The 71263-nt window shown below is 43.1% G+C and overlaps 4 protein-coding genes across 4 annotated transcripts; all 4 read left to right on the forward strand.

Annotated features, from left to right (window-relative positions):
* Positions 1 to 1638: 1638 nt before the first annotated feature.
* LOC129344876 (arylacetamide deacetylase-like 3) lies at positions 1639 to 14222 on the forward strand. Its single transcript, XM_055001788.1, has 4 exons — positions 1639 to 1815; positions 8970 to 9186; positions 10195 to 10258; positions 13197 to 14222. Exons 1-4 carry the CDS (start codon positions 1639 to 1641, stop codon positions 13969 to 13971), a joined length of 1233 nt encoding a protein of 410 aa, XP_054857763.1. The 3' UTR covers positions 13972 to 14222.
* A 9521-nt stretch (positions 14223 to 23743) lies between these two features.
* On the forward strand, positions 23744 to 32186 carry LOC129344877 (arylacetamide deacetylase-like 4). The gene is made up of 5 exons (XM_055001789.1): positions 23744 to 23849; positions 24845 to 24969; positions 26474 to 26690; positions 30132 to 30195; positions 31412 to 32186. The coding sequence occupies exons 1-5, from the start codon at positions 23744 to 23746 to the stop codon at positions 32184 to 32186; spliced, it is 1287 nt and encodes a 428-aa protein (XP_054857764.1).
* An 8198-nt stretch (positions 32187 to 40384) lies between these two features.
* Positions 40385 to 48605, forward strand: LOC129344878 (arylacetamide deacetylase-like 4). Its single transcript, XM_055001790.1, has 4 exons — positions 40385 to 40408; positions 41712 to 41928; positions 45894 to 45957; positions 47533 to 48605. Exons 1-4 carry the CDS (start codon positions 40385 to 40387, stop codon positions 48305 to 48307), a joined length of 1080 nt encoding a protein of 359 aa, XP_054857765.1. The 3' UTR covers positions 48308 to 48605.
* A 9669-nt stretch (positions 48606 to 58274) lies between these two features.
* LOC129344879 (arylacetamide deacetylase-like 4) lies at positions 58275 to 65391 on the forward strand. The gene is made up of 4 exons (XM_055001792.1): positions 58275 to 58451; positions 61149 to 61365; positions 63258 to 63321; positions 64617 to 65391. The coding sequence occupies exons 1-4, from the start codon at positions 58275 to 58277 to the stop codon at positions 65389 to 65391; spliced, it is 1233 nt and encodes a 410-aa protein (XP_054857767.1).
* Positions 65392 to 71263: the final 5872 nt, after the last annotated feature.

A 71263-nucleotide genomic window follows, 5' to 3' on the forward strand; every position in this document is an offset into this window, starting at 1 on the left:
TTACCGGGTATTGTACACAAGTAATACTGTCATGGGGCAGTCAGGGCTCAGTGAAGAGGACTCCTCGGGAGAAGAGGAACTCCATGTAGCCATCCAGGACTCAAAAGAAAAGGAGCTGTTGGCTGATCCGCGTTCACAGCTGTCAGTTGAAGCGGAGCCACCAACACCTCATTGCCTCAAGACAACAGATGCAGCTCAGACAGTTGTTTCCAGCTGCAAGAGACAAAGGGTGGAGCTACAGGAGAGATGACGCAATGCACATCTCCTGACCCGATGCTAGCTGCTTGCTGATGACAGCAGTGAGTAGCTGCAGGATCATGCCCAAGCTGCTGGCTGCTAACACAGCCTTTCAAGCACAGGGCTATAAAACCAGTCACGAGGGATTATTGGGCATGGAACAACACGTTGGAATCCAGCTACTGCTGTGACCACCACACCGATCCTTGCCTTGTTCCTGTGACCTTTGGACCATGCCCTGTCTCTGCCTGTGAACTTGCCGATAACCAACCTTTGGACCTCCTGACCTTGCTCTTTGGACTGCCCTCTGACTGAACCATAGACAACTCCTGACTCTGCACTGACCTTGGAATGAACTTTGACCATGCTACAGGATTAGCCCATGACAAATACAGCTATGGAGTCTCTACTTCCTTTTTATTCTATTATTATGACAGCTTGCCTACTTAGTATTCTTAATAACAATTCAATCAACAGAAAATCAAACTATCCGTTATAATAACATAGATCATTAAAAGAGAGCAAGTACATGAGTCCAAAAAAGTATCTTACCCAAAGATATGAAGGTCACATGCAAGGAGTCCCTCCAAAGAAGAAGCTTGCTATTAATTTAGCTTGTCATATTTATAGAATTTCAGAACCTTTTCTTAACAATAGCAGCTTCAGAGACTCAAATTCCTCACTAACTTATTATCCTTATGTTATACCAAACAAGATTACCCACGTTTGAAACATCTTCTTGAAACATATAACAATAGATAGTTCATTCTTGATACCTTTTGAATTAACAAAGCATATGTAGAATTAGTGATTACAAGTTTCTCATACATCTGAATACTTTTCGGTCCTCTAACAATGTAACTATACTCCAATAATGTTGCCAACCTCTATGAAGTTATACTTTCCTGCCATTCTCTGATGCTCGCTGCATGTGAGCCTTGACACATTGTATGCATTAGTATCAGATGGCTCTTCTAAGCTACACTAGAGATGGGCACGAACTCAAATATGAACCAAAAAACCCCATGAACCAGCCCGGTTCGTGGTTCGTGAACCAGTGGTTCATGGAAGCTTCTTGTTTCTGAATTTCTGGGACTAACTTAGATTCTGGAGGTAATCCTTAATTGATAACTAGGTCATCTGGTGCACGAGAGGAATCTCTATCAGAACCTGCAATAGAAGTTGCACAACTGTCTGGATCAATTTAGCTTTGCTGTTTTCCTAATGCACAAGTACCTGTATAATTGCGTGTGACAGCCGGGCTGTTACTCCACAACTCACCTTGCAAGCTGAACTGTAAAGGGTTGAGGAAGCTAAGCAGATAGCTCCGTGGAGACAGTTGGAACTTGCAAGGCCTTTCTTTATATCTAGTCTGTGCTTGAGTCTCTTCAGGAGGGTAAAATGGAACCTCTTTATGCCCTCTTGCTTGTGGCTGGAGGAGTCCCGATAACTATTCTGCTATTGTCGTTTTTGGCGGCAATTTATTATGATGTCTCCTGGACCAGGATTCCCCCTGAGTTTGATCATCCACTAAAGCTTCGAATAATCTTCTGGCTCTTTATTATGACATTCATTGCGGTGAGTCTACCATCGTCTGAAAGCCAAGGGTGTGGTTCTGTAGGAAAACTGAGGGGCGTGTGGTGGGAGGATGGAGTTTGGAAAAAAAACCCCACACATACATAAATATTCAAGCATTTTGAGCCTTTGTTTTTTTCCCCGCACACTTGACTTATTGCTGATTTTCTTAGCAGTCAGCCCCCAAGCAATGGAATTGGTTTGGGTATGGTTCTTCTGTACGTCTGTCCTTGCTTTGAATTTTTACAGTGGTGTTCTGAACATGCTGTAAATAATCAGGATTTTCAAGTGAAGATGTTGTTGTTGTCCTTGTTGGCATCAACAGTGACATCACAGCACCTTCCTTTTTATTTTTTGTGTGTGCTATATCGATATAAGGGCTGATTTTTTAAAAATAAAAAATGAACACACAGGAAATCCTAAAGGGGAGCAGACACATACCTAATTCCCCCCTGCCCAGGGTCTAAACCAGTGAGCTTCACCAGGGCTGACCTAGGTCATTTTGGTTTTGCTGGCATCTCCTGTATTTTCACATTTTTTAAAAAGAAATCATGATTTTCCTAGTGTTATATTGGCCAACTGTTGTAGCAATATTTGTAATAGATTCTCTGAATTCCCAGCATTCCTTTTTTAAAAGGTATGTCTGTAGTTCCTTCCCTTGTAGAGAACAGGAAAAAGGCATATTTCTGCAATGAGAAGGGCTACAGAGTTACTTTTTAAAAGAAATTAAAGCTGAGAATTCAGAAAATCTGCTGCATGTTTTGTGACCATAGTAGATAAATATAATGCTATGAAAATAGCGATAAAATATAATGAATAAAATATAATGAACAAAACCAGTGGGAGGAAGGGGGGAGTGGGTCAACGATGATGAAGTCCAGTTATTGAAAAGTGGGTTGGAGGTGGGCGAGAATGGGTGGGTGAGAACCGAAAGAAACATTACTCTCATGGTACAAAACCGACTCAAAATCAGGTTCTAGAAAAAGATCAGGGTAAAAGTGGTCTGAAAAGAACTGAGAAAAAACTGAGGAAATACCAAAAAAAAAAAGAAACGAAGCAAAAAATGTAGGCAAAAAATATGCATACAGAAATCAGAGGATACATCAAAAGAGTATGGGCCCAGAACTGACAGAAAAAAGCCACATGGAAAACCCCTTCATTGAACAAATGGTGGCAGGTTCTATTCCTTTCATTGGTGTTGCAATTAGAACATTGGGTTGGATTTAGCACGTTTCCTTGCGCTGAAGGACTTTCCCTCCCAGAGTACAATTCTGTAGTTCTTCTTGCCCACAGCAGCCTGAACACACACTCCCCTCCCCAGTTCTGTGCCTGGTTTCATCAGATGAAATGGATGTATACATAAGAGTTTATTTATTTAGTACAGCTTTATCCAACCCATACATGAGTCTGTCCTCCATCTTTTTACCCTTTCAAAAACCCTGAGGGGTAAGATAGGGTGAGATGACTCACAGAGAAGCAACCTAAGTGTGATTTTTGGCTGGATCTCCAAAGGGTTTTTTAAAAATGAATTGCAGGTGTGTAAGGCTATTTGTTTGATTGGAGCAGTGATGTTTTTGGAAGGGATGTTCAAACTTTGCTCCTTTTCCTGATCAAAACAGCTCCTCTCTTGGTTGGTTATTGCCCTGCAGGAGGGAAAAAATGTATAGAGAACAGACAACAATTTTGGTCAGGAATATGGAACAAGGGAAAATGGTCCTTTCTTCCAGCACGACTGCTTGGATTAAACTAGATAACAAGAAAAGTCAGAAAATGGGTTATTTCAATGTATTGGCAAGCTACTAAATAAAAATGTACTCCTCCACACATGGTGTCAGGAAGTCACAACAGGAAGACACCTCAAAGGATGTTGGCATGACACAACACAAAGACATCTCAGATTGGTACACATTGGTACACATGTACACATTGATACACATGTACCAATCATTAAGAAAGTATGAAAATGAGATATTGGGAAGGGGGGTGGGGCGATCTTAAGCAGATCTACTCAGAAGTAAGTCATATTTTGGTCAATGGGCATATTTTAGTCAATGGGCTTACTGTCAGGAAAGCACTTTAGAACTGCAGTCTATCTTTCTCAAAATGAGGGTGGGGAATAGAATGGTTAAAGTATTTCTGTTGTAGCCAGAAGGAGGGAAGGTGGCATGGTATAGCCTGATCTCTTCAGATCTTGGAAGCTAAGCATTGATGGGCGACCACCAAAGAAGACTGCCAAGAAAAGCAATGGTGACAGCACCACACATGGAGAGGTTTCCTACTGACCGAGATCCATTAATACCAGATAATCACATCAGCTGCAGTTTGGGAAACTTGGGTGGAGGAAGAGTGCCCTTTCGATTAGGTGTTTAATCCGATGGCTAAGAGTGCTTCTCTGAACATGAATCATCTTATCTTTGACTTACATCTTGAGCCTCATTAAGCAAATCGAATTTTTCGTTGCAAAATTTTCATCACCTCAACTTCTCCAGTCAAAGGCAAGGTGTTTTGGTGATCATGTATTTTTTTTAATTAAGGGTTTTATATAACAAAAGAACAAAACCTAAACATCTACACAGCTAACTCCCCTGGATCTAAAAATCTACAATTACACAAAAACTAATAATACAAACAGAAAATAACCAACCAACATACAGGAATAACAAAACATAAAAATAATACGCAGAAACAACATAAGCAAGAACAAACTATATAAACTTAAAAGGCTTCACTTTTTCTCCACAACAAATGTTGCTATCATTTTCAAATGTATGCTTACTCTAAGTAATGATTAAAAGCTCTCTTTTTTCTAACATCCAAATTCCTTAGTCAATCAATCCACAAATCATTAAATCATTATTATGTAAAAAATCATGTAAAAAATCATGTAAAAAATCATAGCAACAACATATGGAGGAGAGGGGAAAGATGAAAACCACTTTGGATCCCCATTGGGGGGAAAAGTTGGGGTATAAAGGAAGTAAAATAAAAAATAAAATAAAACCACCCAGTTTCCACAGCAGAGCAGAGATTTAAAGTGGGCTCTCCCAGATCTTCGTCTGACACTGCATTACTCTGGTTCTCTTCACTGGCAAAGCAATGTAAACAAGGAGTCAGTATGTCTCTCTTGCTATATCAAAGGCATTTACACAATGCCTGTGAAATAGGCACATAGATGAAATAAGAAGAATGGGATAAATAAAGAAATAAAAAGTGGCCAAGAACGGGAGAGGGAGAAACTATTTAAGGTTGCCAGCTCTGGGGGGGAAAATCTGCTTCACCCTTTTCTTGGTAATCGACTGAGATGAAAAGTCAACTCTACCAAGAATGGCCATTTCATTTCTTTTTCCTCCTTCATTGTTTGGAAACTTCTGATATTGTAAATCTTAGTCCTGCCTCTGTAAGACTGCAACAGAGAGCAGGACTCGTGATATGACCTTCCAAACACAATAATGCTCTTTGGAAAAATACCAGATTAAGTTGATTGCTCAAGTCAGGGATTGACCAAGGTAGATAGGTGAGTCCAAGCAGCCCACAGAATGTCCCAGCGGGAAATATTTGACAGTTTACTTCCACCCTTTCTCGAGGGTTCTTCACTCCTTCTATCACATCAATCCAATGAAGGAGGGTAGGTGGAGAGACTGGGGTGGGGATGGACTCAGGGGCTCATGTCTGCATCTTGAGTAGAATGAACATAAGAACATAAGAGAAGCCAAGTTGGATCAGGTCAATGGCCTATCCAGTCCAACAGTGGTCAAAAAACCAGGTGTCCTCAGGAGGTCTGCCAGTGGGGAAGGGACACTAGAAGCCCTCCCACTGATTGCCCCCCCCAAACACCAAGAATACAGAGCATCACTGCCCTAGACAGAGAGTTCCATCTATACCTTGTGGCTAATAGCCACTGATGGACCTCTGCTCCATACGTTTATCCAATCCCCTCTTGAAGCTGTCTATGCTTGAAGCTGCCACCACCTCCTGTGGCAGTGAATTCCATGTTTTAATCACTCTTTGGGTGAAGAATTTTATCCGTTCTAACCCGACTGCTCAGCAATTTCATTGAGTGCTCACGAGTTCTTGTATTGTGAGAAAGGGAGAAAAAGACTTCTTTCTCTACCTTCTCTATTCCATGCATAATCTTGTAAACCTCTATCATGTCACCCCTTAATTGTTGTTTCTCCAAGCTAAAGAGCCCCAAGCGCTTTAACCTTTTTTCATAGGGGAAGTGATCCATCCCTTTAATAATTCTAGTTGCCCTTTTCTGCACTTTTTCCAGTGCTATAGTATCTTTTTTGAGGTGTGGTGACCAGATTGTACACAGTATTCCAAACGAGGCCGTACCATTGATTTATACAGGGGCATTATAATACTATCTGATTTGTTTTCAGTTCCCTTCCTAATAATCCCCAGCACAGCACTGGCCTTTTTTATTGCCGTCACACACTGTATCGACATTTTCAGTGAGTTATCTACCACGATTCCAAGATCTCTCTCTTGGTCAGTCTCCACCAGTTTGGACCCCATCATTGTGTATTTATATTTGGGATTTTGGGCCCCAACGTGCATTACTTTGTGCTTGGCCACGTTGAACCTCATTTGCCACATTGATGCCCACTCACCCAGCCTCGACAGATCCCTTTGGAGTGCCTCACAATCCTCCCTGGTTCTCACCACCCTGAACAATTTAGTGTCATCCACAAACTTAGCCACTTCACAGCTTACTCCCAACTCCAAATCATTAATGAACAAGTTAAAAAGCACCGGACCCAATACTGAGCCCTGCAGTACCCCACTGGTTACCACCCTCCACTGTGAATATTGCCCATTTATACTCACTCTCTGTTTCCTATTCATTAGCCAGTTTTTGATCCACAAGAGGACTTGTCCTTTTACACCATGACTATTGAGGATCTAAACAGATATGCTGGATGGAGCTGGTATCAGGTTGCACCTCTGGCCTTCTGGGAAAAATAAAAGGCAATAGAAGCCTCCATAAAATCTAGTGTGTTGTCAAGTGATGGAACCCTCAAGCATAACATCTGGCAACACAGAGGGGATCAAACTTATTTAGATCACCTGATATAATTCTTGTTCAGATAGCCTGTTTGGACTTTTAAGGAAGCATGAGGAAAATGGGAAAGGAAAGCCTGGGCATGTGCCTGGCTCCATTTCAGCTAAAATACTGAGCTGCACTGCAAATTACCACCAGAGAAAGCCCACCTCAATAGGAAGGGGAGCCCCAATGACATCACTTCTGGTTGAAAACCGGAAGTGGTGAGGTCTTAGGGCCAAGCTAGAAGTGACGAATGACACTTGAACGGCAAGTGGATTGAGTGGAGTGCAAGTGAACAGGGAGAAATACACTTGCCGTTCAAGTGTCATTCGTCACTTCTAGCTTGGCCCTTAGTGTAGTTAAAATCAGCCCCAAACAAAGCATTTTCACACACAACCGCACATAGCACAACCCTAAGAATTAAGGTTCCCAGGTGCCAGCTAGTGGTAGACAAACTCTCAGCAGTTTGCCCCATTGCCAGCTGATCACTGGAGGGAGATTGCAAGCTGCCTGGTGATCGCCCGACACCAACAGGCAACCTGGGCAATGGTGTAGTGGGGTGCGATCCCGGTGGGGTGCAATGATACCACTTCCTAAAGTGATGTCATCGTGCTTTGTGCAGGAGTACTTCCTCCCTTCACAGGGGCCAATTTGGGCAGCAAATGGGCCGATTCCAGAAGTGATGTGCGCTGCTGCCTCGAGAAAGAGAATGTGATGCTGGTTGAGGTGGAAGTGGAATGTGGGAGAGCCCAAACTCAGCTCTTCTCAGAAAGGTCCTGCGCTTTTGTGCCCTCCTGCAACAGAGGGCTGCTGAGCGGATGCATAAGGGGGAGAAGGGAAAAGGCAGGGAGGCAGAACCTGAGCCCCCGTCCTGCTCTCTTGGGTGAGAGCCCGTGCTTGCCCTACCTTCCTTCCAGATGCTCAGATAACCAGCCAGGCAAATGACATTATCAGCAGCCAAAACTACCCACTGACCCGCCAAAATTCTTGCGCGCCCAGGTGCAGCAGTAGCTGGCATGGCTGCTCATCTTGTTTCCTTCCTCTGCTTCTCCTCCCCACTGCACAAAAATACAAGACATTTAAATGTCCAGTATTTTTTTGCAAAATAGTAAATGTTATTGTAGCATAAGCTTTCGAGAACCGCAGCTCTCTTCGTCCGATGCAAGATGCTACAATAAAATTGGTTGGTTTTAAAGGTGCTACTGGACTCTTTACTATTTTGCAACAACAGACTAACAAGACTAACTCCTCTGGATCAGCATTTTTTTTTGGAAGTTTTCCTAGACAGTCCAGGGCTGCTTCCACACACGTTGGATAATCCACTTTCAATACTCTTTAGTGAACATTTGAAACGGATTTTTCATGTGTGGAACAAAAAATCCACTTCAAAAAGATTATGAAAGTGCATTGAAAGTGCATTATTCAACGTCTGTGGAAATGGCCCAGGTAAAACTTGACACTCAGCAACCCTATGTCAGGAAGGGCTATAGTAAAATGTTATGAATTGTAAGATATTAATGTTTTTTAAAAAAACAAATATTGAAGATTGATTTTAGACAATGCATTAGGTGAAGAGTATAGAAGCAAAATTGGATAACCTTAATGACTGAAAGTGAATCTGAAGGTTTTTTTAATCTGAAGGGTTTTTTTTAAGGCAACAGTACAGTAGATTTTACTGTATTCATCTTCTTTTGTTTCTTGAAAAAAGGGGAAGATTTGTGAATTCAGTATTTTTTGGGGAAGTTTTCCTAGACAGTCCAGGTAAAAACTTGACACTTGGCAACCCTATGTCAGGGATATAGTAAAGTATTATGTATTGCAGGATTTTAATTTTGTGATAAACAAATATTGAAGACTGATTTTATACGATGCATTGGGTGAAGAGTTCCTATGTCAGGAAGGGATAAAGTACAGTGTTATGAACCGTAGGATATTAATGTTTTAATAAGCAAATACTGAAAATTGATTTCAGACAATGCGTTAGGTAAAGAGTCCATAGAAGCAAAATTAGATAACCTTAGTGATTGACAGTGAATTTGAAAGTTTTTTTTTTAAGGCAACATTACAGTAGACTTTACAGTATTCATTTTCTTTTGTTTCTTGAACCAAGGGGAAGACTTGTGAATTCTTGGGCATCTGCAAGCAGGTTGAGTTCATCCGCTTCATAATCCGTTTCAGAAAGGTCAAATTGGATCCACGTCTGTTTTCGAAAGACCTGCTTTTCAATGGGGTGCCTGTCCGAGTTTACCAGCCTAAAGCGCCCTCTCCTGGTCGGAGGAAAGGATTGCTGCTCTTTCATGGGGGAGCAGGCCAGATTGGAAGCATTGGTAAGAAATCAAAAGAGGTTCATACAGTTGTATGTGGTGGACATAATTTGAAATTGATGGGATTTGAGTCAAGCACATGTTTGACAGATTATTTCAGGTTTATGAGAGAATAAGGAATTGCAAATGGGGTTGCGGATCTCCAAGTTGGAGATCTCCTGGAATTACAAGTGATGTCCAGAGGACAGGGATCAGTTCCCCTGGACAAAATGGCTGCTTTGGAGGATGGACTCTATGGCATTATATCCAACAGAGGTCCCTCCCCCCAAATCCCTCCCTCCCTAGGCTCCATCCACTGTACCTCCAGGAACTTTCCAATTAAAAAAAGAAAGAAAAACACACCCCTAGTAAAACCAGGTCTTTATTTTAACAAACACAGTCCTTTGTGGAATGCTTTACTAATCAGAGACTCAAATTAAGCTATTTTTTTGGGCTACATTTTAAAAGTATCTATAGTCCTGCTTATTAAAGGCGGGCACGAACTGAAATACAAACCAAAGTTTGTCACGAATCCGGCAGTTTGTAGTTCGCAAACCAGTGGTTTGTCAGAGCCCATTTCTGATGAACCACCATGAACTTTATGACGGTTTGTTTGGTTCGTTTTTTGGTTTGTCACCTCAGACAGCCTGGCACCGATCGATCAGTTTCCTAGGCAACAGGGGTGACGAGCTTTCTGCAGACCTTCTGCTGTTCCAGAAGTAATGTTTTCACTACCAGAAGTGATGTTTTCATGAACCAAACAAACTGGTTCGTGATCGTTTGTGAAAGTTCATGGTTCATGAAAAGCGACAAACCACGAACCATGTGGTTCGGAATATTCCCAGTTTGTTCCCACCTCTATTCTTTATGCTTAATTTCTTGCACTTGACAGCTGAAGGCCTTGACCCTACAATTCTAAGAAAATAACAAGCCTTTTTAAAAAGATTGTAATTTTTTTCTTTGAAAATCCTTGTGCAGTTAGGGGTGCTCTCCAATTTCTTGTTCCAAAATTCTTCAATTTTTTACCCCCAGATTTATATCAAGACATTAGCAATAAAATTGCCACGGCTGCTGATACAGTGGTTGTATCTGTTGGGTAAGTGAACTCAGCTAAATATTGTTGAACACACACTCACATACACAGTGTTTTTTAGCGTCAGTTCCTTGCTAGATTTGTGGATGGATTTGTTTTGCCCAAAGAAAGGGAGATGTGAAAGCTCTCCACATTATACCTGCTGCTCTGTGGATATAACGTGCTCTTCTGGGAACACACGTATCAAACGGGCTGTCATATGTATAGTCAGATATAACCATTGTGCATCAGAAAAGTCAGAACTGGAAGAGGCGGAATGCAACTGCCCAATCTGAGACTTTATCATGATGCAATCTGCCTAGTTTGGTTGAAAGAATGGATGACATTAAAGAACAAGAAATTATTAGCCCTAGAGGGATATAAAAAAATATTTGGATGGCACGCATATTTATGGCATGACAAAGTAAAGGTCAACTCGATGTTCCTGCATCACTTTGTTCGGAGAAGTCTATACATAATCTGGAAGAAGTACAGAATTTATCTACAAGAAGGAACCCCTTTGTGGGTGGTTCCATATGAGGTGATAGACCCGAGAGCTGTTGATAATGAACAACAATGTTTAACGTATAAAGAAATAACTAAAACTGAAGCATCCAAACTTAGAATAAAGACACAAGAGGAACTATCACCTAACTACGATTGGTTCCAGTATAGACAGATCAGAGACTTATATAATTCGGACTCTGTAAAGGGAGGTATACGAATAGAGAATTCGGAACTAGAGCAGACCCTTCTTAAAGAAGATAAGAAAAGAATATCCAAGGTATACCAAGTACTGTTGAAGTGGTATACCGAGGATGAGATAGTTAAAACACAAATGGTGAAATGGGCTATAAACTTTAATAAAGAAATAACAATGGAGGCATGGGAATACTTGTGGAAAACTACAATGAAGACAACGACATGTATTAATATCAAAGAGAACATTCATAAAATGATCTATCGTTGGTACATGACACCAAAGAAGATTGCGCTAGGGAATTTGAATACTTCTAATAAATGCTGGAAATGTAAGAAGCATGAGGGCTCCCTCTATCATATGTGGTGGTCGTGTGAGGTAGCCAGGCAGTACTGGGGGGAAATAATAAGAGAAATGAGTGAAATTTTACAATTTCAAATTAATAAGAACCCAGAACTCCTGCTACTGAACTTGGGAATGGAGGGAATTCCAGCCCAACACAGGACGTTGATATTTTATATGACAGCAGCAGCTAGACTTTTGTATGCGCAAAAATGGAAAGTACAAGAAGTGCCAACTATTGAAGATTGGACTTACAAATTGCTGTATATGGCTGAAATGGACAAGATGACAAGAAAATTGAGAGATCTGGACTCAGGGCAGTTCAACACAGATTGGGAGAAGCTGAAACAATACCTGGAGAAGAAATGGGAGGTGGGAGGAAAACTGTGGCAGTTTGAGAACTACTGAAGTATTGAAGTAGAGGGGGGAGACTTTACCGGGGGGAGAAGAGATAAATGTGAATTAATAAGCAGTCAGATTAATAGATTGACATATATATAGATATATATAGGTTAACAAACAGAACATAGAGAAAATAATTAATTATAAGGACTAAATATAAGGAGCGATTAACTAACAATATTTTCTTTTTTTTCTGACAAGTTTTGTACCAAACTGAATGTCTGAAGATATAGATGGGTCAAATTGATTGACTACGTGAGGAGAGATATATAGAACTATTATAAAAAGATAGAATGAGTAATATATATAGAGAATAAGTCAAATTGTTTGATATAAACGAATGTATGATCTATATGGTTTATGATATATAGAAATACCTGAAATTGAAAAATTGGGATAAATTGTTTATCTAAGATAGAAACAAAGGCTTACAGTTTGGGCATATAATGTTAAAAATAGTTAAGGATGTACTGCTTAGAATAATGGAGAATATATATTTGTTTTAGATAGAGGAAGCTAATAAAAGTAAGGGAAAGGGGACAAAGGGTTGGAAAGCTGTTGGAAGTCAACAAAAAGGGGGGGGAAAGGGAGGGGGTTAGAGATGAAAAAATTGGGGAAAATTGAATGTAAATGTGGAAATAATGGATTCTAACCCAATAAAAATTTTTCAAAAAAAAAAAAAAAAAAAAAAAAGAAAAGTCAGAACTGGCAAGCCAAGATTTGAGATTTTGGTTTGATGGGAAAGCCCATCCTGAGTCCAACTAAGGAACAGAGACCAGCAGACAATGGTTGGTTCCGCACACGTTGGATAATGCACTTTCAATGCACTTTATCAATAGTTTGAGGTGGATTTTTTGTTCCGCACACAAAAAAATCCATTCCAAATGTTCTATAAAGAGGATTGGAAGTGCATTATCCAATGTGTGCGGAATCACTCAATGTTGTCCCTGGGAGAAGTAAGCACCAGGGGTTATGTTCAAGTTCCACTGTGCTATTCCACACAGCTGGATGAGGCCCACATTTGCACAAAAAGTTACATTTCATAACTTAAAAATTCCAGCCAGTTTGCAATTCCAAGTGAAGAGAATGGAAGTGCGTTAACTGGAAGTCAAACTGCACTGCTCAGATGTCTCCCACCGTGTCCCCTATTAGATTTTGGTTCCACTTATTCCCCCAGGTGCCACAGGTGCCATAAATAGTCCCCACTATCCATTTTATACATACAACAGCCCTGTGAGGTGGTTTAAGCTGAGTGAGTGTAGTTGACCCAAAGGGTTGACCTATGGGACTTCATGTAGACTAGGGATTTCAATGAACTTGCATTTCCTCAATCATATTCTAACAGTGCAGCCTATACACTTCCACTCTCCCCTCTCCCTTGTCTGTCTGCCCATCCACCTATTCATCTGTTTGTGCATTCATCAGATTTCCAGTTAACACTTATCCATCAGTTCAACCACACAATTCGAATAGGAATCTATTAATCTAATGCTCTGCTTATTTTTCATGGATTTCTAGCTATGGCTTATCTCCTGAGCATCCTTATCCTGCTCAGTACAAAGACTGCCTTACAGCCACTATACACTTCCTACAAAATGCGGAGGTCTATGGGGTGGATCCTTCCCAAGTTGTCATCTGCGGGGACAGTGCAGGAGGTAATTTTGCAACCGTCGTAGCCCAAAAACTGACGGAGAGACCCGATCTTCCCAAGCTACGGGCTCAAATTCTGATCTATGCTGGTGTCCAAGCGATGGACTTCAACCTACCTTCTTATGTGCAGAACTCTGCCATGCCACTCTTGTCCCGGGAAAATACAGTTTATTTTGGCCTGCAGTATTTCATAAAGGATCTGTCTCTGCAAGGTGAGGTCCTGAAGGGTTCTCATGTGCCCGATGATTTCAGGCTGAAATATGGAAAGCGAGTTAGTGTTGATAACCTTCCCGAGAGATTTAAGCGCCAGGGCCACGGACAAGTGCCACTTGCTCCTTACAAGCCTGAAGTGTACAAACAGGTTCCAGAGCTGTTACAAGTCACCTTTTCCTCAATTTTTGCTGAAGACCATATCATTAAACAGCTCCCTGAAACGTTCATTGGAACCTGCGAGTACGACGTATTTCGAGATGACAACCTGTTGTACAAGAAGCGGCTGGAGGACTGCGGGGTGAAAGTCAGTTGGTTCCATGCTGAACAAGGGTTTCATGGGGTGCTGAATTTTACTGACTTTAGATTTTTATCCTTTCCTGCTGGGGTTGAAATGCTGGACCAAATTGTAGCCTTTGTCAAAGGTTTATGAGAGATTTCCTTGTCACGGTTTGTGACAGCCACAACAGGCAACAGTCCATGCTGGGCCTCACACACAGAGGCGATCATATCAACGTTCACAAACACTTCACAAATGTGTAATGATTGTATCTTTTTTCTTTTAAGGCAATATCTCTGGTAGCATCAGGATTTAATCTAGGATTTTTTTTAAAAAAAACTTGCAGGTTAAGAAGAGCACTTCAAAAATCCTGAAAATTTTCAGCCATGGCTTAACATCTGTGCCATAGATGAAGGAAACATTGCAGGGGCTTGCTTACTTGAAAACATGGTTTTATGCATTTGTGTTTTGCCCTGGTCTTCAAGGTAGATGGCTTGGGCTTGGTAGATGTGTCTGGTCAGAAATTCCACAGTTGCCTCTCCCACAAAGCTCGGACAAGACCTTTCTAATTAAGCCATTACTGAGAGATAATATTAGCCTCTTATAAAAGAATTCAAAGAGAAGTATTGTCTTAAAGTCTAACAGATTCATTGTTGCATCAGATCCCTGGCTGGTCTTCTTTGGCAGATGCTTGACATGAAACCTGAGTTAGCAGATACACACATAGGGATATAGAGGCAGGAAACTGTGGGGTTAAAATGCAAGAGGTAACATTTGTGGTGTTTCTATGTTAAACTCAAATGTGTAAGATAAACACACGGACCATTCACAACAGTGGTTTCTGTTAAAACAATGGTTGATACACTTAAGGCTCATATTCAGTTCTAATTTCAGCAAATAATTTTTGTGCTACTATAAATCTGTTATGATTTTTTGTTTGTTTATAAGGAAAGAGGGGAATTACAACCATTACCATGTATTCTGTCATGGAGCTATGACACCTAGCCCTGAATTAATATGCCTTATACATAGAATCATAGAATCCTAGGGTTGGAAGAGGTCTTACAGGCCATCTAGTCTGACCCCCTGCCCAATGCAGGAATAGCCTAAAGCATCCCAGGCAAGTATTTGTCCAGCCGCTCCTTGAAGACTACCAATGAGGGGGAACCCACCACCTCCCTAGGCAGCCAATTCCACCGCTGAACTACTCTTAACTTGAAGTTTTTCCTAATGTCCTTTTGTGGCTTGTTTCCTAATGTCCTGGCAGTATATCCAACATAATTTTTTTAAAAGAAGAAAATTATATCCTAGACAGCTGAAGATTATTTTCCATGGGGGTGGGGGGAATTATATCTTGCTTGGGATAACAAAATATCTTGAAACTTCACCTCCCTCCCCCTATCCTCAGTAGGGGAAGGACTTGTTGGGAAATTGCTGGAAAAGAAAGATTCAGCGTAATCTAGACCCACAGAGATTACTAGGTAGTCTATCAAATTGTGTGAGATCAATGAGCTGTATCTGAGAGCCAAACTACAAGTGACGTCTTACACAGGTTGGACACTAGTTGGCTTCCCTCAAGTTTTGATGGGAAATGTAGGCATCCTGGTCTTGCAGCTGTAATGGAGAGCCAAGCTGTAAAACCAGGGCGCCTACATTTCCCATCAAAACTTGAGGGAAGCCGACTAGTGTCCAACCTGTGTAAGACGTCACTTGTAGTTTGGCTCTGAGTTCATAGGAGTTGATTCAAGGAATGGAGAACACCACTTTTGTTATCCCACCGACCACCATTTACGTGATTATAAGAAATCTGCCGGACCACTTTCTTTGTTTGAAGACATAAGAATGGAGCCTGCATTTATTATTTTTTTGTGACCAGCTTTTCCTCGTGGGAAAAAGAGTGTTGGGAAGATCTTTAGATTAGGGGTTATGTTGAGGGGCTAGGAGAGTGGTTCAAATTTTTAGGAGCTTCACTCTTGGTAAGGGAAAACTTATATTTTCATTAAAAGCCTTGAGCGTGTTGTTGAGTATGTCAAGCTGGTTAGAAATACCATTTAGCCCTTGGAAGATGGCTATTACCATTTCCCTTGTAAGCAGGCAGTGGTCCCCTATGAACTTCATCAAGAAGTCTTTTTTGTGATTGTAATTGTATGTCAAGTTCCTCAGCCCCAGGAGGCAGCCGTTCCTTATCATTGCCTGGGAAGGTGACTCTTTTGTTACTTCTATTATATTTGAAAGTTTATCCCTATTCACCCCACCTCATGGAAAGTTTCTGGGTCTAACTGTAATAGGGACTTCTCAGCATTCTTCTCCTCTGTGCTCAGGACTCCAAATGAGTTAGGAGATGAGTAAGCAGAAATTTCACTTACTATTTCTTTTGATAGAAGGTCGTCAATACGGAGCTGCTTAGCTGATTCTGAAGGAGAGTAGAAATCTAGAGGTCTGCTTCTTTCTTTCATCTCTATTGATGGATCAAAGCTTGTTGGAGGAGGCGTAGTTAGGTTGCTCACGATGCTTCCAAGGTTACAGCTCCTGTGTTGTCAGAAGTCAGGCATACAGCCAATAATTAAATATGGAGATTGACTTGTTCTTCCAATTATCCCAAATAGAGCCAATTTGAACTCTCTAAAGGAGTTAAGATCTGGAATTAAACTCTGTATAAACAATAAACCGTAGAGCTACTTAGAGGAGATGCTATCTTGCCACCATCTTCCTGTAACACATCACAATAAACAATCATAAAAGGCCATCATAAAAGGCAGTAATAGATCTTTCACCAATTTATGGAATATACCTAAAACCTAACTTAGAGTCCATTTTACAGCCAATAGCTACCTTTGGGGGTGGAATAGAAAACGAAGAAATTTTGCAACTTATGGTAGATCTGTACTGTAACTCAAGCTAAAGAGTACAGTCATTGGAAATGACATCTCTATTGGATGGAGAGCAGGTTATAGCCGGATATGTGTTTCCCACTGAAAGGAATGGACATGAATAAAGAACAGAGTAAGGGAAACAGAGATGTCTAATAATTTTAGGATCAAGAGGGCATTTTTATAAATTGAACAGAATTGTAGCTATTGTTTGGGAATTCTTAGGGAGTTTTCACTGCATTTTTCATTATATTTATAACAATGATAATAATAACAACATTCGATTCGTATACCGCCCTTCAGGACAAATTAACGCCCACTCAGAGTGGTCTACAAAGTAGGTCATTATTATCCCCGCAACAAGCAGGAGAGCCACAAGGATTTGTGTGGGGGGTGTATCTCATTTCCCCTTCCTCCACTACTTCTTCTTTCCCATGACTGAAACCCCTCCCCATAGGACCTCCTCCTTTCCTGTTTACTTCTCTCATTCCCATCCACCAACAAACCTACTTTTATCTGCCCTCCTGTCTTCGGATTTAGGGGTATGCATTTTGAAATTCCTGAGCCAAAAATATACATGGAAATCTCTGTTTCACTTGATTCTCTGTAGTGGTAGCAGAAATCCTGGATTCTTAGAGCAGAGCCACAAGTGACAAAAGGCACAGGTTGGACACTTGCCAGCTTCCCTCAAGTTTTGATGGGAAATGTAGGCAGCTTGGCGGAATGTTGGACAAGTGACAATTGAAAAGTCCATTGGACAGCAGTCAGAGAGCCAAGCTGCAAGACCAGGATGCCTACATTTCCCATCAAAACTTGAGGGAAGCAGACAAGTGTCCAATCTGTGCCTTTTGTCATTTGTGGTTCTGCTCTCAGGCATTACAAAAAAATCTCCTAAAAAATCCATGTTTTTTTTGTGTTCTAGTGTTTACCCATAGTGGCAGCAGGTGTTTCATTTTTTTTAGATTATCTTGATTTCCCACGCAATGTCATTGTTCCCTTCCAATCGGTTCCTGGGAAGGAATCAAGAGGTAAAAGCTTTGGAGGCAAGTCCCTGAGAAGGAATTTCCATGGAGGAGTCTGTGCCGAGTGGTGAGTTCTTGGGCGACTCCACACGAATTTCCAGATTTATACAAATAACTTCCCACTGGGGGTATTTTAGGATCTGGAAAAGTTGGGGGTGTCAAGAGCCCTCTCCTCCACCCATGCTGCCCCTTATCAGCAAAGTCAGCCTCTATGGCATTTCAAGTGAAATTCTTGGAGCTAAGGTATGACTCTGATCAAAGAAGTGAACCCAGAGACAACTCATAAACAAATATATTATGTAGCTTAGCCCTTAGACTCCACACCCTAGCCCTTAACCACCTCCACCTCCTTCTCCATGAATTCTTTAAACAGTAGTAGTCATAGTAGTCATAGTAGTTGTCGTAGTAGTAGAAGTTGTCATCATCATTGTAGTAGCCAGTTTGCTGTAATGGTTTGGGGCCTGTTTGGTGTATTTCCCTGTATTTCCCTTCCCCTTCCTGCTGCTCTGTAAATGCTAAACTTTAAGCTGCCAAGACACCTACACTTCCCAACAAACCTTGAGGTAAGAGAACAAGTTTAGCATTTACAGAGCAGCAGGAAGGGGAAGGGAAATACAGGCGCCTGTATTTCCCTTCCTGCTGCTCTGTAAATGCTAAACTTTAAGCTTCCAGGACGCCTACGGATCCCGGCAAACCTTGAGGTAAGAGAACACGTGCTGAACCTGGGTATTTCTTCTCGTGTGTTTTGGCTCTAAGAGTGGCAGGACTCTAATTTGGATAGCCAGGTTTGATTCTCCACTCCTCTGCTTGAAGCCAGCTGGGTGACCTTGGGTCAGTCAGAGCTCTCTCAGCCCCACCTATCTCTGTCCAAAAGAGCAGTATATAAACACAAGATGATGATGATGATCATCATCATCATCATTAGTAGTAATAGTAATAATAATAGTAGCAATTACTAATTAAGGCATCCCTACAGTAGATACCCAGTGTGAAGATATGCATGTAAGATACGCATGCATCTAATAGTGATTGTTTCATCATATGCAATCACACGTACACACAATTTTTTTTGAGAAATTTGAACTATTTTCAAAGATTTCAGGGAAGGGGAGGGGGAAGGGAGGTTTTCTGCAAAGGAAGCCTTCCTTTCTTTGCGAAAGGAAACAATGGACCACAACAAGGAAGGATGGCAAATGCAGTGTTTCAGTGGAAAGGTTAAAAAGAAATGATTATAAGTCCTTCACTGTAAGATTACATTTTAAAAAGATGCAAACTAGATTTTTTTAAACACCAGTGGGTGATCATTGCCTGTCAGGCTTCTTCATAGCTGCCCCCGCTGCTATAGAAATTAGTGGAAAGAAATGCACCTGCATTGAAAGGCACCTACTTTTGGGGACTGTAAGATCAAACCTCTTTGTCCATTCTTGAAATTAAGGGGGTCTTTAAATGAAAGAGAGATTATGTTCTCTGAAAATTTGGAGCTGCTATCTTCACAAACAGCTGCCCCAGACTCTCAAATAGGTTCCCCATTGAAAACATTTTGAGAAGCCAAAAAAACTCATGGATTTATATTATGAACCACCAGGGTTGCCAGGTGTCTGGTTTTCACCCAGACAGTCCAGTATTTTGCGAGATTGTCTGGGGAACAAATTCCCAAATACCGTACACCTGGCTAGCCACTCTGTCATTGATTATCCAGCCAAGCTGCCCAGTGTCCTGTGGTTGTGCAGAGTTACCTCCAGGCTAGAGAGGTGGCTTGCCAGCCCTGGAGCCCAGTCGTCCTCCTGTGGCTGTGTCGCACTGTCCAGAAATGGCCAACCAGCCAGACCAGGCACTCAAAGTAACCACTTGTGGGGGGTTGGCGAGGTAAATCATCAAACAAGTTCCAACACAGTGTTTGATTTCTTCTCCGTTTTTCTTCTCTCTGCCTCATTTCCCTTTCCCCTCATTATTCTTGAACACATCAACACAGAAAGCTGACTTTTATTGAATCAGACCATCAGTCCATCAAGGTTGGTATGGTCTACTCAGACTGGCAAAAGCTCTCCAGGATCTCAGGTAGAGGTCTTTCACATCACCTACTGCCTGGTCCTTTTTAATTGGAGATGTCTGGAATTGAACCTATGACTCTTCTGTATGCAAAGCTGATACTCTACCACTGAGCCACAGTCCCCTCCCCTGGTATCCACAATCTTTTCTTTCTTCTTATATCTGACTATGAGCAGAACCACAAGTGACAAAAGGCACAGATTGGACACTTGTCTGCTTCCCTCAAGTTTTGATGGGAAATGTAGGCATCCTGGTCTTGCAGCTTGGCTCTCCGACTGCTGTCCAATGGACTTTTCAACTGTCACTTGTCCAACATTCCGCCAAGCTGCCTACATTTCCCATCAAAACTTGAGGGAAGCTGACAAGTGTCCAATCTGTGCCTTTTGTCACTTGTGGTTCTGCTTTTAGTCTAGCGGCTTATTTTTGAAGACTTATGCTTGTATTATTGTCATTTTTCTGCATTTCCTCTATGGAGTGGGTGAAGGCACTCATAAAGACTGTGTGAGATCCGGAAGCCATTTCCATCATTTTTTGATCTTTTTCTGAGAAGACCAGTGCACACCCTATATGTACTTTTTAGTATGTAAACATTTTAGTACTTCAAAGCGGTGAGAAGTCTTTCCTGGAGCGCCGTAGGCTTACCACAGAACTAACTGAATGGGTTATTGGGTTGAAAACATGTCAGTCAAAGTGGTTTTGTGTCATGCACGTGTGCTTTACCATAGACATACAGAGTTAATTAGGGTGCCCCGTCATGGAACTTCGATGCTGCGCCAGAAACATCCAGCCACAGTAATCATGTGGCAGCCTATGTCTTGGTGCACCTTTCCAAAATGCACCGTAGACAGTTGTTGATGATAACTATGAAAAAAACCAACAAACATTATTATTATCATACATCTGAAACTGCTAAGTGTTGACCAAACAATTTAAAAGGTTCAGCCCTGGTATATATTCTCTGCCATGTGATTTGTCGCATGGGCAGCATACCATCATTGTATGATTTGCCTATATCATGGTACTAAAATTTGGGGAACCACTACTGGAGTACCCTAAATGGAAAATGGATATAGTGATGGTTAGCCATGGGAGAAATAGTTGGGAGGATGATAACAAGGGCTTTTTGTGCTCAGGATTCCTCTTGGCCCCAGTTTTTATAATCAAAAGAAGGGAATTGTTGGAGAACAGTGCAAAAATTTTTGGAATGATTGAAATCCATTTTTGCACAGGATGAAGATTTTTATGTAAGACAATCTGCATCATTAGATAATAATAAAAGTCAGTGTGGTGAAGTTGTTAGTTTCAGAATAGATGTGGGAGGTTCAAATTCTCACTCTGTCATGGAAGATCTCAAGACAATCTGCATCATTAAATAATGATAATTCTGTTATCTATAGCTATAGCTATACCTATATCTAATATACATACTATCTTACTATATAAAAGACAAGCTGTATTGGCGATGACTCACTTTTTATCCCGATGCAGGCGTGTTGCCGATGATTCTGACCACTCCCCTCTCAAGGTCCCATAGTGGCCACGGATGTAGCAGGGAGGCCCAGAGCACCAGAGCAGCCCTCACAAGGCCCTGCAGTGACCACGGAGGTGGTGGAGAGGCCTGGCATGGCAGCATGGCCTTCACAAGGCCCTGCAGAGGCTGCAGAGGTGGCAAGGAGACTTGGCATGTTGGCACAGCCCTGACAAGGCCCCACAGTGGATACGAGCTCCTCCCCACACCTCCCCTCAGACCTCCTGCTCTGGCCTCCAGACCCCTGTGAGGCATCTATTTGCTGCCAGGAGGGGGCTCGTCAAATCCATTTTCTAGAGCCCGTTGTATTTGTTCACACAACAGGCTTGGTTGCTAGTATATGTGTGTGTGTGTGGATAGATAGATAGATAGATAGATAGATAGATAGATAGATAGATAGATAGATAGATAGATAGATAGAGACAGAGACAGAGATAGAGATTTATAAATACATACATATATATATTTGTATGTGTGTACATGTATATACCTGTATCTAATATGCATACTATAGATATATATTTACACACACACAGAGTTTAATGTTACCATCCTCCCCATAACATTTGTGTGATAATGATACACTATTTAACAATTCAGTATTTTCAGCATTATAAAATTTAATTCAACATCCAACTGTGCTCTAGCCCTGCTATGGTTGCTGAGAGGGTTTCTGTCAAAATAACATGTTTTCTTTTCTTTACTAAAAAAATCCATTTTTCTCCTTTAATTTTTTTTTCTTTTACTCCTCATATGCCATCTACCATAATACATGTGGTAAGGTTAGCTTAGGGATCCCATTCCCCCGGTGGGGGGGGAGAGATACCCCACTCCCACCTTTCACCTCCTTGTCACCGCTTACCTGGCCAGGGGGGGGGGGTAAAGGCAGAGAACGGGCCTCCCAGGTATGGTCCCAGGACTGCTGTAACAATGTCACTGACATCAGCATGCCGCTTTGAGAGAGCACATATGCCCCTGTAATGATTTCAAGAAATGGGTGCATGTGTCTTTAAATGTTTGGTGAGATAGGTGAAGAGTGGGGGTGAAAGAGAGAGATGAGTGAGTGATATGATTGGTTGATGACAGAGAGTGGGCGGAGTGAAGGCAGTTTTCAGACTGAGGGAGAGAAAAAGATTCAGTTAGGGCAAGAGAGGCGAGCTGTGTGCAGCCTGAGTGTGTTCATGTATTTGTGAGGGAAAGGCAACCTGAGTGGAAGCCTGAACTGAGTGTGTCTGGGAGACTATATATTTATTCTATTTGAAGCAGGCAAACTGTGTGTGCTCCTGAGAGAGAAAGAATTGAGAGTGAAAAGAAAACAGGCTAGCTGTGTGCTGTCTGAGGAGTTCTCTGTGAGAGAAATATAGAGCCTAGAGAAAGAGGCTAACTGTGTGTGAAGCTTTACAAGAGATCTGTGTGAATGAGTTTGGATGAAGCAACTAGAAGAACTAAGAACTACTTTTATGTAACCAATACGCTTCTTAAAAAATAAACTTTTATTTTGTTTTGTTATATCCCAGAGTAGCAGTCATTGGAATCTCCCATTCCTATCCTCATGGCCACATAGAACCACGAAGGAGCCTGACGCATAAACACGTTACCAAAGGGAAAACTTAAATAAAATATATTGGAATTTAATATTCCTGGTGGCAGCTAACTACCCAGAGGGTGTGAAGGGAAAGATTAAAGCAAAATCCACCCTAAAGAAAGTGAAGATCATAACAGCCCCCTCCCAGCCTTGTGCAATAACATAACTTCCTGGAAGTGACATCATCGTGCCAGAGTGCAAGGAGAGTCCCTGAGCACTGAGAAGGTAAGTACTGGGCCCCCCCTTTCCCGTCAGGGGACCTGGCAACCCTAGGTTAGTTCCAGAGGAGGATTTCCATGGATAAAAAAGGGGAAATGCTGAAATAACATTAATAATAACATTTAATTTATATACCGTCCTTCAGGACAACTTAACGCCCACTCAGAGAGGTTTACAACGTGTGTTTTTATTATCCCCATGACAATAACCCTATGAGGTGGGGGGTTGAGAGAGCTCTGAAAGAGGTGTGACTGACCCAAGGTTGCCCAGCTGACTTCAAGTGGAGGAGTGGGGAATCAAACCTGGTTCACCGGATTAGAGTCCCGCTGCTCTTAACCACTACACCAAACTGCTGTAGTGTGATTGAGTATGATTCACATTTGAGAGCATCTTAAAGAACAATGAGATTTCTAGGATATGAGCTGTCAAAAGTCAGAGATCCCTTCGTCAGATATCTGACAAAGTTCCTGATGAAGGGAGTTCAGATTTTCAAAAGCTCATGCCTTGAAAATCTAGCTGATGTTTAAGGTGCTACTGAGCCCACATCTTGCTCTTTACTACAGACCAACACAGCTACTCACCTGAAGCAGAATTTATGATGAAGTTTAGCACTGCCTGGGTTTGGGAAGGAAATGGCCTTGGCCACTGACAGATGTCCTTTGACGGAATAGTGACAGGGGAGTGCATCTGTGTTGATTCTTCCGAACATCTTAGCGTCTTTTGGCACCATCAACCAGCGTATCCTCCTGAAGAAGCTGGTTGAGCTGGGAGTCGGGGCGTTGTACCTCACTGTGCCCACTTCTACTTGACAACTGATTCCAGAAGGTTATACCAAAAGACTGAAAATCAATTGTGCAGTGCACAGGGTGGGGGAAACCATATTGGGAAGCTATGCCATCCACTCAAAGATAATGAGACGGAGGCAGGGTGCCTCTTCTCCCCGCACAGATTGGGGAAGAATTTGAGCCTTACCGACTTCAGAGGGACCAGCTGAGTGCTTGGGGGTTAGTGTGGGGGAGATGCCGCGGGGACTCCTCCTCTGCAGCGGCAATGTCTCCTCCCACCTGCTTACCGCAACCGGGTCTTTCCCCACCCATTTCATTCGTGGGAACTTGATGACTCTCTTGCTCTCAAACCTGCTTACTTGCTGCACGAGGGCTTCACCTGGTGGCTCACACTCACTGCTCATAGCAATGCCAGCTCACGTCCGCCCCACTGAAGGCCCCATCTTGGACTTTTGCCCAGAGGCCTTGACCCCCCCCCCCTCCACCTTTCTATTATATGTCTAAAATATGCCTGAATATTTTACATACTTTTGCATCTGATGAAGAAAGACATGACTCATAAAAACTTATGATGGAATAAATTCTGTTAGTCCTCTAGGTGCCCCTGTTTTTTTATTAAATAAACTGTGGTGCCACACCTTCCCAAATCATCCTTTTAATCGCAGTGTTTAATTCATCTCGGTGGCAGGGAAATTATACGACAAAAAACACACTCAAATTAAACTTATTATGACTACTATTTTGAAAGCAATTTTCCCATTCTTATTGCCTATCTAAACATGCAGTGAAGAACCAATCATGAGATATTTCCTTTTGTAAGGGAAGCTGCTAAATTCTTTAATTGCTTGCAAATTCTGCTGTGTTTGACAGCAAAGCGGCAGGTAGTTCCTCAGCTGGAAACATCTGAACAATGGACCCAGCTTGCTGGTGCTTTCTCACACAGATCCTATGTTCTTGGCTTGCTGCAGCTTTATTACTGTTCCTGTCATGGGTGTTATATTGTCATTGCTGTGAATGTGAAGTCCCTCCTGATGTCTGCGAGCCTCTAAAGGTGCGGTTCCTTCACATTATGCTGCTCATGCTTTTTGGCACGGTAAGTTATCTTGACTTGGATTAATATTAACTTTGGAAGGTGACAGGCAGCAGCCGGAGAGTTTCTGTACTGTATTTATTACTGTTAAAAAGCAGTTTTAGATTCTTACAGTGTTTTAATGTTTTTACGTATAATTGTATGAAGTCAGGTTTTACTGTGTTTTAAATGATGCGAACCACCCTGAGCCCACCTGGCAGGAAGGGCGGAATAGAATTCTAATAATAAATTAAAAGAAATAAAATAAATAAAAATGTACATGAGACATCTTACATGAGGATGCTGAAGTGTAAAGAGACGCAATGTTAGCCGGGAAGCCAAGTTTAAAAAGACAGAGCCAAAGGCTCTATCAGTTTCACCTCTCTACACAGAGCTGGCAGAGATTGGTCTTCAGGAGGTTTGTTAATTTCATCTTCACCTCCTCAAAGGCTCTGTCAATTTCACCTCTTCCTCTGGGAGGCAAAGATCAAGTTAACAAACCCTCTAAGGAGTGATCTCTGTGGGCTCTGTCTAGAGAGGTGAAACTGACAGAGCTTTTGGCTCTTTCTTTTTAAACTACGTGTCCTGGCTAACATTGTGTCTCCCTATACATGAGCGTCCTCATATAAGATGTCTTGTATAAAGAGACTCATAGTGTGGCCTTTAAAGAGTCACTGAAGGTCTGCAATACAGGTCTATCTATTACGTTAATTGTCCTACTATGGATTCGAAGGCTTTCATGAATAGCACAGTCAGTTCTTGCTCTGCTTCCTGAACAACGTTGTTCCTACCCAGAATTCTCAGGCCATTAATTTCTTCCTAAGAGGTTGAACAACACCATTGTCTCCTGTGGGCTGCCATCAGGGTGGCTGGGGTGAAACTTAGAGAGCAGGAAAAGTCTGTTGTTTTGGCCCTGATTTTGCAAAGTGAGTTTGGAAACTGGTAGGCTTACCATCCCCTACCGCAGGGAGTGGGATCCCCTTTCCCCCCTTGCCTTACTTGGCCGGCAGGGGAGGGGGACATAGGGGTGGGGAGAATTGTATGCACGTGTCCCCCCCCCCTCCCAAGGAATCCTGGTCTGTGCTGGGTGAAAACTGGCCCTTTGGAAGCAGTTTTCAGTTTGAGAATAGACACACGCACTGCGGCTGCTTCCTTTGCCCTGTTGGAAATGAGTGGGACAGTCTCCCTCCTCCCTCCTGTTCATTTTCCAAAAAGGTGAAGGAAGGAGCCAAAGCCGGTGTGAACTCACTGTGATTCCTCTGTGGAGGGGAAGTGCGGGAGTGTGGGTGTGCCTAGAGAGCACACAGAAGGTAAGTGCCCTGCTGTCACCTGCCCCCCACCCCCTGCACCCCCGCTTCTGCCTCTAAGGCCCCTGGCAACCCTAGAAACTGGTGAATTGTGACGGCCTATGGCTACAGACAATAAACTCTTTTTATCTTTGAACCCTAGAAACTGTACGTATATAATTCTCTATTTTTTTTGTTTCTATTTTTTCCCTCTTTCTCTTTCACACCCTCATTGCAAAAAGGATTACATCCTTTGGAAGTTGGGTCTTAGCGAATGGCTGACATTAGTGAACTGGGTATTTGATGGAATTCCTCCCTCTGATGATCCAGACCTGTCAATCCAGAACAAATACTTTGATGGGGTCCAAGTGAGGATTTATCAGCCCAAAAGGCAATCTGAAGTTCAGCGGAGAGGAATAGTGTACTTCCATGGAGGATGCGGAATCTTCACAGGCGTCGGTAACAAAACGTTTTTCTCCCTGATTTTTTTGGAGCAGGGACTTTTTTGATTTAATGTATTGTATGTATGTATTGGTTTATTATTACAGCAAAAGCCAGTAAAACAAGACAATTCTTATAGGGGATAAATGGTCACATCAATAATAATAATAATAATAATAATAATAATAATAATCGATTTATATACTGCCCTTCAGGATGACTTAACACCCACTCAGAGTGGTTTACAAAGTATGTTATCACTATCCCTACAACAAAACACCCTGTGAGGTGGATGGGGCTGAGAGAGCTAGAAGCGGTGACTGACCCAAGGTCACCAAGCTGGCTTCAAGTGGAGAAGTGGGGAATCAAACCCGACTCTCCAGATTAGAGTCTTGCGCTCTTAACCACTACACCGAACTGGCTCTCCAGCAATAAGCGAAACCTAGCAATAAACAGCAGGAATAGAATTTAATGTATTTCATTTTGTATTGATGTAAATATCCAAGTTTTTCCCTGAAGAAACTCAAGGTGGCTCACGCCAACTAAAAACAAAGATAATATAAGTTGTTTAGGTGGAGCAATAAGGAAAGTTAAATCCAAGTGTGAACAAGTCGGTTTCAGAGAACAGTTCTTCAAATGACTCCTTAGAGCGAGCCTGTTATTTCATCAGAGGATTAGTGAAAATGGAGGGGAATATGCCTGGTCTGACAGGGCTACTGTGGGTGGGGGGAGGACCTCTTCTGAGGGTCCTAGTTGCCCAGGGGTCCCAAGAACCTAAGGAAGGCTTTTCTAATGTCCAACTATAAACTCCACAGTCTGCTATGTCTATTCCCCATTTAAAATCATTCATACTCGTGGTGATCACTACAGTCACTGGCAGCGAACCCCACAATTTAATTACTCTTTTTGTCCAGAAATACTTCCTTTGCCCTAAATCTATTGACCATCATGTTGATTGTTGAGGGCAAAAATACACAAGACTTTTAAAACAAGTTGGGTCTGGGGTCCTGGATCCAACTCACTTTCTCTGTCAACCACACAGCAGCTGCGGGGAAAGTCCATTTCAAATTCTGTTGGCACCCGATTTGGTTCAGGACTGTGGCAAAGGGAGAGGGGATACCACCTCCACCCTTCCTATTTTCCCAAGTCAAAATGGCCCTGAGTGGAGTCATTTTCCCTTTTTTACAATGGCATGATTCCTGCCCATGCACAGATTTAAACTAACATTCCACACAGTGGTTATTGTGGATTTTCCAGGCTGTATAGCCGTGGTCTTGGCATTGTAGTTCCTGACGTTTCGCCAGCAGCTGTGGCTGGCATCTTCAGAGGTGTAGCACTGAGAGATCTCTGTCTTTTGGTGCTACACCTCTGAAGATGCCAGCCACAGCTGCTGGTGAAACGTCAGGAACTACAATGCCAAGACCATGGCTATACAGCCCAGAAAATCCACAACAACCATCGTTCTCCAGCTGCGAAAGCCTTCGACAATATTCCTCACAGTGGCTGTGAAGAAAGCTTGTCAGATCTGGGCTACTGGAAACTGACACATTAAAAATGTTTTGTGTAGTTTCTCCCTCAGTTCTAGTGTTATGGGAGCAGGAGAAAAAGCATTTTCTATCCACGTACTCCATCACAGGCATAATTTTATAAACCATATTAATTTTCCCTTTCTATCATGAACCCTGCTTAATAATCTTCTTTTCTGATGTCAAAAGTTCCAGACTCTTTAGCCTTTCCTCGTAGGAAAGATGTTCCAGTCTCCTCATCATTTTCTTCATTTCTCCCCAGTTCTGAAATAGTCTTTTTTTGATTTAGTGACCAGAAATGTGCACAGTATTTCAATTTAGGAAACACAATAGAATAGATCTATACAGGGACATTTCAATATTGGCTGTTTTATTTTCAGTTCTTTTTGCTAAATCTCCCCAAAACTGAATTTGAGTTGACATTTTCATTGAGCTATCCCAAGATCTCTTTACCTTTTAATCTTGGCCAATTCAGACTCCATCATTATATATTTAAAATTTTAAAATTTAAAATTTAAAAATCCCCAAGCCGGTGTGGATCACTTCACATTTAGCAACACTGAACTTCCCTTAACACGTTATGTAGAGAATTTAGAATTTAAAGGAGCCCTCTTGGAGCTGTTCAAAATCCACCTTAATTTCCATCATCCTAAGTAATCCACCAGTTTTGGTCACTACATTGGTGGTGGTGGATAGTGCCCTCAAGTCACAGGGGACTTATGGTGACTCCCAGTGGGGTTATCATTGCAAGAGACTAACAGAGGTGGTTTGCCATTGCCTGCCTCTGCAACCCTGCTCTTTGTTGGAGGTCTCTCCCATCCAATTACTAACCAAAACCAACCCTGCTTGGCTTCTGAGATTTGATGAGATCAGGCTCACCTGGGCTATCTAGGTCAGGGTGGCTGTTCTACCCGCAATGGCCCAACAGTTGTGAACAATTTAAATAGCACCAGTTGGAATACCAATTTTTTGTGGGTTCTCACTGCAAACTTCCCTTCATTGCAAATAATTTATTTACTTAAATTTATTCCTATTCTCTCCTATTCCCAGTTGCTTTAATGGCTAGATCTTCCGTGCTTTCCTCAAATGGAAATGCAGGATTTGAGTCCAGTTGGTATCTTAGAGACCAAAAATATTTTAAAGGTATAAGCTTTCAAGAGTCATAGCTCCCTTCTTCAGGGTTTAAATCCAGTGGCACCTTAGAGATCAACAACATTTTTAGTATATAAGCTTTCATGAGTCAGAGCTCCCTTCTTCAGGGTTTGAGTCCAGTGGCACCTTAGCTCATGTGATCTTTTTTAATAAAATGTTTGGGCTCAACTTAGGCAGTGCAAATTGAGATCAAGGGAATCTTTGTCTGAAATCTCAGCAGCTTTGTTTGCAAGAAAAAGCTTTAAGAAAGAAACAGGCTGTGATCTGATACCTCAGAGAGCCCAGGGGTGGCTCTGGAAAGCATTGTTAAGAGCCAGGGAACTCCCATTCAAAGATTCAGGCAGACATCCAGCTCTGCTGAAGTCATACTTAACTATTAGAGGATAGTAGATGGAGAGGGGAGGGATCTCAACAAAATGCAAACAGGAGAGGGAAGGCATACTGAAATAGGTGGGCACAATTTTAACCTAGCTAGACTGATCTCATCAGATCTCAGGACTTAAGCAGGTTCATCCTTAGTTCGTACTTGGATGGGAGACCACCAAGGAAGTCTCAGATGACTACATAGATACAGGCAATGGCAAATCCTCTGTTCATCTCTTCCCTTGAAAAGTCCGTAGAGTCACCATAAATTGGCTGCAACTTGATGGCACTTTCCTGCAACAAGTTCACTCAGAGCCAAGCTACAAGTGACGCCTGGCACAGGTTGGACACTTGTCAGCTTCCCTCAAGTTTTGATTGATATGCATGAACAACTCTCACTGAAACTATTCCTTTCCAGACACCTATGAAAGACTGTGCCGCTATATTGCCAGAGAAAGCGATTCTGTCCTCGTATCTGTTGGGTAAGTGAATGATTCTCACCCCTTAAATGGAAGAACTGTAACCGAAACATTAAGATTACATCGATCAGTTGGTTGATCCTTTAGAACTAACTACCCCGACATTTTTTGATTGCTTAAACAGATGAGGCTATCAAGTAGCACATGGTCAAAACAAAGATTGTCAGCAATGAAAGTGAATAAATCCTGTGCAAGATCAGCCTCTGTAATGGGCAGGGAGCAGGAAACCTCTGGATTGAGAAGATTCAAAGAGAAATAAAAAGTGTGAAGCATAAGAAGTGGTACATGTAAAAAAGGAAGTCTCAATTAACCATGAATAAATACTTGTCATTGAAATGGGCTCACCGGTAGGTGAAACTGTAGCCTGGAGGTGAGGCTGGGGTGGAGGGCAAAAGCCATGTCAGAGTGAGGGGGCTGCTGGGCAGAGTGAAAGGGAAGTGCAGGAAGGACCTGGCTGCTAACAACAACACAAAACAACAACAACAACAACAACAACAACAGTGTGCTTATATAACGCCCTTCTGGACAGATCATTGCCCACTCAGAGCAGTGAATAAAGTCACCATTGTTATCCTTACAGTACAGCTGGGGAGCTAGGAGTGCTTCCCAAAAGCCACCTACTGAGCTCATGGCAGTTGTGGGAGTCAAATTGGCAGAGTGCTAATGCACAACCCAGCCACTTAATCACTGTGCTACAGTAGCTCTCCTATCCAGCAGGACCTCATGGTCAGTCCCATCATGTCTTCATTGGGTGGCAGAAGAGATGGATGGTTTTTCCTTCCCTCCCTCCCTTGTTGTCAGCTGTGGCTGTGAGTTGCTTATCAAAACTTTATGGCAGTTTTTGAGGCATTGGACCACATCCACTGGTGTGAGTCCTGCTGACAGGGTGGAGGTCCTCTTAAGGAATCTGGGGGAAGACAAAGGATATGCAACCTGGGTAGCAGGGACCACCTGGGCTTCACCTTGGTGGGGGTACCCCCTTGCCATCCGGTGGTGCCCAGCGGGCATGCTTGGAGAAATGTCCATCGAATGGCACGGGGTCATTCAGTGCAGTGGATCCCTGCTCTATGCCTTGCCAATGCTCCAATGTTACTTTCTTCTTAAGAAGAATCTTCAATAAACTCAGGGCATAGTTAATATGATATTTGAATATGTAAAATGGTCTATTGAACAAATGAGACACCATTCGAACTTAACATCGTGACTTTGGTATTTACAGGTATCGTCTTGCTCCAAAGAGCCCTTATCCAACACAGTTCAATGAATGTCATGATGCTACGGTTCACTTTATGAAGAATGCAGAGAACTATGGGGTAGACCCTGCTCGTATAATACTTTGTGGGGACAGTTTTGGTGGGTTGGTGACGGCTTACCTCTGCCAAGAGCTGAAAAACAGAACGGATCTCCCCAAAATCCATGCTCAGGTGCTGCTCTATCCGTTTCTCCAAGCACTGGACTGTACTTTACCTTCTTATCAGCAAAATGCTCTTTTCCCTCTGCTAGGTCGGAAAGATTTGTTGAGATTCGCTGCACAATATCTTGATAGATCAGCATCAATTATTGACATGGCTATTGGTGGAAATCTGGTCCCTGAAAACATTCAAATGAAACACAGGGGGTGGGTACATTCTGAAAACATCCCGTATGAGTTTAGAATCAGAAACCACAATCCAGCCAAGCCTGCTTCTCCCAAAAACAATTTATTCAATTTGATTAATGAAGTGCTTGACCGAAAAATTTCCCCACTTCTGGCTGATGATTCCTTTTTACAAGGTCTTCCCGAGACTTTCATCTTAACTTGTGAATATGATGTGCTGAGGGACGACGGCTTGTTGTATAAGAAACGACTGGAAGACAACGGCGTCCCGGTATCATGGTACCACCTTGAAGATGGATTTCATGGTGCCCTAGTTATGCTTGATCACTGGCTCGTCACTTTTACCTGTACTAAAACTGGAGTAGACAGTGTCGTCGCTTATATCCGAGGTCTGTAGATTCAAACGTGTTCTTGGTCGTCCCTTGGTCGTTCATTTGGAGAAAGCACGAGAAAGCTCAAGTTCCATTCATGGCTCCATAAACCAGCAATGCCCTTCTGCTTTTCTGATAAGGCAAGAGGTGTTACTGGCCAAGCTGAGCCAGGGGCTCTCCAATGGGGATGCCTGAAGGAAATCTTTCTAAGTCGTCTCTACGTTCTTCTCTGCTGACCCACTAAGGTAGGGCTAACTAACCGCTTTTGTATAACATGGGATTAGCTGGGCATTTGTTGGGGCTAGGGTTGCAAGTTACATTATTTCTGAAATATACGCAATGCTGGGAAATAAACTAAAATTCTGCCATTTGCTGTTGCTTTCTGCGTCATCCTTGAGACTATAATGGCTGCTGGTTTGTCTGGGTTGGCGTTGTTTTGTGTGCGCAGAATTTCAGAAAGTACAACCGCACTTGCAATTCAAAGGAGAAGAAAACATCACCCTTGTCTGCTCCATCTCATTTCTTTTTCACATCTTTAGAAGGTCCACTGCTGGAGCGAGTGTCAAAGTAGCCCGAGTCACTCAGACGAAAGTGCCACAAAAGCTCATGAGAATGAAAGTAGTTTTGCTGCAACCTGAATGTCAGGCCCAAAGTCAGGCTGCTGGTATTTTAAGAACTCGAAGAAACACATTTGGACACTAGACTCTCAGGGAATTCCTCTCCAGACAAATTGTGCCATCTCTTTTAATTCTAATATTCCTCTTCTTCTTGCCCGCCCTCCTAAGTTATGAACCTCTGAAAGGCTGGGGGTTCAGTGTTTTTGTCCAGCCCCCTCCCTCGACTCTTTTACCCTGAGAAGATTGGTTTTACCACCAGTCAGACTCATTGTGCTCCTCTTTGTCTCTTTCAGTGGTCTGAGTCACCAGAGGTGGTGTTCATGTGTGTGTTCATTGAGGATTGCTATCCCCCGCTAAGCCTCTAGCTTGGCCTATTGTATTATCTGTAGGTGGATGGACTGCTGGCAAGACCTTTCTATTTAAGCCATTAGTTCCTGAGGGGCACCCATATTAGACACTTATAAAGGAATTCAAAAAGAAATCTCAAAGTCTAACAGATTCATTGTAGCATCAGATCCCTGGCTAGTCTTCTTCAACAGATGTTTGACATGAAACCTCAGAGCCAAGCTACAAGTGACATCTTACACAGGTTGGACACTTGTCAACTTCCCTCAAGTTTTGATGGGAAATGTAGGCGTCCTGGTTTTACAGCTGTAATGGAGAGCCAAGCTGTAAAACCAGGATGCGTACATTTCCCATCAAAACTTGAGGGAAGCTGACGAGTGTCCAACCTGTGTAAGACCTCACTTGTAGCTTGGCTCTCAGTCTATAGATACACACATAGGGATATGGAAGGGGGGAAAGGTGGGGTAAATGCAAGAGGTAGCATCTGTGGTATTCCAACATTAAACTCAAATGTGTGGACCATTCTCAGATGTGGTTTCTGTTCAAACTATGGTCGATACACTTACAGTGCAAGCCGAAGAAGAGTTACTCAAGTCTAAGCTGATTGATTTCAATGGGTTTAGACAGGAGTATCTCTGTTAAGAATTTCTTAAGGCTCATATTCAGTTCTAATTTCAGCCAATAATAATTTTTCTGCTACTATAGATCTGTTATGATTTTTTTTTTAATAAGGAAAGAGGGGAACTATACCCATTACCATGCATTCTGTCATGGAGCTATGACACCTAGCCCTGAATTAATATGCCTTATACATAGAATCATGGACTCCTAGAGTTGGAACGGGTCTTACAGGCCATCTAGTCTGACCCCCTGCCTAATGCAAGAATAGCCTAAAGCATCCCAGGGAAGTATTCGTCCAGCCACTCCTTGAAGACTACCAATGAGGGGGAACCCACCACCTCCCTAGGCAGCTGATTCCACTGCTGAAGTCCTCGTAACATGAAGAAGCTTTTCCTAATGTCCAGCTGGTACATCAAACATAATTTTTTTTAAAAAAGAAGAACGTAATATCCTAGAAGACTAAAGGTTATTTTCTATGATCATGGGGTGGAGGTAGAGATAATATTATCTTGCTTGAGATGACAAAATATCTTGAAATCCCACCTCACGCCCCCTGCCCCCAATAGGGGAAGAACTGCCTTGTACAGCCCCATGAACATGAGGTCTCAAACCCACTCAAAATGGGAAGTTCTCATGGGTTGAAGAAATGATGCACTTTGAGGGTGAATCAATTAGGTTTTTGTTTATCTGTCTGTTCCCCGGTGATAAAATGTCATCCTACTAATGTATTTCTCTGGTGTCAAATATAGTTCTTGAAAAGATTATCTGCCTATCTGTTTGTTTCCAACTGAGAAAACAATTTCACTGATACTGCCATGGCTCCCACTGCAAAGACCACAGAGCCGTTGTGTTCTTTTAAGGTCTTAAAAAGACTTCCCCCTGAAACCCTAAGAAGATAAAGAACATGCCATCAAGTTACAAGTGACTCACAACATCCCCATTCACAGGCACAAGATGAGCAGAGGCGGTTTGCCATTGCCTTCCTCGGCATAGCAACCTCAGTCTTCCAGGATGGTCTCCCATCCAAGAACTTACCAGAGCCAACCATGCTTTGCTTCCAAATTCTGACCAGCTTGAGCTAAGCTGGGCTATTTGCTCCCAAACCCTAAACCAAATATTAAAATTCCATCCAGCTGACGGCTAAGGTTTTTTAAAAGGCTGTGTTTGGCCACTAGGTGGAGCTCAACACTCTCAAACAGGATGTTATTGATGTTTATAATATGGGAAGTAACAAGGTATTATGGGAAGGAAGAAGGAAGCAACAGGTTCCTTGTTTTTCTTTGATTCATCTGATTTCCCAGGCAATGTCATTGCTCCCTTCCAATCGGATCCTTGCAAGGGATCAACAATTTGTGCTTCCAGCCAATCACCTCTGGAAATAAGCCCCACAGAAGGAATTTCCATGGAGGAGTCTGTGTCGAGCGATGAGTTCTGGGCAACTCCACATGCATTTCCAAATTTATGCAAATAACTTCCCAGTGGAGGTATTTTAGGATCAGGAAAAGTCGAAGGGGTTCAAGAACCTTCTCCCCCACCCATGCTGCCCCTCATCAGCAAAGTCAGCCAGTATGGCTTTGAAAGTGACATTCTCGGAGCTAAGGTATGACTTTGATCAAAACAGTGAACCCAAAGGCAACTCGTAAACAAACATATTATGTAGCTTAGCCCCTAGACTCGCACACCCAACCCCTTCACCACCTCCTTCTCCATGAATTCTTTAAACACCACCAGCAGCAGTAGTACTAGTAACCAGTTTGGTGTAGTGGCTTGGGGCCAGTTTGGTGTCGTGATTAAGAGCGGCAGGACTCTAATCTGGAGTTTGATTCCCCACTCCTCCACTTGAAGCCAGTCAAGTGACCTTGGGTCAGTCGCAGCTCTCTCAGAGCTCTCTCAGCCCCACGTACCTCTTGAGTGTGGCACTAATCTCTCCAGAAGAGCGGTATATAAACACAAGGTTATTATCAGTAGTAGTAATAGTAGTAGCAGTAGTAGTAATTACTAATTAAGGCATCCCTACAGTGGACACTGAGAGTGAAGATATGCATGCAAGATACACATGCATCTAATAGAAACTAGATGATTGATTCATCATTTATTTATTTATTTTATTCAACTTATACTCGCCCTTCCTGCAAGGGGGCTCAGGGTGGCTTCCAACAAATTCACTGTTACAATACAATAAAAACCTTATTAACGCATTAAAATCCAGGCGCCATTAGACAGATCGGCAACTGAAAAACCATCAAAAACCCCAGCACCACCATGATATACAATCACACACACACACTAATTTTTTTTAAAAAAAATTGAACTTTTTTCAAGATTTCATGGATGGGGAAGGGGAAGGGAGGTTTTCTGCAAATGAAGCCTTCCTTACTTTGGGAATGGAAACAATGGAGCACAACAAGGAAGAACAGCAAATGAAAAGGTTAAAAAGAAATGATTATCAGTCCATCACTGTAAGATCACATTAAAAAAAGATGCAAACAAGTTTTTTTAAATACCAGTGGCTGATAATTGTCTGCCAGGCTTCTTCATAGCTGCCCCCCTCCTATAGAAATTAGTGGACAGAATGCACCTGCATTGAAAGGCACCTACTTTGGGGGTTTGTAAAATCAAATCTTTGTCCATTCTGCTTGAAATTAAGGTCTTTAGATGAGGCTACGTTCTCTGAAAATTTGGAGCCATTATCTTTAAAAACAGCTGCCCCAGACCTTGAAACAGGTTCTCCATTGAAAACATTGGTTTCTGAAATTTGAGAATCTGAAAAATTCATGGATTTGAATCCCGAACCAGTAGGATTGCCTGGTGTCCAAGAAGACTTTGTGAACTCCAAAAACCATTTCCATCATTTTTGTTTCTATTTCTAAGAAGACCAGTGCACATCCTATATGTGCTTTTTTGTATGTAAATGTTTTAATTACAAGCCCTACCAATGCTGAGAAGTGCAGTATACTTCAAAGTGTGAGAAGTCTTTCCTGGAGCTCTATGGCCTTACCACAGGTCTAATTGAATGGGTTATTGGGTTGAAAACATGCCAGTCTAACTTGTTTTGCATCATGCACATGTGTCTTACCATAGACCTACAGAGTTAATTAGGGTGCCCTGTCATGGGTCTTCGATGCTGCACCGGAAACATCCAGCCACAGTAATCATGTGGTAGCCCATGTCTGTGGGCACCTTTCCAAAATGCACCATAGAGAGTTGTTGATGGTAATTACATATGAAAACTAAACAACAATAATTGTTATCGTACATCTGAAATTGCTAAGTGTTGACCAAACAATTTAAAAGGTTCAGCCCTGGTATATATTCTCTGCCATGTGATTTGTCACATGGGCAGCATGCCATCATTGTATGATTTGCCTGTATCACGGTATGAAAATTTGGGGAACCACTACTGGAGTACCCTAAATGGAAAAGGGATATAGTGGTGGTTAGCCATGGGAAAAATTGTTGCGAGGATGACGAGGGCTTTTTGTGCTCAGGATTCCTTTTGGCCCCAGTTTTTACAGAGGAAAAAAGGGAAATCTTGGGGAACAGTGCAAAAAATTCCTCTGAAATATTTTTTATCTTTTGGAATGATTGAAACGCATTTTTGTGCAGGATGAAGATTTTTGTGTAAGATGATCTACATTATTAGATAATAAAAGCCAGTGTGGTGAATTTGTTAGAGATTCAGAATAGATGTGGGAGATCCAGGTTCAAATTCTCACTCTGTCATGGAAGGTCTCAGGGGATGTAAGGCAACCTACACGCACACACACCTACGTCTAATACACATACGGTACATATCTTTCTATATAAAAGGCAAACTGTATTGGCGACGACACACTTTTTATTCTGGTGCGCCTGCACAGGAGCAGCAGAATAAAAACTGCATTGTGGCCAATGTGGCTTATGGAGGGAGCCATGGCTGCAGGACGGACAACAAGCATGCTCACCTCTCTGGAGGGAGCTGCAGCAGTGGGATGGCCAGCATTCCTGGATATTCCACAGCCTGTTTTTTTTTTTAAAAAAATGGGCTTTGTTGCTAATATATTGATATATTTATACTCACACACGGTTTTAATTTTATCATTCACCCCCCCTAATTTTTGTGCGTTAATGATATACTATTTAACAATTCAATATTTTCAGCATTATGCAATTTAATTCAACATCAAAATATCAAAATTTAATTCAACATCACATCACTGTGGTTGCTAAGAGTGTTTCTGTCAAAATAACACACTTCCTTTTCTTTACTAAAAATTCCATTATTCTACTTTTATTTTTTTCCCCTTGCCTCTCAGATGCTATTATACATTTTTTCCCTTACCTCTCAGATACTATTATACATGTGGTAAAGGAAGCATAGGGTTGGCTCCAGTGGAGGAGTTCATAGATAAAATGGAGGACATTTTCACCGACTTCCCCCACCCCATACTGCTCCTGATAGCTGAAACCAATTTAACACATTAGCAGTGAACTTCAGCCTGTCTTATGGTCTCTCTCTTTCACAGGCCTCGGGTGGCAAGCTTTTCCATATTTGCAGACAATCCCTTTAACTAAAAACAATTTCTCACCAATAATAATGAAACACTTGAGTCACAAACTCAGGCCCTGAAATAAACCAATATGTCAACTTTATACCCATACACACTCAGACAATAATAGTACAGGCCTAATCATATTGGGTATATCAGCCTTGACAGCTATAGCTCTTGTGCCTTACATAATATATGCCGTTGCCCTTCTATTCTCTACATTGGTCAAAAAGGTTGGTCCTACCCACCACACAGGTATCTGTTGTGAGGATAATAAAAACCTACTTTGTAAACTGCTCTGAGTGGGTGTTAAGTTGTCCTGAAGGTGGTATATAAATAGAATGTTATTACATTATCATCATTATTATTACACAAAAAAACAAGCGAACATTAACAATCAAAATACCCAGAAACCATTGTATGAATATTGTAATTTTTCAGGGCATTCAGTTGCTTATCTTAAGGTCACTACATCTCTACAGAAGAAATTCAAAGGGAGATTGCAAAAAAAAAAATGCTGAAATAACATTCATGATGACTGTAATTCATGTTGAGGAATATCTTAAAGACCAACTAGATTTCCAGGGTATGAGCTTTTGAGAATCTTGAGCTTCCATCAGATATCTGACAAAGTATCAGAAGAAGGCAGTTTTGATTCTCGAAAGCTCATACCCTGGAAATCTAGTTGATCTCTATGGTTCCACTGAACCTGCATCTTGCTCTTCTACTACAGACCAACATGGCTACCCACCTGAAGCAAAATTCATGATAAAGTTTAGCACTGTCTGGGTTTGGGAAGGAAATGGCCTTGGCCACTGATGGATGTCCTTTGATGGAATAGTGATGGGGGAGTGAATCCGTGTTCTCCTGGACATCTTAGCATCCTTCAACACCACCAGCCAGGGTATCCTGGAGAAGCTGGCTGGGCTGCGAGTGGAGGGGAAATGTGCTTCAATGTGCCTGCTTCTACTTGACAACTGATCCCAGAAGCTTATATCGGAGGAATGACAATCAACTGTGCAGTGCACAGAGTGGGGAAAACCATATTGGGAAGCTGTGCTATCCACACAAAGATAACGAGACTGAGGCAGGGTGTCTCTTCTCCCCACCCAGATTGGGGAAGGAGTTGAGCCTCACTGACCTCAGAGGGGCCAGCTGAGTGCTGGGGGGTTAGTGTGGGGGAGATGGCAAATGGCTGCGGGGGCTCCTCCTCTGCAGCAGCAATGTCTCCCCCCAATTGCTCGCCGGGGCAGTTCCCACCCACTGCTTTAGTGGGAACTTGACGAACCTCTCGCTTTCCAGCCTGCTTGCTTACTTGCTTCGCCTGGTTGCACTTGTGAGGGGCTGCTCATGCTCACAGTGTCCAGGGCTACGGTTTCCTGCTTATAGCAATGCCAGTTCATGCCTGCCGCACTCAGGGTGGCAGAAGAGGCCTCCTCTTGTATGTGTGAGTTGGGGGGGGGAGCAGTGATTCTTGGGCTCCATCTTGGACTTTTGCCTAGAACCCTTGACCCCCCCTTCCACCTTTCTGTAATGTGTCTAAATCAAGGCTGAATATTTTACTTACTTATGTATCCGATGTAGAGACCTGACTCATAAAAACTTATGGAATAAATTCTGTTAGTCTTCAAGTTGCCCCTAGGCTTCTGTTTTATTAAACAAATTCTTGCATCATGCCTTCCCAAACCATCCTTTTAATAGCAACTCTTAATTCATCTTGGCGACGAGGAAATGATACCAAAAAAAAACATATATACATTAAACTCATGACGACTATTTGAAAGCAATTTTCCTATTCTTATGGCAATCCACGCATGCAGTGAAGAACCAATCATGAGATGCTTCCTTTTATTAGAGTAGCTGCTAAATTCTTTAATTGCTTGTAAACTCTGCTGTGTTCGACGGCAAAGTGGCAGGTAGTTCCTCAGCTGGAAACATCTGAGTGGAAAAATAATGGACTTGATTTGGTACTGCTTTTTCACACAGATATTATGCGCTTGGCTTGCTGTTATGTTAATAATGTCTGTGTCCTGGGTGTTATATTCTCATTTTTGTGAATGTGAAGTCCCTCCTGACGTCTGCCAACCTCTAAAGGTGCGGTTCCTTCACATTATGCTGCTCATGCTCTTCGGCATGGTAAGTTATCTGAACTTGGATTAATATTAACTTTGGAAGGTGAGAGGCAGCAGCCAGAGAGTTTCTGTACATGAGACATCTTACATGAGGATGCTCAGTGTAGGGAGATACAGCGTTAGCCAGGAAGCCTAGTTTAAAAAGACAGCTCCAAAGGCTCTGTCAATTTCACCTCTACATGGAGCTGGTGGAGAATGGACCTCATAGGATTTGTTAATTTCATTTTCACCTCTTCAAAGGCTCTGTCAATTTCACCTCCCCTTTGGGGAGGCGAAGATCAAATTAACAAACCCTCTGAGGAGCGATCTCTGTGGCCTCTGTGTAGAGAGGTGAAATTGACAGTTTTCGGCTGTTTTTATAAACTATACTTTCCAGCTAACATTGCGTCTCCCTACACTTGCACATCCTTGTATAAGATGTCTCGTATAGAGAGACTCATAGTGTGGCCTTTAAAGAGTCACTGACGGTCTGCAACGCAGGTATATCACGTTAATTGTCCTACTATGGATTTGAAGGCTTTTATGAATAACACAGTCAGTTCTTGCTCTGCTTCCTGAAAAAAGTTCTTCAAAACCCAAAATTCTCAGGCTGCTAATTTCTGCCTAAGAGGTTGGAAAACACCGTTTTCTCCTGCGGGCCATCAAAACTGGGATGCCATTAGAATGGCTGGGGTGAAACTTAGAGATTTATGGAGCAGGAAAAGTCTGTTGTTTTGGCCCAGTTTTGGTAAAGTGACTTTGAAAACTGGCAGGCTTGCCATTCCCCCACCCCAGGGCAGGGACTCCCCAGTCTGTTCTTGCTATCCCTTGGCCCTGCTCACATGGCCAGTGGGGGGGCATAGGGGTGGGAGAAGCATGAGTGCATGCTCCTGTTCCACAGACGAATCCCGGTGTGTGCTGGCTGAAAATTGCCCCTTTGGAGGCAGTTTTCAGTTGGAGCCAGCGTTGGACATGCTGCAGCTCCTTCGTTTGTCCTGTTGGAAAATGAGCAGGACTATCTCCCTCCTCCACCCCGCTCATTTTCCAATGGGATAAAGACGGAAGGTGTAAGGAAGATCAACGTGAAAACTGTCTCCAAAGATAGAGTTTTCAGTCAGCTTGCAATGGGATTCCTTTGTGGAGTGGAAGGGAGGGAGTGTGGGCATGCATAGAATGCACATGGGAGGTAAGTATCCTGCTCTCCCCTACCCCCCCCCTTGTGCCCCTGTTTCGGCCCCTGGGGCCCCAGCCACCCTAGAAACTGGACATATAAAATTCTCTATTTTTTTTCTGTTTTCCTCCCTCTTTCACTCCCTCATTGCGAAAAGGATTACATCCTTTGGAAGTTGGGTCTTATCGAATGGCTGACATTTATGAACTGGGCATATGACATATTTCCTCCCGCCGATGATCCAGACCTGTCAATCCAGAACAAATTCTTTGAGGGGGTCCAAGTGAGGATTTACCAGCCCAAAAGGCAATCTGAAGTTCAGCGGAGAGGAATAGTGTTCTTCCATGGAGGATGTGGAATCTTCACGAGCGTCGGTAACAAAATGGGTTCTCCTGATTTTTACGGAGCAGGGTCTTTTTGTTGATTGAATGCATTTAATTTGGCATTGACGTATATATCCCAGTTTCTCCCTGTAGGGACTCGAGGTGGCTCACGCCAACTAAAAACAAATGTAATATAAGCTGACTAGATGGAGCAATAGGGAAAGTTAAATCAAAGTGCCTGACAAGTTGAATGGTTTCAGAGAACTGTTCTTCAAAGGACTGCCTAGAGGGACCCTTGACTTTATCACAGGTGGTGGTGGTATGGCTGTGCAGGGTCATTTCTGAGGGCCATAGTTGCCCAGGGGTCCCAAGAACCCAATCAAGGCTTTTCTGGTGTCCAGCTATAAACTCCACAGGCCGCTATGTCTACTCCCCATTAAAAACCATTAATACACGTGGCGACCGCTGGCAGCAAACCTCACAATTTAATCACTCTTCTGGTACAGAAATACTTCCTTTGCCCTAAATCTATTGACCATCATCATGTTGATTGTGTGTCCCTGAGGGCGAAAATATACAAGGCATTTTAAACAAGTTCGGACTGGAGTCCTGGACCTGACTCACTTTCCCTGCCAGCCACACAGCAGCTGCGGGGAATGTCCATTTCAAATTCTGCAAGCACCTGATTTGGCTCAGGACTCTGGCGCAGGGAGAGGAGATGCCACCTCCACCCTTCCCTTTTTCCCAAGCCAAAATGGCCCCGGGAGGGGGTGTTATTTCCCCCTTTTTGCAATAGCATGATTCGGGCCCCTGTTTTAAATGAACATTCCCCACAGTGGCAGTGGAGAAAACCTGTCAGATTTGGGCTACCTGAAACCGACTCATTAAAAAATGTTCCGTGTAGTTTCTCCCTCAGTTCTAGCATTACGGGAACAGGAGAAAAAGCATTCTCTGTCCATGTGTGCCACCGCAGGCATAATTTTATAAACCTTATTAACTTGCCCATTTCTATCACAAACCCTACTTAATCGTCTTCTTTTCTGATGTCAGAAGTTCCAGACTGTCAGGGTCATCATGGTCCCTGCCATACTCTGGGGGTTTGGTGTTCACTGGTGTGCTGCAGGCTTGATCCTCTTTGGCAGGGCTTTTTTTCTGGGAAAAGAGGTGGTGGAACTCAGCAGTGGAACTCAGGACCGCACAATGACGTTACTTTGGGTCCGCTGGGACAAAGGGGGAGTTTTTTAAAGTTTAAATCGCCCTCAGTGAAAATGGTCACATGGCTGGCCCCACCCCCTGATCTCCAGACAGAGGGGAGTTTAGCTTGCCCTCTGCACCGCGGCATGGAGGGCAATCTAAACTCCTCTCTGTCGAGATCAGGGGGTGGGGCCACCAGCCATGTGACCATTTTCAAGAGGTGCTGGAACTCCATTCCACAGTGTTCCAGCTGAAAAAGAGCCCTGCTCTTTGGGCTTCTTTGGGAGTGCTATTAGGATCTTTGACATACTTTGGGAGAAGCTCTGGAATGCAGAGAAGGCCGTAATCAATGTTAGCAGGACAGTTATCGCTGTTGCCAGGGAGACAAAGAGGATTCAACTCTGTTTACTTTTATTTTTCTTTCTGCAGCTTATTAGAAATGAACATAAAACTGAGGGTGAAGCTACAAGTGACGAATGACACTTGAACGGCAAGTGTATTTCTCCCTGTTCACTTGTGCTCCACTCAGTCCACTTGCTGTTCAAGTGTCATTCGTCACTTGTAGCTTGGCCCTTAGTTTCAGGGGGAGTAGGGTGGGCAGTAGTAAAGCGGATAGTGCCTGAAGGGATGGGTAGTGCCTGAAGAATGTAATGCTTAACAGGGGGAGGGGGCAGCCATTCCTTTCAAGAAAGTCTTTCTGTACTGAACTCTTAGGTTATTAAAAGCTTTAACTCATGCATCTTTGGACATGCAGAGAAGTTATTTGAGATCTAAACTGGCAGTCTCATAGGAAAGATGTTCTAACCCCCTAATCTTCTGGATTTTTCCTCCAATTCTGAAATATTCTTTTTGATTTAGTGACTAGAGATGGGCACGAACAGCAATACGAACCAAAAAAACCCACGAACAGCCCAATCTGCTGTTCGCAAACAAGCTGTTCCGGAGGCCCCATTCTAAATGAACAGGTGGTCGTTGCAAGGCTCGTTCATTGCCGTTCGTTTCTGTTCGTCAAGCCAGACAATCTGGCACCTGCAATCAATTCCCTTGGCAACCAGAGGCAGGGACTGCCTGAACTCTGTCTGAACTCTTTCTGTTGCCCTGGAAATCCCAATCTAAGCCCAATTTCGCTTGATAGGCAGGTCTTCCTTTCAAGTGTGGAGCTCCACGTTTGTTACAAGGAAGCAAAGAGCAGGGGGGAGGGGGGCTCCCAGCTCTGGTTTTGCAGACAGTGAGGGAGAGACAGTTGCTGTTGGCATTTTGTGAGAGAGACAAGGAGAGTGCATTGGAGCTTGAATTTTCTTTGTGTGTGTTGGGATAGGGATGTACCCCTTCAAGTTCCAGGGCTGCTGCCAGGCTCTGGGCCAAGCTATTATTTATTACTGGTACCTTTCCTGCTGCCTGCTCAGGTAAGGTTTCTGGGAGTGGTGCTGTAGGGATCTTGATGGCTGGAGGAGAGCCTGCTGGCCCCCATAAACAATGAACAATGAACATGTTCGTGAACAGGTACAGTTAGTCAATGTTCGCTGTTCATTGTTCATGGATGGCAACAAACAACAAACACCATGTCCGGGTTTTTTCCTGTTCATGCCCATGTCTATTAGTGACCAGAAATGTGCACAGTGTTTCAACTGAGGCCTCGCCATGGATCTATACAAGGACATTTCAGCTGTTTTATTTTCAGCTCCTTTTTCTAAATCTCCCTTAAATGGAATTTGACTTGACATTTTCATTGAGCTATCTCAAGCTCTCTTTACCTTTCAGTCTTGGCCAATTCAAAGTCCATCAACATATATTTTAAATTAGGATTTCTCCCCCCCCCCCCCGCCAGTGAGAATCACTTTACATTTAGCAACACTGAACTTCAGTTAACTTATTTAGAGAATTTAAAACTTAGAGAAGGCCTCTTGGAGCTGTTCAAAATCCACCTTAATTGTAAATGATCAACCAGTTTTGGCCACTGCTTTACTTACCCCCAATGGCACAGCAGTTGTGAACAATTTCAATAGCACCAGTTCAAATTTTGTATGGGGTCTTACTGCAAACTTCCCTCCATTGCAAAGAATTTATATATTTAAATTTATTCCTACTCTCTAGCTCCTGCCTGCTTTGACAGTGAGTCCTTCGGTGCTTTCCTCAAATGGAAATGGAGGATTTGAGTCCAGTTGGTCCCTTAGAGAGCAACAAGATTTTTTAGTATAGAAGCTTTAATGAGTCAGAGCTCCCTTGTTCAGGGTTTGAGTCTAGTGGCACCTTAAACCATATGACCTTTTTTCATAAGATGGTTGGGCTGAAACTAGAAAGCGCAGATAGAGACCAAGGGTATCTTTTTCTGGAATCTCAGCAGCTTTGTTTGCAAGAAAAGGCATGAAGCAAGAAATAGCCCAGAGGTAGCTCCGGAAAGCTTTATTAGGAGCCAGGGAACTCCCAATCAGAGATTCAGGCAGACTTCCAGAAGATGCAGGGGGGAGGGATCTTAATACAATGCAAACAGGAGAAGGAAGGCATACTGGAATAGGTAGGCACAAGTTTAACTAGGCCCTGGCCGGGATGGTCTAGGCTAGCCTGATCTCGTCAGATTCAGAAGCTAAGCAGGGTTGGCCCAAATTGGTATTTGGATGGGAAACCACCAAGTAAATCCAGGATCACTACACAGATACAAGCAATGGCAAATCCTCTCGGTTCATCTTTTCCCTTGAAAAGGCTATAGAGTCACCATAAATTGGCTGCAACTTGATGGCACTTTCCACTAATAAGTTTACTTAGGGGCTCCTGAGCAACATTGATATGCATGAACAACTCTCACTGAAACCATTCCTTTCCAGACACCTATGAAAGACTGTGCCGCTATATTGCCAAAGAAAGTGATTCTGTCCTCGTATCTGTTGGGTAAGTGAATGATTCTCACCCCTTAAATTAAATGACAGCCGTAACCATAACATTAAGATTACATCGGTCAGTTGGTTGATCCCTTAGAACTAACTACTCCGACATCTTTTGATTGCTTAAACAGATGAGGCTCTCAAGTAGCACATGGTCAAAACAAAGATTGTCAGCAATGAAAGTGAATAAACTTGTGCAAGATCAGCCTCTAAAAAGGGCAGGGAGTAGCAAGTCTCCTGATTGAGAGATTATTTTTATTTATTTATTTATTTTATCATATTTGTTTTCCGCCGTCGGCGTGAGCAGGCTCAGGGTGGATATCAGCATTAAGAACATTTAAAACATTCCATATAAAACATTTAAAAGCATCATAAAAAAATAAAAATAGCACTCTTTTTCTTGATGGCGGCAATACAGTTAATAACTAATAGTGCAACAGTACAGTTGAACATAGCAGCAGTTTAAGATCAGTGGTGGGCAGCTCTCATAGGGAGGGGGGTAGATGTTGTATCCTCCAGCCAGTGGAGGCCCAGCCTCAGCCATAAGCCTGGCGGAACAACTCTGTCTAACAGGCCCGGCGGATTGAAAGATTGTGAAGCAAAAAGAAGCAGTACATGTAAACATGAATGCATACTTGTCATTTAAAGGGACTCACTGCTGGGTGAAATTGTAGCCTGGAGCTGAGGCAGGGGTGGAGGGCAAATGCCATGTCAGAGTGAGGGGGCTGCTGGGCAAAGGAAAAGGGAAGTGCAGGAGGGACCTGGCTCATAACAACAACGATACCACCACCACCACCACCACCACCACAACAGTGTGCTTATATACCGCCCTTCTGGACAGATCATTGCCCACTCAGAGTGGGGAACAAAGTCAGTATTGTTATTATCCCCGCAATACAGTTGAGGAGCTGGGGCTGAGTGGCTTCACCAAGGCCACCAGCTGAGCTCATGGCTGTCGTGGGAATCAAATCGGCAGAGTACTGATGCACAACCCAGCCACTTAATCACTGTGCTACAGTAGCTCTCCTATCCAGCAGCCCCTCATCCAGCAGCCCCTCATGGTCTTCTGAGTGGCAGAAGAGATGGATGTTTTTTCCTTCCCTCCCTCCCTTGGTGCCAGCTGAGGCTGAGAGTTGCTTATGACAACTTTATGGCAGTTTTTGAGGCATTGGACCACATCCACTGGGGTGAGTCCTGCTGACAGGGTGGCTCACCCCCTTGCCTTTCGGAGGTTCTCTTAAGGAATCTGGGGGAAGACAAAGGATATGCACCTGTGCTGGCCATTGCAGGCTGCACCCTTGGTAGCAGGGAACACCTGGGCTTCACCTTGGTGGGGGTACCCCCTTGCCATCCTGCAGTGCCCAGTAGGCATGCTGACGAAATGTCCATCGAATGGCAAGGGGTCATTCAGTGCAGTGGATCCCTGCTCTATGCCTTGCCAATGCTCCAATGTTACTTTCTTCTTAAGAAGAATCTTCAGTAAATTCAGGGCATAGTTAATATGATATTTGAATAAGTAAAATGGTCTATTGAACAAATGAGACACCATTCGAACTTAACATCTTGACTTTGGTATTAACAGGTATCATCTTGCTCCAAAGAGCCCTTATCCAACACAGTTCAATGAATGCCATGATGCCACAGTTCACTTTATGAAGAATGCAGAGAACTATGGGGTAGACCCTGCTCGTATAATACTTTGTGGGGACAGTTTTGGAGGCACAGTGACTGCTTACCTCTGCCAAGAGCTGAAAAACAGAACGGATCTCCCCAAAGTCCGTGCTCAGGTGCTGCTCTATCCGTTTCTCCAAGCACTGGACTGTACTTTACCTTCTTATCAGCAAAATGCTCTCTTCCCTCTGCTAGGTCGGAAAGATTTGTTGAAATTCGCTGCACAATATCTTGATAGATCGGCATCAATTATTGACATGGCTATTGGTGGAAATCTGGTCCCTGAAAACATTCAAATGAAACACCGGGGGTGGGTACATTCCGAAAACGTCCCGTACGAGTTTAGAATCAGAAACCACAATCCAGCCAAGCCTCCTTCTCCCAAAAACAATTTATTCAACTTGATTAATGAAGCGCTTGACCGAAAAATTTCCCCACTTTTGGCGGACGATTCCTTTTTACAAGGTCTTCCCAAGACTTTCATCTTAACTTGTGAATACGACGTGCTGAGGGACGACGGCTTGTTGTATAAGAAACGACTGGAAGACAACGGCGTCCCGGTATCATGGTACCACCTTGAAGATGGATTTCATGCTGCTCCACTTATGCTTGATCACTGGCTCGTCACTTTTACCTGTGCCAAAACTGGAGCAGACAGTGTCGTCGCTTATATCAGAGGTCTGTAGATTCAAACGTATTCTTTGTCGTCCCAAGATGAAAACTCGATCATTTGGAGAAAGCACGAGAAAGCTCAAGTTCCATTCATGGCTCCATAAACCAGCAATGCCCTTCTGGTTTTCCAATAAGACAAGGGGTGTTACTGGCCAAGCTGAGCCAGGGTTCTCCAAAGAGAATGCCTAAAGGAAATCTTTCTAAGGAGTCTCTATATTCTTCACTGCATGCTGCTGGCCCACTAAACTCGGGCTAACTAACCGCTATTGCATATCATGAGCTTAGCTCGGCATTTGTAGGGGCTAGGGATGTAAATCTAGATTGAGAAATTCCCAGAGAATTGGGGGGATGAGATACTGGGGAGAGTGGTTTTAAGTAGGGGAGGTGCCTCAGCAGGGTATAATGCCTTAGAGTCCACCTTCCAAACTAGCCATTTTCTCCATAGGAACTGAACTCTGTAGTCTGGAGATTAATTGTAATTTTGGGAGATCTCCAGATCCCACCTCAAGTAGCAGAATTTTGGGGGTGGGTGGGATTCCCTTAAATTGGCTCAGAGGGGATTGTCCTCCTTCCTTCATACTGTGTTTGGAGAACGTGGGCTTTTAAATCGGCCTGGATCTCACTAGTTAGGCCTTAGTGTGTCAGCCAGTTTGGTGTAGTAGTTAGAACCTTGGACTAGGTTTTCGGAGACCACCCAGCTTAGGATCCCCTCTCTGCCATGAAAGCTTGCAGGGTGACTTTGGCCTACTCTCAGCCTAACCTACCTCATAGGTTTTTTGTGACGAGAAGAGAATGATATAAGTGTCTTTGGGTCCCCGTTGAGAAGATAGGCAGGATGTAAATGAAGTAAATAATTTTTTTTTTAAAAAAAAACTTGGGACGATAAGGATAGTGCAGATTAATCAGTAGCAAACAGGGATAATTTTCAAGCACCCTGAGCTGTCTAAGGATGAAGGGTCACTGGTTTGAACTGCATTGGAATCCCCAGTTGTGACCAGGCAGCTAATTTTTCGATGATTAGTTTGAGCATTTGCAATGCATATGTAGCTGTCAGAAGGGTCACTGGGGTTTTCTACATGGTCACTTTACAGCTTTTCCGAATCTATTTTGTTTCCCATGTTCTCCAGAGTTCCGCACATGCAAGGGAGTCATGGGAAGCAGAACCAGTTTTTGTCCATCTTTTCACCATTTTTTCCTCCTGCGCACAAGCCGCAGCCCAATCACTACTAGCATGTGTTAAGTCCATGCAAAATCAAAAACTCCTATTCTGCTTCTCTTGTCCCTCACTTCCCCCCCACCCCCAAGGGCTGATTGGTCTGTCTGCTAGTAACCACTCCCATCCTCCACAGCTCTCTGAACTCCTTTTCTGCCATTTTTATCAGTAAAGCAAGGTAAGAGTCATAAGGCTGCTTCTCCTTTCCTTCACTTCCTTCCTCCCGGGTAAGCGCACACAATCTTATTTTTTCCCCCAAAGCTAGGGATGTGTCCTAACGTTGCTGCTTATTCTCTGCTGGCTTTAAAAGCCGGGAAAGACTTAAATGGCTGCTCTTCCTTCCCTCCCTCCCTCCCCACGTGTTTCAGGCTTCTGCTAATGCCAAAGAGGAAAAAACAAGCATTTTGCAGCATTTGTGGAAACAAAACAGCGGGGAAGCTGCAAGAGGGAATTGAACAGCAACATTTTCCTGGTTTGGCTTTAAAAAAATGTGAGTGGAACAAGCACAAAAAGTACACGTTTCCCCCCAGAATTCTGCCACCAATTGCCTCTCCAGTGAGCATGGGACAGCCCAGTCAGCAAATACGGGGGCGGGGGGGGGGGGAGGAATGGGTCCTAACATTATAACATTACAACACATGCACATTTAAAAACAAAACAAAACACCTCCAGCCCCTACAAAATGTGGCTCCAAACAGACACATCTCAACTTGTCAGCAGACACTAAGTCACCTTGAGGTCATGCAGTGCAGAATGATGGGACCCCAAGCTGTTTCAGCACCGATCAGCAAGAATGTTCAGCATCACCTTCTTAAAGTGTCCTATGTGGAATGGGCCACTATCTTCCTTAGCAGAGGGCAATCTGCCCTCACACATGCACTGTCAAACAGCTGATTCAGATCTCGTCCCATTTTGTTGTCTTTGTGCACCTCCCTGCCCTGTCCCCAAATAGCAATTTACACTATTTCAGAAATATACGAAATGCAGGCAAATAAACTGTGCATTTAAAAAAAGAAATCTTCTGTTTGCTGATCCTTTCTGTGTCCCCCCTTGAGACTGTAATGGCTGCTAGTTTGTTTGGGTTTTGTAGGTGCAGGATTTCACAAAGTACACCAGGACTTGCCGTTCAAAGAAGAAGAAAACATCATCCTCATCTCCTCATTTCTTTTTCACCTCTTTAGAAGTTCCACTGCTGGGGCAAGTGATAAAGTAACCCAAGTAGCTCAGATGAAAGGGCTACAAAAGCTTGCGAGAATGAGAGCAATTTTGCTGCAGCCCAAACTCAAGCCTGCCAGGATTTTAGCAGCCCGAAAAAACAGACTTCGACATTATACCCTCAGCAGACTCCTCTCCCGAAATTTGTGTCACGTCTGTTATCTTGATACTCCTCCCCTTCTTTCCTCCCCTAGGCTATGGACCTCTGAATGGCTAGGGGATCAGTGTTTTTGAGTAAAAGAGCTTTTAGGGAACCCCAGCCCCCCTGCTTTTTTACCCTGAGAAGATTGGTTTTACCATCAGACAGACTCATTGCGCTCCTCTTTGTCTCTTTCAGTGGTCTGAGTCACCAGAGGTGGTGTTCATGTGTGTGTTCACTGAGGATTGCTATCCCCCACTAAGCCTCTAGCTTGGCCCACTGTATGATCTGTAGACGGATGGTCTCCTGGGTCCATGGAAGAGCAGTTTAGTCACAGTCTGAGGTCTATAAAAAGACAAAAAAAATCTTTATTTGACTTACAAAACACTCCTATCATCTAAGAAAACAAAGGCAATGGACATACCAGCAAATCAGTTTCCTAGACAACAGAGGGGAGGGGATTTCTGCAGACCTTCAGCTGCCCCAGAAGTGACATTTTCATGACCAGAACTGACGTTTTCATGAACCAGTTCACAAACCGGGTCAAGTTCGTGAAAGGCAACGAATCACGAACCACACGGCCTGGAATTTTCCCAGTTTGTGCCTGCCTCTAGTAGAAATGTTACAGAAATGAAGAAAATAACCCCAAACAAGCATTAGCTAGGGGCTGATTACATGAGACATGAAATGTGAGTTGAGATGGGAGTTCCCCACACTTGACTCATATTTCACATCTGAGCAAGACTCGCCTTCAAAACATATGGAGGTATCAAATCAGCTCTTGAGTAAACAGGGGGGAAAGCAGCTCCTCCGTGTCCATTTTTTTTACACAAAGGACACAAAGGAGGGAAGGCTGAATACTCTCCTGCCATCGTGCTGTGCTCTGCAGTCAATCCCCCCCCCCACACACACACTATTTTGATTCCCTGACTTGGATAGCCCAGGCAAGCCCAATCTTGTCGGATCTTAGAAGCTAAGCAGGGTTGGTCTTTGTTAGTAATTGGATGGGAGACCTCCAAGGAAGTCCTGGGTTGCTAGGCAGAGACAAGCAATGGCAAACCTCCTCTATTAGTCTCTTGCCTTGCGAACAAAGATCACCATCCATTGTCTATGACTTGACAGCCTTTTCCACCAGCACCATTTTGTTCTTGTTTTTAAAAATTTTTTTTATTGGATTATAAATCATTAAATTGTACATTACAGTCAATTTCCTTTAATTTTCCCAGTTCTAACCCCCTCCCTTTCCCCCCCCTTTTGTTGACTTCCAACAGTTTTCCAACCCCTTGTCCCTTTTCCCTTACTCATTTCAAATTTATTCTATCTGTCAAACATTAACTTTCACTTTCTTCTAAGCTTATCTATATAACACAGTGCTTCCTCTGTCTTCCTACCACCAGCACCATTTTGAATGTGAATGCCTGACATGAAATATGAGTCAGGATGGGAGAACCCCCAGCCCAACTCACATTTCATGTCTTGTGAGATGAAACCGTAGCTTTCTATGGTAGTTGATTTTACCTTGGCATTTCTCCCTGAGAAATGGGTGCAAGACAGCTGGGACAGCTGATTGGGGCAAGGGATCCCCTGCCACAAGCTCCTGTCACCTGCCACTGCTCCAAGAGGTGATGGGAGAAAAAAATTGAAAAACTCTGTCGTTCAAACATAACGATGTCACTTCCGGGGAAAACTTGGAAGTGATGGTGATAACTCTTGCAATTGCCAGAAACTCTATGGTCACCAGCCATTCCTAGAGCTTCTGCCATTGCTTCCAGGTTTTCCCCAGAAGAGACATAATCACATTCATGTCCCTGGCCCCACATCTCCTTCTAGTTTCCAGATGGAATATATAAAAGCTAAGGATGGTCATTGCAGACTTCACTCCGCTTTCCTGTTGGTCCACGGATCCTTAGCTTGGGCAGCTTGCAGTGAGTGAGCAGAATCTTTTACCCCTTTCCTCCTCAGTTGGGAAGGCTTTTTGTTTGACCTATCCTAAAATGGGGGCTATGTCTTCAGCGGGGTATAATGCCATAAAGTCCACCCTCCAAAGCAGCCATTTTTCTCCAGGGGAACTTGGCTGATTCCGCACACGTTGGATAATGCACTTCCAATCCTCTTTAGAGATCATTTGGAACTGAATTTTTCATGTGTGAAACAAAAAATCCACTTCCAAATGATTGCTAAAGTGCATTGAAAGTGCATTATCCAACGTGTGCGGAATCTGCTCTGATCTCTGCAGTCTGGAGATCAGTGGTAATTCTGGGACATGTCCAGGCTCCAGCTGGAGGGTCTGTTCTCAGAGTGTTTGCCCAGAAACGTTTTCACCCTTCTTCCTAATCTGCACAATGCATTTTTGTGCACAATAAGCAGAAATTAAAGATGATGGAGCTATGTACTGCACAGCAAAACAGGAATGGTATGGCAAGGAACACCACGGCTACTTTGGAAGAAGTGTTTATTTTCAAGGCTTTAAGTTAACACCAAGACAGATTTGCATGCCTGTAATTCCTTGCCCAAGCCTGAAACCCCCCCCCCCCCCACAATCTTCTCTAGGATCCAGAACAGCTAAGTTTGCATACCAATGCTCCTCCGTTCTCATGAGGAGAACTCACTCCACAACCTCTTCTCCCTCCAAGAACCAGAATGACCTGGTTAACCAGGAAGCAGTATCCATCCATCTGTTAATAAATAAGAGCATGCAATTGCTGGTAGCCCGAGCACAGACAGAGATCACAGCACCAAACCCATTCACAAGGCACTCGAGCCTGTTTGCCACTGAACCAAAACAAGCTCAGGGATTTTCTCACTTTGATCGTGCCGGTCAAACCAGGTAGATTTGATTGTCGTATGTGTTCATACCGAAATTTGCAGCATCCGTACTTGTGACTGAGCAACATCCTGTATAACGTAAGAACTTAAGATGATCCTTTCTGGTCCCAAACCCTGATTCCGCACACGTTGGATAATGCACTTTAGCTATCGTTTGGAAGTGGATTTTTTGTTTCACACTCGAAAAATTCAGTTCCAAATGATCTCTAAAGAGGATTGGAAGTGCATTATCCAACGTGTGCGGAATCAGCCAGTAGCCAAACAGTTGCTTTGGAGGGATAAAGAAAAGGGCACAGAGGCCAAGGCTTCCCTTAACACTGGCCGTCGTCACATGGCCATATATTTAGCACCAAACTAGCGCCATCTCCCGCTGAATGCTCACCTTATTCCGGTTCTGTTGTGATTTTGCCATTCTCCCCAAATCACGCTTTGTGACTCTTTATGTCATCCTCATCCACTTCCATGTGAATGCCCTGGATCGACTGTGAACACTTTGCAATGCCAAAGCGCTCACTTCCCCGATCATCTGTCCCACCTAACGCTGATTCTCCTGCCCCACCACCCCACAAGCCCCAGCATGACCCGCAATTAAGCCTCAAAGTAATTTTTTTAAAGGTAAGTCTTATAGCGCTATTGCGATATTCTGCCATGCAAGAACAACTGAAGCAGTTTACACGGATTGAGTACACTGACATTTCCTCTAAAATTTTAGTGCCAAATAGCCGTGGATTCTCTGCTTGGCTGCCCATCATCCCCCCTCCCTTTTAAAAATATATATCAGTGTTGGCCCAGCACAACATTGGTATAACAGAAGTGCGATTCAGTGCAAATATGCAGGGAAATTTTTTTTTTAAAGGGGCCCCCGGATTTTTTGGCCCCGTTTCTGGAGGCACTTTGACTGCCCGTCAAATTGTGCTTTCCCCTGTTAATGTGACCAACTGGAAGTGCAAGCAGTCATCAAAAGATGAGACAATCCATTCTGATAACGATAACAGAGGATGGTTGTTGTGGGTTTTCCGGGCTGTATTGCCGTGGTCTTGGCATTGTAGTTCCTGACGTTTCGCCAGCAGCTGTGGCTGGCATCTTCAGAGGTGTAGCACCAGAAGACAGAGATCTCTGTAGCACCAAAAGACTGAGAGATCTCTGTCTTTTGGTGCTACACCTCTGAAGATGCCAGCCACAGCTGCTGGCGAAACGTCAGGAACTACAATGCCAAGACCACGGCAATACAGCCCAGAAAACCCACAACAACCATCGTTCTCCGGCCATGAAAGCCTTCGACAATACATCGATAACAGAGGAAATGATTTCTAGTGCAAAACTGACGAAATAAGGGGCCACGTGATGACGGCCACTGCCTCTGAGCACAGGTATTCAGAGGTTTGTGGCCTCTGTATATGGAAGTCCCCATAACTCACCATAGCCAGAAGCCATTGAAAGGCCTCCCCTCCATGAACCTGTCTAACCCCCTCCCTCTTAAAAGCCATCTGCATTCTTGGCCATCATCTCACTAGGCATATATTTTGTCCTATTCCTTTTGCAGTGGTAAACACCTACTTCCAATGTTGTGAACCGCAATTGCACATCTTGAGTTCTATTTCAGGTTGCAAAATTCATTTTGGAATTGTTATGTATGAACAGGCCAACTGAAGGAAAGAAAATTAAGCTACACTTTGTAAAACAAACACACACACACAAGGAAGCAAGCAAGCAAACAAACAGACTGGGGTCACAGTGTAAAAAAACAAAAACATAAAGACAAACAACACTGTGATGGTGTAGTGGTTAAAAGTGGCAGGACTCTCATCTAGAGAACTGGGTTTGATTCCCCACTCCTCCACTTCAAGCCAGCTGGGTGACCTTGGGCTAGTCACGGCTCTCTGGAGCTCTCTCTCTCTGCCCCACTCACCTCACAGGGTGATGGTTGTGAGGATAATAACAACATACTTTGTAAACTGCACTGAGTGTGGCATTCAGTTGTCCTGAAGGGTGGTATATAAAACAAATTTTGTTGTTATTTATAGCGGCTATTGATAAATAAATCATTATGTAGGCCCCAGAAACCGAATTAAAGGATTCTATGTTTGGGCCGTTAGCAGAGTCTATCGTTTGGCATAGGAAGCGTGATTATAGGTGGTTGTGAGCTCGTTCTGCTGGCTCATGTGAGTGCAGGAGAGAAAATAATAAAAGCATACACTTACTTTATATTTAGCGAAGAAGTAAGAGTTCTTTATTGCAAGAACTCCATACTCTGATAGGAAAGGAGGAGAGACAGATCCTAACTACCTATCTAGTCTGCTGGGCATGGATTGCAGGGCAAGGCCTGCATTCATGCTGCCAAGATGGAGGGAGGAGAAGGAGAGAGGTGTTGCCTGGAACAAAGCCAAGAAGAGGAGGAGGGAGAGGGAGGAAGTCAGGAGGAGGAAATCCTGAGAATAGCAATCTGCATATCAAAGGACAGTCAGAGCAGTAAACAGAATTCCCTGGCCTCTCTATCTTTCTAACTCTTTGGTTTCCCCCCCTCTGAAACCTGAGGAAAGGGACAATGTTAAATCCTCCTCTTCCAACAGCTATATCATAAAGTTACATGTGGTTCTAACACATTACATAAATGAGGGGGAAATTGTAACAACAATTAATGTGATCCCATAGCACCAATTTAGAAAAGACCCATTGTTTTATATATATACCATTGTTATTATACCAGCTTCTGTAATAAGTTGTAGTAACAAGCCACAGAGGCTTTTGTAATAAGTTGTAGTAGACAAGTATCTAGATGTAAGCCTGTTTCATAGTTGACATTCCTTAGAAGCTATTCTTAATAAATCTCCATCAGAAGTTCTCTCCCTAGCCACAATCATTTTAACATAAAGGATGCCATGCAGCTGAATAGAATCTTAATATTAATAAAACAGAATCTTAATATTATAAAAAAGCATATGCTATATTATTTAGACTTACTTCTGGTTTACAACTCAACATTTCCGTAAGAAGAAAGCCAGTCCCATAGTCTTTCCTTAACCAGATACAAAGCCTGCTCTTCGAAAACCAGCTGGCGAAATGCTCTCTAAGCATATTGGCAACATACCCATTCTTAACAAAAACTATCCCCTTAATTCCATGCAGCTGCCTAGGAAACTGCCACATGCCTTAAAGGAACAGCTCACAATTATAATCATAATCATGATCAACTAGTAAATTATATATATAATGTAACATCTTAAAACATCCTTTAAAAAGTGCATTTATTCCCCCACCCGGGGCAAATTCTCCCCACCATTAGGCTGTAAGCCAAATGGAAGTAAGCAGGAAACCTGTGTCTGTTCACAGAAGTTTCACGGGGGGGAGGGGGGTAGTAGAAACTTGTAACGTGGTGGCCTTTCCCTCGTCCTTAAAATGACCCAAATATACTGTGCTTAGTTGGTAGTACTACTTCACAGATACTCAGGACTACCCAAGCCATCTCTGATGTTTTTTGATCTTTCTATTTGTTACATGACATTACAAAACTTAGTAATTGTTAGGATGAATATATTCCTACTTACCACGCTTCCACTCGTACGGCAGTACTTCGTAGTGGTGAGAAGTCTTCCCTAGAGCTTCTTGGCTGTACCACCGAACTAGTTTTATGGGTTATGGAGTTCAAACCATGACAGTCAAACTGGCTTTCTGTAATGCACATGAGACCAGCCATATGCACAGAGATTTAATAAGGATGCTTTGCCATAAGTCTTGGACATGACACAGGAAACATTCATCCGCTCATCACGCGGTATCCTATAAATGCTTTTTTCACTCCCAACTGGTCCATAGACCAATTGTCAAGAATAATCATACAGGAAAGCAGCTAACAGTCATTATTGTCAAGTGTCTGAAATTGCTAGGTGCTGTAAAAAACACACACGTGTGTCAAAGGCCCAGCCCAGGAATATGTTCTGGTTGGCAGCATATACAGCATGAAATAATTGTGCGGGTTCTTCTACATCTTGTGGTACTGATCTTTTCTGAACGGAAGATCCATAGACTTCCAATGGGTTTCCTATATACCATTCCCATTCAAAGACCTATTATTAGCGAAGAACAAACAACCGTCTCAATATCATACATGGCTGATGACGGCAAAATAATTGTAGATTCGCTGTTCAAAGAAGCTTGTAAAAAAAAGCCCCCTAGGCAGTAATGAAGAATTAAGCTGAAATGCACAAAGGGACTGTGATGTCATAGATCCGGATATTATCCTTGTGATAGTGACTTCTATTGCAGCTCGATCATGTTTAAATACTACGTCAGATGAAGTATACATTCATGGTAATAATGCAATCCTAAGCAGAGTTACTCTAGTCTAAGCCCGCTGAAATCAACGGGTTTAGACTGGAGTAACTCTGCTTAGGATTGCGCTGTAAATCAAATTATTGGCTGCAATGCTCCCATTCATAATTAATACCTATGCATACATTTAAGGAGCATTCAAGCAGCGCTCCTGTTTCCTACATATCTGTTTGTTCCTTTTAAGCTTGGACACTTCACTACCCTGGAGAGCCCAGCCACAGACGTTTCTCCTGCTGTAAGCTGCTGAGCCGAACGCACAATGGCTCTTATTTGGAGTCTTCTTTCACAGCTAGCAGGTGTACTGCTAGCTGCTCTCTTACTATTGCTGGTGTGGGCTGTCTATTATCACATTTCCACATCTACTGTTCCTTCTGGAGTTTGCCACCCTCTAAAGCTGCGATTCCTTCACATCTCAATAATCATAACCTTTGGCTTGGTAAGTAATTTGGTTTAATTTTAACTTCAGAATATGCAGCTTTTAAAGAGTTGTGCAAGGTCTACAATGCTAGCCTATCCATTAGGTCAATTTTTTTCAGCTTGTTATAAATTCACAGACTTCAATAATCATCTAATTCAGTTCTCGCTCTGCTGCTTGGACAAGTCTCCGCCCAGCCGAGAATTTCCATGCTTTTAATTTCTGCTTTGAAATCTGAACAACACAGAGCCAAGCTGCAAGAGACAAATTACATGAGGAGGAGCATGTGAAGGGGGTCGCAATGTTAGCCGGGAAGCTGAGTTTTAAAAGAGATCGGAAGGCTTTGTCAATTTCTCCTCTCTACAGAGCCTGGGAGATTGCAGCTCAGAGGGTTTGTTATTTCCTCTTGCCTCCTGAAGGCTCTGTCAGTTTCACCTCCCCTTCTAAGTGGCCAAGAGGAAATTAACAAACCTTCTGAGCAGCATCTCCCTGGCTCTGTAGAGAGGGGAAACTGACAAAGCCTTCCGATCTCTTTTAAAACTCAGCTTCCCGGCTAACATTGCGACCCCCTTCACATGCTCCTCCTCAAGTAATTTGTCTCTTGCAGCTTGGCTCTGTGTTGTTCAGATTTCAAAGCAGAAATTAAAAGCATGGAAATTCTCGGCTGGGCGGAGACTTGTCCAAGCAGCAGAGCGAGAACTGAATTAGATGATTATTGAAATCTGTAGCTTAGCTCACAGTTGTCTTTTATATCTTCCAAGGTTCCTTTCGCAATGCCTTTGTAACCCATTTTGATTACTGGTTGCTAACAAATTTTAGTGCCAACAGATGAATTACACAAAGATGCTCATGTGAAGAGAATTGCAATGTTAGCCGGGAAGCTGTTTTAAAAGACAGATTGGAAGGCTCTGTCAATTTCTCTTCTGTAGGTAGGTAACAGAGCAGCAAAGATTGCTCCTCAGAGGGTTTGTTTATTTCGTCTTCGCCTCCTAGAAGGGGAAGTGAAACTGACAGAGCCTTCCCAAGGCAAAGAGGAAATTAACAATGGGTGCATGTCCAGCTCAGGGGATGTCAGGTCTGCTTCTCAGGTGGCAGGGGATCCACACAGGGGTGTACACCCACTTGGTATCCCACCAACTGTCATCCCATTGTTCCCTCAGCTGAGATCTGAGGGAGTGTGAGGGTCATCGTCTGGCAGGCAGGCTAGCTGATGCCCTATGCAATGCTAATGCTCCACAAACTATAAATCAATAAAGTTGTGGCCTCTTTCAACTCTATCATGGTTGTCTGGTTGTTTTGCTGTCTTGCCCCCCCCCCCCGGCTCTCTCTCCCTTCAGTGCTAGCCTTCAGTCAGATTTGCTTCAAAATATTGTTTGAAATGTCTGTGGTGAAAATCAAAAAGAGTCCAGTAGCACCTTTAAGACTAACCAATTTTATTGTAGCATAAGCTTTCGAGAATCACAGACACTGAGAGACCTCTGTCTTTTGGTGCTACACCTCTGAAGATGCCAGCCACAGCTGCTGGTGAAACGTCAGGAACTACAATGCCAAGACCACAGCAATACAGCCCGGAAAACCCACAACAACAATCACAGTTCTCTTTGTCAGATGTATGGAGGGCCAAAAGAAACTGGTCAGATATAGAGGAGGAAAGGGGAGGGCGGAGTAGATGCAAACAGCTCCTTCTGATATGGAGATGCAAACAGCTCCTTCTGATATGGAGATCAGTTTGCTTCTGTAAAGGTTCAGAGGAGTTAGCCGTGTTAGTCTGTAGTAGCAAAATCAAAAACAGCCATTATATTTCCTTGCCCATTTCCAGTATGATCTTTTCTATTCTTTTACAAAAACTGGTATTGCTATGTTAGTATATTGTAAAAGTTTGATTTTTTAAAAAAATGTGTCATACCAAAAAAAAGGGGTGCAGGTTGAAACGGACATAGCGTGTCACACACAGTTTATAAACCTATGTAAATGTTGTTTGAAACTGTTGTCCCTGCATCACTTTACACAGAGTTGGGGTGGCAATGGATTAAAAAAAAAGTTTAAAATGAAAATGAGAAAGGGCCCAAATAGTCAGCCTCAGCCTGAATAAAACTATGAATCAGGAAATGTCTCCTGCCTCGCTTCCTCATCTTCAGGGGTTATTTTGTAGAAAAAGAGCTGTAGGGACTAATTAGCATAACTCATTAGTATTACTCATTAGCATATGCCATGCCCCTTGACACCACTGGAAGTGTGTCATTAGCATAACTGATTTGCATATGCCACACCCCCTGGCATCACCTATCCTGGCTGTTTTGGACCCCATCCTAGCCATTCAGGGCCGAAATTGGGCCCAAAATGACAAAAAGGGGCTGAAAATGGCCCGAAAGGGGCGCAAAATGGTCAGAATAGGGCCACTGCTGAGCAGGAGAGTGATCCACGGCCCATCAGAGGCCCGATCCTGGCCATTTGGGGACTAATCCTGGCTATTTTGGGCCTAATCCAGGCTGAAATGGGCCCAAAATGGCCGAAAATCAGGTGGGCGGGGCCACCTGACGTGACCTCTTTGGAGAACTACCAGACCTGCGTTCCTGCATGTTCCCCCTCAAAACGAGTCCTGCTCATCTTAAACTGCTGTTTTGGTCCATTTTTAAAAATAGCTTTTATAAAGTGGAGAGGTATAACTCCCTAAAATATTTTTTTTTCTATTTTCTGTTTCCCTCCCATTGCAAAAAGAATTACATTTTCTGGAAAATGGGTATTTGCAAATGGCTTTCTCTAGTGAGGTTTATGTTGGATGGGATTCCTCCGTCAGATGACCCAACCCTCTCCATCAACGATACGTTCTTTGAGAGTGTATCTGTGAGGATATACGAACCCAAAGTCCCATGTGCTGATCAAAGGAAAGGAATCGTGTACTACCATGGAGGAAATGGAATCTTTGGGAGTATTGGTAACAAAACATTTTTTGAACTTTTAAAACAAGGACACAGTTTCTAAGATGAATGAGTCTCTACTAATCAAATAGAACAGTTTATTTATTGTTTCGCTGTGTTTATATCCCACCCTTTTACTGACGAACCCAGGGCATTGTAGATTAAGAACAGAAGTGTATCTGAGAACAGCACAGCAACAATTGTGGAAGAGAAGTTTAGTGGGTTTGATTCCCCACTCCTCCACTTGATGCCAGCTGGGTGACCTTGGGTCAGTCACTCCACCCACCTCACAGGATGTTTTTTTGTGGGGATAATAACAACATACTTTGTAATCTGCTCTGAGTGGGTGTTAAGTTGCCCTGAAGGGTGGTATACAGATTGAATGTTGTTGTTGTTGTTGTTAGCAACTCTACCTCTGTATGAGGTTCAGATTTTCCCTAAATATGCCAGAAACAAACATCTCTCATTCTCTCTCTCTCTCTCTCTAAATATATAGAACGGTGACACTAAAGCAACATCTACTTGAATTCACACCACAGGCAAAGACAGGATGATAGATAACGTGCCAATCTATATGGAGTGATAAGGAAAGCTAAAATCAAAGGATTTTTACTACAGAGGAGGGCAAATCACTTCAGAGCACTATTATTCCAATGCTGACCAGGGTGGGCTTGGTGCTTCATCACAAGATTGGTGGTATCTGAGGGGCTACAAGCCTTTGCCCATCAGCATATTTCCAGGTGGAAGAGAACATGTCTGAGGGCCTTCTTTGCCAAGGAATCAAGCAAGACTTTTGCGGTGTGCCTCAAATTCAGAAGCCCCTTAAAGCAGGGGTCATTTCACAGAAAAAGAGCTGCAGAAACTCATTAGCATAACTCATTAGCATATGCCACACCCTTTGACATCACTGGAAGTGCATCATTAGCATAACTGGTTTGCATATGCCACACCCCCTGACATCACCTATCCTGGCTGTTTCGGCCCCAATCCAGGCTGCAATGGGCCCAAAATGGCCGAAAATCAGATGGGCGGGGCCACCTGACATGTGACCTCTTTGGAGAACTACCGGAACTGTGTTCCTGTGTGTTCCTCCTCAAAATGAGCCCTGCCTTTAAGGAATGGAAGGAAGAGACTGACCTTGGGTCGGTCACTATGTCTCAGTTTAACTATCTCTCACTTATTTATTTTTATTTTTTCACTTCATATATAACTCTCATTTCTCCCCAGTGGAACGTACATCGTCCTCTTTTCCTCCACTCTATCTTCAAAACAACTCTGTGAGGTAGATTAGGCAGAGAATGTGTGACTGACCCAAGACCGCCCCGCAAGCTTGCATAGTAGTGGGGGGATTTGAACTGAGTTCTCCCAGATCCTAGCCACTGCACCACCCTGGTTGAGGGGGGCATTGATGCTTAATTGAAGTCCTTGGAAGAAACATGCAACATGAAAGGAGGCAAGAGAATGGAAGAAAATATAGTTCATATATAGGTAATCAATAACTAGTCTTTTTATGTTAACAAGTCATATGGTGTTTTTTTAAGATGATATTTGGGTTGGTTGCAAATTGTACATGGTGCAAGATGTATGTGGTACAGGGAACAACTGTGTCTTGAGTTTTGTTCTATATCCCAGGAACCCTGTATGCAAGAAAAAGCTCTTAGCAAGAAGTCTGTGAATCAAATCCTCAGAAAACCCAGGAAACTTCTAGTCAAGGATTCAGGCAAAACTCTGGGACTCTTGACACAGTAGGGGGCAATATTTTGGATGGGCACAAAAGATGGGGGGAGTCAGAGCAACCAAACAGAATGCAGACAGTACAAGGAAGGAAAACGGGAAAAATAGATGCAAATTTAAACAGGTTATCCCGAGCAATCTAGTTTTACATTTGTCCAAAAACATAATTTTCCAGATGCTTACGAAAGGATGTGCCGTTATATTGCCAAGGAAAGTAACGCTGTACTTGTATCTGTTGGGTAAGTTACTATTTCCTATGTCAGTTCTTTTATCTCGCTTTCATTGTAAAAGTTTATGGCATTCAGGGCCAAGCTACACATGACGAATGACACTTGAACAGCAAGTGGATTGAGTGGAGGGCAAGTGAACAGGGAGAAATACACTTGCTGTTCAAGTGTCATTCGTCATGTGTAGCTTGGCTCTCAGATGTGACATGATTGGAACTTCCTCTTCTGGCTCATTCTCCTCTTAAAATAAAATGTTTTCAAAATTGCAGGGGGGGGGAGGGGAAACCTGTTCGAATACAGCAATGTTTAGAATAAAAAGAAGGAGAAGGAAGGAAAGAAGATCTAGCAAGGGGCAACACGCTCAAGATAGACAGGACTGTGGGGGGGCACTTTTTTTCTTAAGGATGTTTACCCCTTGTCTGTCCGCAGACTGCTAATCTTAGAGCCAAGCTACAAGTGACACCGTACACAGGTTAGACACTTGTCAGCTTCCCTCAAGTTTTGATGGGAAATGTAGGCGTCCTAGTTTTACAGCTTGGCTCTCCATTACAGCTGCAAGACCAGGATGCCTACATTTCCCATCAAAACTTGAGGGAAGCTGACAAGTGTCCAACCTGTGTACAGCGTCACTTGTAGCTTGGCTCTCAAACTGTCCTAGAATTCTCCACATTTCACTCTCTGTAAAACTAGCTAGGCAGCTAAATTATCTCTGTCCTTCCATCCAATCTGTCATTTCTAATAATAAAGCTTTCGTTAGTCTTTAATCAGTTCACTGTCCCAACTGCTGCAAAGGAACTCTGCCATCCTTAGAGATAATTAAGCCTTTGGACTCAAATGTAGTACCTTTCTTTTCTCCAAACCTTAAGGCTGCAAAGTTTAATTGATCAGTTCCTTAGAAAGCAGCATTTGAACATCTTTTGATCAATAAGGCCTTACCTAATCCAGCAGTGGGTTTTTAAGTATTGTCATGAATAAAAGGCAATGATGTTGTCTGGCATTAGCCTTTGAAACTGGCAGTCTGTAGCAATTGAAATATGTTTCAAATTGATTAAAAAAAAATTCCCACTGTACAAACAGTAACTGTAAAATAACTATGGGCTGTAGAGAGAAATTGTATCTTATATATAGCAAGCCAGAGAAGAATATTTGTATGTTAGGATCCCGAGTTCTTTTCTGGTTGAGCAGAATCTTAAATAAATTCGAGGCACAGATTTTGTACCTTTGGCTTGGAACTTGAGAAAATAAAATGGTCCAGTGAACAAACTAGACACAATTTTGGTTTAACGTCTTGACCTTTGTATTAACAGGTATCATCTTGCTCCAGAAAGCCCTTATCCATCACAGTTTATTGAATGTTATGATGCCACTGTTCACTTTATGAAGAATTCAGAGAACTATGGGGTGGACCCTGCCCGTATAATACTTTGTGGGGACAGTTTCGGAGGCACATTGACCGCTTACCTCTGCCAAGAGCTGAAATACAGAACGGACCTCCCCAAAGTCCGTGCTCAGGTGCTGCTCTATCCGTTTCTCCAAGCACTGGACTTTACTTTACCTTCTTATCAGCAGAATCGTTGTATCCCCATTGTACCTCGGAGAGAGCTTTTGAAATTTGCTGCACATTATCTTGATCAATCCCCATCAATGATCGACATGGCTATTGAAGGAAATTTTATGCCCGAAAGCCTTCAAGAGAAATATGGGAAATTTGTAGATCCAGACAATATCCCTCAGAAGTTTAGGGACAGAAACGTCAACCCAGCACCGCCTCGTTCTTCGGAAGATAATTTATTCAACATGATGAAAGAAGCGCTTGAAAGAAAACTTTCCCCACTTCTGGCTGACGATTCTTTTTTACAAGGTCTTCCCGAGACTTTCTTCTTAACTTGTGAATTCGATGTGATGAGAGATGATAGCCTGTTGTATAAGAAACGACTGGAAGACAACGGTGTCTTGGTTTCATGGTATCACCTTGAAGATGCGTTTCATTCTGCTCCATTCCTCGTTGATCACTGGTTCGTCACTTTCCCCTGTGCCAAAATAGGACTAGACAGTACAGTTAATTTTATTAAAGGACTGTAAATTCTACATGTTCCCAAGATAATCATTCTACCTTCTTCATGTTCCCATGATAGCCAGAAGTTTTCAACTTTAAACTAAAGACATTTCAGACTCAAGACATTTAAATTGGGAGGATTATTCCTGGAGTTGGTTGTATCTTATGGGAGGTGTTGAGGCTGGAGCTCCAGTGAAGAATACTGCATGATTGGTTGAAATGGGCCATAACTTTATTGATTATAACCATTGGAGTATTGGCAAGGCATAGGGCAGCAGCTCCACTGCATTGGAGGCCCACTGCCGTTTGATGCTATGTTTCCCCAGAACATCTACTGGACTCCGAGGGATGGCAGGTGATGTACAGCCACTCAACAGGTGCTGGATGGCACCTGCCTCCTGAGGCAAAGCCTGCAACTGTCTCACCCAGACATGTACCCTTTGGCTCCACCCCAGATCCCTTACGGGGAACCTTGAAGAGACGAGTGAGCTGGATCTGGCCTAATGCCTCAAACTTACCAACCACCTAAAGTTGTGACTAGCTACCTCCCTCACATCCTGCCTCCATCCGCTGCCACCCAGAAATGGCGGCGGCCACACAGACTGACCAAAGAAGGAGCCCACCCACTTAGCACACCTCCTTCCACATCCTCTGATGTTCTTCATCTCAACCCTAGCCTGGCCCTTGGCTGCAACCTTAAAAAATGTGTAAATTGTAAATGCCAGAATTTCCTTAAAAGATTACTTGTCAGAAAATATGAATTGTCATACAACATGGCCCCAACTGGAACTTCTACTTTTTGACTTTTCAATTAAACCTTTCCTGGAATCAGTACACTGTAGTCCAAGTCTTTTCACAACTATAAACAATCTTTCAATGTTATGACTGTATTTTTTGTACAAACTAAGTTCTATTTCATGCCACAAAATTAAGTTAACAAATCAGAATGGTTAGGTATTCGCATGTCAGTTCATGAAGGAAAAAACCCACCCTGTTCTAAGTTATACAAGTGACACATTCCAAAAGGCCAATGGTACACTTCTTTGTCTTGCTTCCCCTTTGCATTGTCTTCCTGTTCTGTGGTATACATTTGTTTTCATGGTCATTGCTTGCCTCAAAGCATACTGATGATCCTCTTTCTCACAAAAAAATTGGCTAGGAACTGGTGGAAAATTTTCACTGATTCCCCCTTCTGAATGCAGACTCCAGATTCTTCCCTCATGCTGTTTCATAGGGTCCTCTGTCCCCCAGGAGTAGCGGCATACTTGAAACTTACTACTTTGCTGTCTCTGTGTGTGCTGGTGTCTGCCCACAAACCCAGCTCACCTTGCAATTAGTTCATATGATCCTATCTTGAAAAAATGACACTGACTGCTCAGGCAGTAAAAGCAGGCAATGCAATCCATCCAATGCGTCATTTAACAACAACATAAATTGAATGTTGTTGTTATTAAATGTATATACCACCCTTCCGGATAAATTAACACCTACTCAGAGTGGTTTACAAAGTATGTTATTATCCTTGCAACCATCAGCCTGTGAGGTGGGTGGGGCTGAGAGAGCTCTAGAAGAGCTGTGCCTGACCCAAGGTCACCCCACTGGCTTCAAGCAGAGGAGTGAGGAATCAAACCCGGTTCTCCAGATTAGAGTCCTGCCACTCTTAACCACTACACCAAGGGACACACTTGAACACATAGATACAAAGAGGGGACAAACGGCCAGTGATTCATACTGTGTACAAGTTGGTCAATTAAACAACCTGAATGAGCATGACCATGAGAAAAATACCTCTTCTCCAGTAAGAAAGATGCATTTTTATTTTGGTGCTATTGAACTGCTTTTCTTATCACAATATGGACTTAAAGTGGCTTATAGACACACTCACAAAAGACAAAAAAATCCATTAAATTTTACATATATATTTAAATACAAGTTAACAAGCAACGGATCTTCCTGCATTCGACAGAAAAAGGCTGGGTGGAGGAGGCAGAACACTTAGTAACAGGTATGCCCTGGATGGAAAGGGACACTCACTCCCTTCCTTCCAAAATGTAACTTCCCTTTATGATTCCAGGGGCTGGAGAAGATTGGGCGACAACAGCTGTAAACTGCAACAGTCAAGCAATGACTGTCGATGCATGGTGTTAATGCTTGTGATGAAGTTGCTAAGGAGCAGTCATGATCCAGTCAGGAGTTCACATCATGTGTGATAAATATATCATTATGTAGGCCCCAGAAACCTAATGAAAGGATTCCATGTTTGGGCCTTTAGCAGAGTCCATCATTTGGCATATAGCCAAAGCATGATTATAGGTGGTTGTGAGCTGGTTCTGCTGGCTGGTGTGTGTGCAAAAGAGAAAGTAATAAATCATACTCTTGCGTTATATTTAGAAAAGAAATAAGAGTTCTTTATTGTAGGAACTCCATACTCTAATAGGAAAGGAGGAGAGACAGATCCTAATTACCTATCTAGTCTAAAGATGGACATAGATGGCAGGACAAGGCCTGCATCCATACTGACAAGATGGAGGGAAGAGAAGGAGAGAGATGTTGCCTGGAACAAAGCCAGGAGGAGAAGAAGTGAGAGGGAGGAAGTCAAGAGGAGGAAATCTTGAGAATAGCAATCTACATATCAAAGGACAATAAGAGCAGTAAACAGAGTGCCCTAACCTCTCTATCTTTCTAACCCTTTGATTTGTTCCCCTCTGAAACCCGAGGAAAGGGACACCGTTAAATCCTCCTCTTCCAACAATGTGCAATTCAGGGATTTCAAACAAGGTGAGTTGGACTTGTGAGTGTCTTGACTGTAAAGTGTGGAGCATGCCTAATTCAGATTTTTGGGGTCAGTGAGCGGAGGTGCGAGTTCAGGAGGAAGAGTAGAAGTGTGGTGAAATGAATAAACAGAGGTCTACTATCTGAAATAAAGGAAACAAATCTTTAAAAACCTGATCATTTATCAGTTGGGGGGGGAGGGAATTCTATTTTCATGTCATTCATTCATTTATTAAACTTCTAGCATGCCCTCCCCGTGAGCAAGCTCGGGGGGGGGGGGTTACAGTAGTTTCAACAGACTTTTAAATTATAGTAAAACACAATAAAACAGCAGCAACATCCATTTCCGTAAAATATAGTTCCAACAGAGTTTAGTGCAGCACACTACTGCTGACAGGGAGCAGAGGGGGAGCTGACCTTCTGCCCCCACTACAGATTATGTGAGGGGCCAAATAGCTGAATCACACACACACACACACACCCAGTAGAGGATTGGTCCCAGACGGCCTCACCTTGTTCAGAATTTCCTTATATGTTATTTTAAAGAAAGACAGGATAGAAATGCTCTGAAACAAACAAACAAAAATAAATATGTCCCAATTAGATATGGGCACAAAGGAAAAAAAACCCCAAACATGATGTTTGTTGTATTGTTGAAGGCTTTCACGGACGGAGAACGATGGTTTTTGTGGGTTTATACGGCAATACAGCCCGGAAAACCCACAAAAACCATGATGTTTGTTGCTCGTTGCCATCCATGAACAGGGACTCACAAACACTTACGAACATGACCTGTTCACAAACATGTTCGTGGTTGGATGTTTGTGGGGGCCAGCAGGCTCTCCTCCAGCCATCATCCTCATGGAATCCTCATGGAAAGGCTCCTCTGGTACGATAGTTCTGCTTTCTCTACATAACTCCTGTGACTTTTCTAGCATCTGTTCAGTACTTTAGCTAGTAAACACTAGAGGTCTCTTTCCTCCTTCAAATTCTTGATGCAATACTATGCCTAAGCCTTTTGCGTTAGCATCTGTTTGGAGAATAAAACATTTGTTTGAAACAGCAAAATTAAATATAACTAGTAGTGCAATCCTAAGAACAGTCGTACACTTCTAAATGAACTGGGATTGTTTGAAATGGGATTGTTCGTCCTACTATCAATTAGAGATGGGCACGAACAGAAAAAAACCCAAACATGATGTTTGTTATTCATTGCCATCCACGAACAGGGACTCACGAACACTTACGAACATGACCTGTTCACAAACATGTTCGTGGTTGGATGTTCGTGGGGGCCAGCAGGCTCTCCTCCAGCCATCATCCAAGTTTGGTCAAGATCCCTACTGCATCACTCCCAGAAACCTGACCTGAGCAGGCAGCAGGAAAGGTACCAATAATAAATAATAGCTTGGCCCAGAGCCTGGCAGCAGCCCTGGAACTTGAAGAGGTTCCCACCACAAAAAGAAAATTCAAGCTCCAATGCACTCTATCAAAATGCCAACTGTCTCTCCCTCTCCACTGTCTGCAAAGCCAGAGCTGGGAGCCCCCTCCCCCCTGGCTTTTGCTCCCTTTTAACAAATTTGGAGCTCCACACTTGGAAGGAAGACCTGCCTATCAAGCTAAATTGGGCTTAGATTGGGGTTTCCAGGGCAACAGCAGGAGTTCAGATAGAGTTCAGACAATCCCTGCCTAAGTTGCCAAGGGAATTGATTGCAGGTGCCAGACTGTCTGGCTTGATGAACAGCAATGAATGAGGCTTGCAATGACCACCTGTTAGTTTAGAATGAGGCCTTACGAACAGCTTGTTCTTGAACAGCAGATTGGGGTGTTCGTGGCTTTTTTTTGTTCATATTGCTGTTCGTGCCCATCTCTAGTCCCAATCAAGTTTGGTATGCTCATTCCTGGGTAAAACCTGTCATGCCACTTCTTCTATCTAAACTTCATTATGATGTGAACAAACGGTTCCAAGCCCCCTCAAATTTTCAATGTCTGTTAGTCTGCTATATCACTTTCAGAAACTCTATGGTATACCATAGAGCTTCTGGCAATTCCTAAAGTTACCCTACATCACTTTCGGATTTTCCCCTTCATGTCCCCACCCCAACCTTCCTGCCAGTTACCAGGCACAATGATATGCTACAATTAAACAGTAATAATAAAGTGCAATTTATAAGGATGTTCACTATGTAATTCACTATATTAACAAGCATGCATGAAAGGAGACCCTGGCAACGTAAAACCGTTTCAGTTCATTAACATGGACTGTAGAAACTCATATAAAGTGCTAAGTGCTTAAGCCTATGACCATACAATTCAAAAATCATTAATAGCTGGTACAACATGTACAACGAACATACACTGAAAGTGCTAGGTGCTTAAGCAAGAAAACTGTTCATATCATCGTGGAGCTCTTACACGAGAGCATGTACGTCCATGAGTAATCCATTGGCGGGTCTACGCGGTGTAGCAGCAGGGAGGAGGGGTCCGTCTAAAAAGCCACCCCTTTTGAGACTCTCGCCTACTAGTTACAAGGCACAACCTGGCAACTCTATGTGGACAATCTCTAATTCCTAAAGAAGCAAGTGAGGCACAGTTTCTAATGTCTATCAACCTTGTTTTGTGAGCTCAGAAATGCAGAATGCAGATGTGACTGCAGGACACGTGCTTTGCATGCTATTAGTCAGTTTCATCAAGTGAACATGCTGAATTACGTTACAAAGATTAGATGTACTGACAAACTGTACCTGCCTCTAAAAGCATGCCTTCAGGATAGAGTTCAGGATAGAGTACAGCTTTTGGGAAGCTGTACAGTTTCTTGGCACAGAGGAAGCTGTCAGTGAGAGCTTGCTGTTTTATGAAGAACAGAAGAAGAACAATTCTGTACGAGACAGTTTAGTTAGAACCAGGATCCTGTTGGGACAGGGCCCAGGGAAGTTTCAGGCTCTGTGCTTGATCAGGTAGACATTCCAGGCAGGGTAGACCAGCTATATAACTAACATGAGCAGATCCTTGTGGGCCATTGTAGTAGAAGACCACTGCCAGCTGTACCTCAGCAGCTCTTAGAGGTCCCAGTGTGAGTTGGACCCGGGATTCCCACTCAGCATCTATGTCTTTGCAGCCTCCCCA

The sequence above is a fragment of the Eublepharis macularius genome, chromosome 17 (genome assembly GCF_028583425.1).
Source record: "Eublepharis macularius isolate TG4126 chromosome 17, MPM_Emac_v1.0, whole genome shotgun sequence".
Taxonomy (NCBI): Eukaryota; Metazoa; Chordata; class Lepidosauria; order Squamata; family Eublepharidae; genus Eublepharis; species Eublepharis macularius.

Coding starts and splice junctions, on each gene's coding strand:
- LOC129344876 (XM_055001788.1), top strand. CDS start 1,639: ATGGAACCTCTTTATGCCCTCTTGCTTGTGGCTGGAGGAGTCCCGATA. Junction 9,187..10,194: donor AGGCCAGATTGGAAGCATTG/GTAAGAAATCAA, acceptor TTTTACCCCCAG/ATTTATATCAAGACATTAGC. Junction 10,259..13,196: donor ACAGTGGTTGTATCTGTTGG/GTAAGTGAACTC, acceptor ATGGATTTCTAG/CTATGGCTTATCTCCTGAGC.
- LOC129344877 (XM_055001789.1), top strand. CDS start 23,744: ATGTCCTTTGACGGAATAGTGACAGGGGAGTGCATCTGTGTTGATTCT. Junction 24,970..26,473: donor TGCTCATGCTTTTTGGCACG/GTAAGTTATCTT, acceptor CATTGCAAAAAG/GATTACATCCTTTGGAAGTT. Junction 26,691..30,131: donor CGGAATCTTCACAGGCGTCG/GTAACAAAACGT, acceptor ATTCCTTTCCAG/ACACCTATGAAAGACTGTGC.
- LOC129344878 (XM_055001790.1), top strand. CDS start 40,385: ATGCTGCTCATGCTCTTCGGCATG. Junction 40,409..41,711: donor TGCTCATGCTCTTCGGCATG/GTAAGTTATCTG, acceptor CATTGCGAAAAG/GATTACATCCTTTGGAAGTT. Junction 45,958..47,532: donor TCTGTCCTCGTATCTGTTGG/GTAAGTGAATGA, acceptor TGGTATTAACAG/GTATCATCTTGCTCCAAAGA.
- LOC129344879 (XM_055001792.1), top strand. CDS start 58,275: ATGGCTCTTATTTGGAGTCTTCTTTCACAGCTAGCAGGTGTACTGCTA. Junction 58,452..61,148: donor TAATCATAACCTTTGGCTTG/GTAAGTAATTTG, acceptor CATTGCAAAAAG/AATTACATTTTCTGGAAAAT. Junction 63,322..64,616: donor GCTGTACTTGTATCTGTTGG/GTAAGTTACTAT, acceptor TTGTATTAACAG/GTATCATCTTGCTCCAGAAA.